The sequence below is a fragment of the Salmo salar genome, chromosome ssa02 (assembly GCF_905237065.1).
Source record: "Salmo salar chromosome ssa02, Ssal_v3.1, whole genome shotgun sequence".
Lineage (NCBI taxonomy): Eukaryota > Metazoa > Chordata > Actinopteri > Salmoniformes > Salmonidae > Salmo > Salmo salar.
In genome coordinates, this window is record NC_059443.1 from 7,241,507 (window position 1) to 7,308,600 (window position 67,094).

The following is a 67,094-nucleotide window of genomic DNA, read 5'->3' on the forward strand; positions in this document are numbered from 1 at the left end:
TCTATACAGTACCAGCACAGTACCATCTATACAGTACCATCTATACAGTACCAGCACAGTACCATCTATACAGTACCATCTATACAGTACCAGCACAGTACCATCTATACAGTACCATCTATACAGTACCAGTACAGTACCATCTATACAGTACCAGTACAGTACCATCTATACAGTACCAGCACAGTACCATCTATACACTACCATCTATACAGTACCAGTACAGTACCATCTATACAGTACCATCTATACAGTACCAGTACAGTACCATCTATACAGTACCATCTATACAGTACCATCTATACATTACCATCTATACAGTACCAGTACATTTCCATCTATACAGTACCAGTACAGTGCCATCTATACAGTACCAGTACAGTACCATCTATACAGTACCAGTACAGTACCATCTATACATTTCCATCTATACAGTACCAGTACATTTCCATCTATACAGTACCAGTACATTTCCATCTATACAGTACCAGTACATTTCCATCTATACAGTACCAGTACAGTACCATATATACAGTACCAGTACAGTACCATCTATTCAGTACCAGTCAAAGGTTTGGACACACCCATTCATTCCAGGGTTTTTCTTTATTTTTACTCTTTTCTACATTGTAGAATAATAGTGAAGACATCAAAATTATGAAATAACACATTGAATCATGTAGTAACCACAAAAGTGTTAAATAAATCTAAATATATTTTATATTTAAGATTCTTCAAAGTAGAGACCCTTTGCCTTTGAGGTTACCTGGAGGTGTGTTGGGTCATTGTCCTGTTGAAAAACCCTTGAATGAGTAGGTGTGTCAAACTTCTGACTGGTATTATATATATATATATATATATATATATATATATATATATATATATATATATATATATATATATATCATATATATAAACTGGAACATATTATTTTATTTATTTTTATTTTACAATCTTATTTTTCCTCTTTTTTTTCTTATAGTTTCCTAAAACTCACGTGTTTTTGAAAAACTCACGTACGCTTCTATAACTCTCGTCCCTTGGAACGAGCTCAACCAAGACAATACTCAAAACAAATTGTGAGCCAGGGCAACAAACTGGCTAAATGCAAAACGTATTAACTGCCCACCCTTGGGAGATAATCAGCAACCAAGTTGTCCTTACGACAGACATGTCTAATTTCAAGAGTTAACTCCTGCAATATCTGTAGTAACTTTCCTATCCTGATTGGTTCTTACCTCTCGTGTGACCTGGTTCTTACCTTCGAACTCACAGACGACCAGCTTGTTGCGTGCCTCTGGATAGAAGCAGGAGCAGATGAGGGAGAAAACAGACAGCTCCTTCATCTTCTCTTTGTATGCTGAGGGAATAGAAACACACCAGACTGTTAACACTGCTACGTGGAGGAGTCCAAAATGGCCCTCTATTCCCTATATGGTGCTTTAGCACCCTATTCTCTATATAGTGCTATTTAGCACACTATTCTATATATAGTGCTTTAGCACCCTATCCTCTATATAGTGCTATTTAGCACACTATTCTCTATATAGTGCAACAGTAAAGCAATATAGGGAACAGGGTGCCATTTTAGACACAACCAAAGTCAGACACTATAATGGCACCTATAGGAGATAACATTGTCATTATGCTGTTTATTGACTGTGGAATAAAGATCATTCATACAGGCTTGCTTCACACTGACAGTATTAAAGCGGCAGGTAGGTAGCCTAGTGGGTAGTGGTTGGGGCAGCAGGTAGCCTAGTGGTTAGAGCGTTGACCTAGTCACCTGAAAGGTTGCTAGATCGAATCCCCAAGCTGACAAGGTAAAAATCTGTCGTTCTGCCCCTGAACAAGGAAGTTAACCCACTGTTCCTAGGCTGTCATTGTAAATAAGAGTTTGTTCTTAACTGACTTGCCTGGTTAAATAAAGGTAAAATAATAAAAATCCTTGCCAGAGCTGCCCATAACTGATCATGAATTTCTGTTGAACTTGAGCGCTACTAATGAATTCTATCATGATCTGATAACAGTAAGCTAATGGGCATTAGCTAAAGGATAGATGCTACTCTTTCTTAGTGTTTTAACTGTCATTATTACGAGGAAGTCATCACTTCAATAGTGACAGAGGCATTTAGAAGAGACAGGCTGTGTCCAAATTCAAAATGGCACCCTACTTGCTTTATTGGGCACCACTTTGGATCAGGGCTCCATATGGCACACACAAAGTCTCTACCTCAACACCAACACCAAAATGAATACCTACTGTTTAACTATCACCCTACTGTATTAGGTCCTAGTAGCCCTGACTTCACTAAGGTACAGCATCAGAGAGCTAGAGAAAGAGCTCTGTCCGAAGAAGACTGCAGATTGTCAATACTGATTAGCCAACTGCTGCAAAGGCCAGCAGCGTGTGGAGCAGCCCATTGCTGCAGGGCTGACCACTCTCCCAGCCTGCTGTCTGGCGGCCCACTGCTCAAAACAGCCTGCTGCCACATGTCATCAGAATCACTAAGATCCAATGGAACTGCATAAATCCATTTCCATTCCATAATAGAATGTAGGCCCTACTGAACATAGCCTACTGAACATAGAATACATTCCGGCACTATGGAACCCCAAGAGCAAATATTTCTAGGTAAAACAGAGATCAGAGAACAGGAAGTAGGCCTATGACTTTTAAATGTTGGCTAATTCTATTGTCCGACTAGACAGAAAAGAGAATCAATTCTTTTGGATAATCAATCACTTTTACAGTTCCACTGAGAAACAACTCAGAAAAATGTCAAGACATAAAGCAACAAATAGTTCTCTCCCCCTTTATTGTGTGTTATGTTGACATATAACAGTTTAATTCAGTGTAGAATCCTTCACTAAAACAAAATACTCTAGGCCTTATTGTTTTGCATTGGCATATCATGGCTGATATTAATGACAAGGCCCTTATTCATTTATACTTTTTGTTTAATATCTTAATGTAACCCACATTTACTGTAATATAAAACACACAAAACTGCCAAATGATCCTAAATATATATCAGCCAAATTATGGTAACAAATACATGACTAACTATTGTAGCCCAACAAATGACCACTGAATTCAATGCATTGTCAGCATGCCCCTTTCATTCACCTAAAATGTATTCTCTATCATATTCAAATCAAATCAAATGTATTTGTCACATACACATGGTTAGCAGGTGTTAATGCAAGTGTAGCAAAATGCTTGTGCTTCTAGTTCCGACCATGCAGTAATATCTAACAAGTAATATAACCTAACAATTTCACAACAACTACCTTATACACACAAGTGTAAAGGAATGAATACGAATATGTACATAAAAATATATAAATGAGTGATGGCCGAACGGCATAGGCAAGATGCAGTAGATGGTTTAGAGTACAGTATATACATATGAGATGAGCAATGTAGGGTAAGTAAACATTATATGATATAAAGTGGCTAGTGATACATTACATCAGGATGGCAAGATGCAGTAGATGGTTTAGCGTACAGTATATACATAAGAGATCAGTAATGTAGGGTAAGTAAACATTATATGATATAAAGTGGCTAGTGATAAATTGATTACATAAATTTTTCAATTATTAAAGTGGGTGGAGTTGAGTCAGTATGTTGGCAGCAGCCACTCAATGTTAGTGATGGCTGTTTAACAGTCTGATGGCCTTGAGATAGAAGCTGTTTTTCAGTCTCTCGGTCCCAGCTTTGATGCACCTGTACTGACCTCGCCTTCTGGATGATAGCGGGGTGAACAGGCAGTGGCTCGGGTGGTTGATGTCCTTGATGATCTTTTTGGCCTTCCTGTGACATCGAGTGCTGTAGGTGGCCTGGGCAGGTAGTTTGCACCTGGTGATGCGTTGTGCAGACCTCACTACCCTCTGGAGAGCCTTCCGGTTATGGGCGGAGCAGCTGCCGTACCAGGCGGTGATACAGCCCGACAGGATGCTCTCGATTGTGCATCTGTAAAAGTTTGTGTTTTTGGTGACTTTATATCAAGTCATTTGATTTAAAAAATAAAACAAATTGTCACATATACCACATATACCAAAAATCGAAATTGTATTTATCACATGCGCCGAATACAATAGGTGTAGACTTTATCGTGAAAAGCTTACTTACGATTCCTTTCCCAACAACGCAGTTAAAAAGTAAGGGGGATTAGCACAAAAAAGTAAATAGTAACGCAATAAAATACAGAGGCTAAATATATATATATATATATATACTGCTCAAAAAAATAAAGGGAACACTTAAACAACACATCCTAGATCTGAATGAAAGAAATAATCTTATTAAATACTTATCTTTACATAGTTGAATGTGCTGACAACAAAATCACACAAAAATAATCAATGGAAATCCAATTTATCAACCCATGGAGGTCTGGATTTGGAGTCACACTCAAAATTAAAGTGGAAAACCACACTACAGGCTGATCCAACTTTGATGTAATGTCCTTAAAACAAGTGAAAATGAGGCTCAGTAGTGTGTGTGGCCTCCACGTGCCTGTATGACCTCCCTACAACGCCTGGGCATGCTCCTGAGGTGGCGGATGGTCTCCTGAGGGATCTCCTCCCAGACCTGGACTAAAGCATCCGCCAACTCCTGGACAGTCTGTGGTGCAACATGGCGTTGGTGGATGGAGCGAGACATAATGTCCCAGATGTGCTCAATTGGATTCAGGTCTGGGGAACGGGCGGGCCAGTCCATAGCGTCAATGCCTTCCTCTTGCAGGAACTCCTGAAACACTCCAGCCACATGAGGTCTAGCATTAGGAGGAACCCAGGGCCAACCGCACCAGCATATGGTCTCACAAGGGGTCTGAGGATCTCATCTCAGTACCTAATGGCAGTCAGGCTACCTCTGGCGAGCACATGGAGGGCTGTGCGGCCCCCCAAAGAAATGCCACCCCACACCATGACTGACCCACCGCCAAACCGGTCATGCTGGAGGATGTTGCATATATACATATATATATATATATACTGCTCAAAAAAATAAAGGGAACACTTAAACAACACAATGTAACTCCAAGTCAATCACACTTCTGTGAAATCAAACTGTCTACTTAGGAAGCAACACTGATTGACAATACATTTCACATGCTGTTGTGCAAATGGAATAGACAACAGGTGGAAATTATAGGCAATAAGCAAGACACCCCCAATAAATCAGTGGTTCAGCAGGTGGTGACCACAGACCACTCCTCAGTACCTATGCTTCCTCTTCCTGGCTGATGTTTTGGTCACTTTTGAATGCTGGCGGTGCTTTCACTCTAGTTGTAGCATGAAACGGAGTCTACAACCCACACAAGTGGCTCAGGTAGTGCAGCTCATCCAGGATGGCACATCAATGCGAGCTGTGGCAAGAAGGTTTGCTGTGTCTGTCAGCGTAGTGTCCAGAGCATGGAGAAGCTACCAGGAGACAGGCCAGTACATCAGGAGACGTGGAGGAGGCAGTAGGAGGGCAACAACCCAGCAGCAGGACCGCTACCTCCGCCTTTGTGCAAGGAGGAGCAGGAGGAGCACTGCCAGAGCCCTGCAAAATGACCTGATGCTATGGACTGGCCCGCCCGTTCCCCAGACCTGAATCCAATTGAGCACATCTGGGACATTATGTCTTGCTCCATCCACCAATGCCACGTTGCACCACAGACTGTCCAGGAGTTGGTGGATGCTTTAGTCCAGGTCTGGGAGGAGATCCCTCAGGAGACCATCCGCCACCTCATCAGGAGCATGCCCAGGCGTTGTAGGGAGGTCATACAGGCACGTGGAGGCCACACACACACTACTGAGCCTCATTTTGACTTGTTTTAAGGACATTGCATCAAAGTTGGATCAGCTTGTAGTGTGGTTTTCCACTTTAATTTTGAGTGTGACTCCAAATCCAGACCTCCATGGGTTGATAAATTGGATTTCCATTGATTATTTTTGTGTGATTTTGTTGTCAGCACATTCAACTATGTAAAGAAAAAAGTATTTAATAAGATTATTTCTTTCATTCAGATCTAGGATGTGTTGTTTAAGTGTTACCCTTTATTTTTTTGAGCAGTGTATATATATACAAGGAGTATCGTTACAGAGTCAATGTGCAGGGGTACGAGGTAGTTGAGGTAATATGTACATGTAGGTAGGGGTAAAAGAGACTAGGCGATCAGGATATAGTTACAGCAGCATGTGCTATGTGAGAAAGTGTTCGTAAGAGTTTCTCAGCAGTCTTATGGCTTGGGGGTAGAAGCTGTTCAGGAGCCTTTTGGTGCCCTTCTTGGCGCTCCGGTACAGCTTTTAAAAATATATATTTAACCTTTAACTAGGCAAGTCAGTTAAGAACAAATATTTATTTACAATGACGGCCTACACCGGCCAAACCCGGACGATGCTGGTCCAATTATGCGCCGCCCCATGGGACTTCCAATCACGGCTGGGTGTGATACAGCCTGGATTCAAACCTTGGTGTCTGTAGTGATGCCTCAAGCACTGAGATGTAGTTCCTTAGACCGCTGCGCCACTCGGGAGGCCAAGCTTGCCATGCGGTAGCAGAATGAACCGAAGTTCTTGACAATTCTTATTCTCAGGGCCCTTCTCCAAGGTATTCGAACCAGTGACCTTTTGATTACTGGCCCAACGCTCTAACCGCTAGGCTACCGGCCACCCAGTTATTACTTCAAGGTACAATTCACGGATTCTCAGTTAAGTGTGAAAGTCTCCTGCATTCTAAACGTTTTATTCTCACTGCTCCTGACGACCAAAATGTATACATCTGCATCAGAATAAAATAAAAAGGGAGTTAATGCAGACAGAGTTGCACCCTTTGCTTGTGTTAAATCCTGCATAACTTGACGTATGAGTTGGGGAATACCTAACATATATAGATACTTAACCATTTGAGTGTGTGTGTGTCCAGCTAAAGCAAAATAACATGGCATTCAAGGCCATTCTGAGCCCAAAGACCACCAGATTGACCACAGGAAAATATATATATAGGACCATGGGCAATGCAGTATTTATCATACAACAAAACATCTTAGACAATCTTCAAAGACGATAACATGATGCATTTTAATCAAAGAATTTCCACTAAGTTTAATGGACAACTTTTACACTATATAATGCAATAAACATTTCAACAAATAATAGTTGCAAATTTAAGTTCTACCTTCACCCAGCTGTTAAAGAAAATACAATTTCAGGCAAATTTCACTAAAAGAAAAAGCTTCAGAAACAGGCTACATAGCAAGCAAGCGATGGGCAAAATACAAAAACAATTGTTATTCTTTAAGGGGGAAAAAACAGACAAAAGGTTTGTCCGTTACACATGGAGTAGAAGGCTATACACACACACACACACACACCCCCCCAGTATTTTTAAAATCAAAAATTGTTCAGTCGCCATCTGTTGGAACCACCAAACTAACCAAATACAGTCCGAGTTGTTCTTCCTAAAACGTCACATTTTAAAGCCCAAAAAGGTTATTTTATGTTCTATACGGAGGACAAATTTCACACAAGAAGTAGTGATACTTTTTTGCTGCCTATTGGTCTTCCACTCAATTCCTCAACTGCCATTAACGCTTCCGAGTGAGATTCAAAAATAATCGTTGCTGAGCCTTTGGGACGCCCTCCATTGTCATACTGCAATGAGACCGATCCAGGAATGACACGATATCCATAGAAAAAGTTATAGATTTCTTCAATTCTGATAGAAAAAGGAATATTAACCAGTGTCAGGGTTGTTGGATCATCAAACTGCTGCGGTGCAGAAGGTCCATAGCCTTCATGTCTATGAGCAGAGCCATTGCCCCTGTTATCAAGCAGAACAGGGTTTTCCATCATGTGAGAATCCAGACCCAGACTGCTGCCTCCATCAATATGAACCTGCAGGTCGTTCATAGGAAGATGGCCTATATCAGGGTTGACCCTGTAATCAGTGTACAGATGGGACATCGCCTCACTGTTCCTGGCCAAGTACCTCTCTGAGCTTCTCTCCATCTGTTGCTCTGTCACTGCAGGTTCACCAACACCAAATTCACGCATCTGAGCCAGAGAAATGCATTTCAGGATGACATTTGTTCCAAGAAACCCTTGCCCATTCAGAGACTGTGCCCTCATAGCCTCCTCCTCAGTCTGAAAGATCACAAAAGCCTCTCCAAGCCCATTGCCCTTATGGTCAAGCAGCAAAACAACAGTCTCCTCGGAGATCCTGAAGCCTAGGAAGAAGTCCACAATCTCAACTTTGCGCACGTCTAAAGGCAGGTTTCGCACATACAGGCAAATCTTATCAGATTCATACACATCCTTCTTGGTCTCTCTTGGAAGCCTTTCCTGAGATCTGCTGTAAGACCTTTTAGAGGGTGGTGCACCATCCATTAGATTTCCCCCAGATTCTAGCATGGCGACCATTTTCTCTTCGAGATAGGAGAGATGTACACAATTCGTTTCAGAAATATATGCTTGTGAAGAGTCAAGGCAGCACCGTAGTCCCTCAGGCTTCTGAACAGCACGAATGCAGACCTTGTCTCTGACCCATACTTGTCAAGGAGGTGAAGGATCTGATCATACTTGAGGTCTGCATGACGGAAGATCTCCTTTATGTCCCTCTTCTCCACTAAGTAGGGAAGGTTTTCCACCAAGACACAGAACTCCTCATTGGCAGGAGAATTGGACTTTGTAGACCTGTCGGCCACTGGTGAGTAAGACCTAGCACGGTCTGGAGGATACCTCTCAGTGTGAGCTGACGAAGGCCCTCTTCTAAACTTATCACTGCTGTCTTTAGCAGGTTCCGTACCACCACCTGCCTTAACCCACTGCTTTTCTGAGCTTGCATAGATTTTCACAAACCTCGTTCCCATGTAATGCCGATGTCTTCTCAGACCCTCTCTAGCATCCAGTCTGGATTTGAACTTGACAATTCCTCTCCCATTTTGTTGGCCGCGTTCATTTCTCATCATAATAATGTCCTCCACCACTAATCCGTCAAAGAATTTTCTCACTTCCTCTTCGGTCGTAGTAAAAGGCATGTCTTGCAAAAACAAATACAAGTCATCTTGACAGCTTGGCTGTGAGGAAGGCTTTCGGGCGTGACTACGTACGTTACTGTAAGACACTGATCTACTGCCCATCTCCACGCGCTCTTTTCTTCTAGATTCCTCATTCCTGCCTTCTCTTTCCGGTCTTCTGGAACCTTCCTTATACGGCCTCTTTTTGGTCACCTCAGGTTTTATACTTTGCTTGAGAACAGCCTCCATTTCTGACTTGCTGCTCAGCCGTAAGCGAACCGGAGAACCTTTGATGGATCCCTCCGAACGGGTCATCGCCCGCCTCGCGTCTTCATCGGAAGCAAAGATTATGAAAGCCTCCTCACTCTCCCCACCAATAATGTGCACCCCACCATCTGGGATTTTGAGGCCAGTGAAGAAATTGCGAACGTCCTCAGAACCTGCAGTGATTGTGAGCCCCTGTAAATGGATGACCACCGCCATTCCGACAACAGCACAAACAACAGCACCTGTAGACAGAGGGGTACATAATAGCATTATTGCAGAACAGTCCTGTGTCCAGCTCACCAATGCTCTCCAGACCATTCCACTATAACATCACCAAAACAGGTGACACCTTGAGAATGAAAACAGCAACTGAAAACGTTCTGAAAGGATTACGCTGTGCACAAATCTGAAGGTCCCAATACGACACTTAGGCCACTACAAAATGGAAACACCATAAAAAAATGTACAGGCCTACAGGCAACAACGGTAGGTCGGAGATTCTAACATCTGAAAGATTAGTATGTCGTCTCCAGGAGTGACAAAGTTCAACCATTAAACTGGATGTCCCTTTCACGGATTGTTCCATCTCAAATCAGCTGTGCATACATTAAATGCATCAGGTATGAGCCTTCACCATAGTATAATGGCAGGCTTCCAATCTACAATTCCAGGCTTCACTTTACAACTATTCAATTCAATCAAGTGTTAAAAAGTTCACAAGTTTCATGCAATATTCTCCTTCGTTAAGTCACATATACACTACATGACCAAAAGTATGTGGACACCTGCTCGTCGAACATGTCATTCCAAAACCACAGGCATTAATATGGAGTTGGTCCCCCCTTCGCTGATATAACAGCCTCCAGTCTTCTGGGAAGGATTTCCACTAGACGTTGGCACATTGCTGCGGGGAATTGCTTGCATTCAGCCACAAGAGCATTGGTGAGGTCGGGCAATTAGGATTGCCTCGCAGTCTGCATTCCAATTCATCCCAAAGGTGTTCAACGGTGTTGAGGTCAGGGCTCTGTGCAGACCAGTCAAGTTCTTCCACACGACAAACCATTTCTGTATGGACCTCCCTTTGTGCACGGGGTCATTGTCATGCTGAAACAGGAAAAGGCCTTCCCCAAATTGTTTCCACAAAGTTGGAAACACAGAATAATCTAGAATGAAATTATACGCTATAGTGTTAAGATTTCCCTTCACTGGAACTAAGAGACCTAGCCCGAACCATGAAAAACAGCCCCAGACCATTATTCCTCCTCCCCCAAACTTTATAGTTGGCACTATGCAATGAGGCAGGTAGGGTTCTCCTGGCATCCGCCAAACCCTGATTTGTCCATCGGACTGCCAGATGGTGAAGCGTGATTCATCGCGCCAGAGAAGCATTTCCACTGCTTCAGAGTCCAATGGCAGCGAGCTTTACGCCACTCCAGCCGACACTTGGCATTGCGCATGGTGATCTTACGTTCGTGTGCGGCTGCTCGGCCATGTGCTCGATTTTATACACCTGTCTGCAACGGGTGTGGCTGAAATGACAAAATCCACTAATTTGAAGGTGCATCCACATACTTTTGTATATATAGTGTATTTCTTCTCTGCGTCCCTGGAATGAAATCGTGTATTTGCCAGAAACTCTCCAATCTATATCAGAAACAGGCATGTATTCAGACCATCAGAATACCCAAACCACAAAAAACCGAAAGGCACAGCATTAACCAATTTCTGTAGATACTTAATATCTAGCAATAACCCATCAATCATTAGGCCTACATCTCGACATACCATACACCATCATTGATAAAGATGGGCATGACATTAGCCATGGACATAGTTAAGCACTTTTCGGACAGCGGAATATGGCCTAGTACCCCTCTGAGTACACCACTTGTCCCTGAAATCAAAGCGGCTAGTGTCTCCGGCAGCTGTTCCAAAGACTGACCATAGCAACGAAATAAACATTATCGACGTACGAATGAAGAAACGCTATAACGCCATAAGCATTCATAAAGTATTTACACGCAACAGAAACGATAAATCCAAAAATGGATTAGGGGGGGGAAAAAAATGGTATTGTTAAACGTGACTCTAAACTGACAAGTGTTTGCCAGCAGGCAAGTTAGCTGATCCCGCTGTTGGACGTTGGACGTAAGTGTTGATGTATCACCACGCAGGCTACATGTTCTACTGTGATTGGTGAACAACGGCACCCCTTGAAAAATAAGAGCAGAATCCTATTCTCTGGCTGAGCGGCTTCCATGTGCACGAGAACCACCGACCGCTCCGCCTGGATAGAATTGTGCCACCCCGTGCTTTCTGTCCGTGCCTTTAATCCTTTTCTTTGATATGCATCAGTCCACAGAGAGTCAGATATGGGCTTTTCCAATACGGCAGTGTTGTTACTCCAGTCCATACACCCTGGTGTATTACTAATAAGGAACGTGTTTCCATCACTACGGCTAAGGACTTGGAACAGTTACTTCGTGAGGTGTGTTAACCATGTTCGGGAAAAACAAGTCAAACTTTCCCAGGTCTGGCCCCAAGTCTGAGTAGGTTCACGGCCCAAGACCTTTAGATTTTTTGGGGCCAGGCCTCAGAGGTGGAAAAAACAAGTCTTATGACTTCAGTCCAAACACCGGGGTAAAGTCTATTGGAAATGCACCATAGGCATAAGAGTAATAGCTGGCATACTTGAGCATGATTGGTCGTTCTGCTGCACAAATCAAAAAGAAACAGCCCGCACCCAGCAGAGCTAAACTTGGTACCCTACTGTGACTGATACTAGTCAAAACAACGTCATGCCACAAAATACATTTAATGTCGAGCACACACAGGCCATTGGTCGATTTAACGCAAACATATACTGACACATTTAAAAATATAATTTGTGTAAACCAGATAGAGAACTTTTTACGGCGCGCGATATAAAAATGTCCATTCCCAGTCGCACACTGTGATTCAGGGTTTCATAATCATCGACCATTAACATAATTGGACGGCGACATATCATTTAAGCCAAGTTAAATGCAGAGAAGAGAACCGTCACAAAGCAACCAGTGCAAGACACACATCTGGCTAGAACAATCAGGATACGCGAAACTAGCTAGAAAAACCAAAAGTTATGCCATTACTTGAGGAAACTAGCACACAGCCCACCATAGCAGGGTTCCTAACGTTAGCTAGCTAGCCACTGTGTATGCTAGCCGGTTAGTTCACAGCTGAACACCTACATTGTCCGCGTTTTATTTACCTAAGAAAATGCACAAGCAAAATACACCATACAACACTAAAAACTGAATTAGTATAAAAACGTCGCAATTTAACGTTAGGTAGCTACATGGCAGCTAGCGTAGCTAACAACGCTAGCTAGCAGGGCCTTACAGCCTGGCTACTCGTAAAATAACGCTACGCTAGCATGATAATTCCATCCCAAGAGTCATACCTAAGAGAGAACTTACACAGGCAGCGAGAGAAAAAGTTATTTCTTATACATTTTGTCAAAAATCAGAAAGGATGGCAGGAAATAATAGATTTTTCCCTTTGAGTTTCAAACACGTTTGGAAATACGGAAGCCTAGAGGGAGAAGTAAGCCGATGTCGCGTGTCATTTCTTCTTCGGCATTATGGCGTTCACACATTTTGTTTGTGCTTGTCGCCACCTACTTTGCGGCAGTATATAATTTATATAAAATATATATATATATATTATATATATATAATATATAAAATATATATATATATATAATATATAAATATATATAAATATATAAAAAAAAATTATATAAAATATATATATATATAAAATATATATATATAAATATATATATATATACACACACACATATACATCGTTTCAGTCCAAATTTGGACACACCTACTCATTCAAGGGGTTCTCTTTATTTTTACTATTTTCTACATTGTAGAATAATAGGGAAGCCATCACAATTATGAAATAACACACTCCAGAACGCAGCTCACTCTGTTCACACTTGACACCAACCTTCTTCAACACCCAATCTCCATTTTTTATCACCATCTTCCTCAAATTCCTCCTCAGAAATCCACCTTTCTGTATCCCCGTCCCAACATTCCTCAACTGCCGTAATTTTTCAAACATATATGACAGACAGCTGCTTGACTTTTTATTAGCAGCCCTAACAGGATCACTAATTGATAAGGGTTAAATCAGACAACTATTTTGGGATATACATTTTTATTTAATCAAATATATTTCTTCTCTCAGTTAATTCAATCAAAGGCTCATATTATCCAGAACCTTCTATTCTGATGCAATATCCCCAAGGGATACCAAGTCAGTTGTACAACTGAATGCATTCAACTGAGAGCGGGTGCCTTAAATAAACATCCCAATTCATAAAACAGGACTCTGATGTTATCATGGCTCGTGTGTCATCTCAAACCTAGAGTACTTCTTTATGTTACATAGCATCTTCCAATCATATATCTCATTTGTATCATATGACAGGCATATTGCTCACCAGTCCAGTGGTCAAGGGGAAAAGGGTTCCAAGAGACACATCGCTGCCCTTTTTTCAACTTCTGAAGTGCATTGGACATGAGGAAAGAGCCATCCTTGTTGCCTCTGGCCACAGCCAACACTGCCAGGCTTCTATACTGAGAGCACAGTTAAGAGAAATAAAGATGGGATAAGATATTTAATCAATTAATTAAAAAAAAAATGACATGCTTGATAAACAACAGGTGTAGACTAACAGTGAAATGCTTACGGGTCCTTTTCCAACAATGCAGAGTTAAAAGATAAAAACTATCAAAAATAAATAGAAATAGTGACACGAGGATTAAATAAATACACAGTGAATAACAAATAACAATAACGAGTAGAAAATAACATGGCTATCGATATACAGGGAGTAGAAAATAACATGGCTATATACAAGGAGTACCAGTACTGAGTTGATGTGCAGGGGTAAGACGTAGTTATGTACTGTACATATAGGTTAGGGTCACGTTACTAGGCAACTGTCACGTCTTCTGCCGAAGTCGGTCCCTCTCCTTGTTCGGGCGGCGGTCGACGTCGCCGGACTTCTAGCCACCGCCGATCCACTTCTCATTTTACATTTGTTTTGTCTTAGTCTTACACACCTGGTTTCACTCACCCAATTACCTGTTTATTATTTAACCCTCTGGTCCCCATGTTTGTTTGTGAGTGATTGTTTGTTGTATTGTGGTCCGTATTGTGGGCTTAGTAATTCTCTTGTATTTGATGACTTTGAGTAAAGTTACCTATATTTACTAATCTCTGCTGTCCTGCGCCTGACTCCTCTGCACCAGCTACACATAGATCCTTACAGCAACAGGATAGATAAGACAGTAGCAACAGCGTATGTGGTGTGTTTGTGTGTCTTGGGGTGTCAGTGTAAGTGTGTGTTGGGGTGTCAGTGTAAGTATGTGTCAGCGTGTGGGTAGAGTCCAGTATGTGGGTAGAGTCCAGTGTGTGGGTAGAGTCCAGTGTGTGGGTAGAGTCCAGTATGTGTCAGCGTGTGTGGGTAGAGTCCAGTATGTGTCAGCGTGTGTGGGTAGAGTCCAGTATGTGTCAGCGTGTGTGGGTAGAGTCCAGTATGTGTCAGCGTGTGTGGGGTGAGAGTCCAGTATGTGTCAGCGTGTGTGGGTAGAGTCCAGTATTGGTGTGTGTTGGGGTGTCAGTGTAAGTGTGTAGTGTGTGGGTAGAGTCCAGTGTGTGTGGGTAGAGTCCAGTGTGTGTGGGTAGAGTCCAGTGTGTGTGGGTAGAGTCCAGTGTGTGTGGGTAGAGTCCAGTATGTGTCAGTGTGTGGGTAGAGTCCAGTGTGTGTGGGTAGAGTCCAGTATGTGTCAGTGTGTGGGTAGAGTCCAGTATGTGTGCATAGAGTCAGTGCAAAATAGGGTCACTGCAGGGAGCCATTTGATTAGCTATTTAGCAGTCTTATGGCTTGGGGGTAGAAGCTGTTCAGGGTGCTGTTGGTTCCAGACTTGGTGCATTGGTACCACTTGCCATGAGGTAGCAGAGAGAACAGTCTATGACTTCGGTGTGAGAGATTTCCAAACACAGGCCTATTGATTTCAGGGCAAATTTGCCATAAAAAAAAAAATCATTGATCTTAAAAACGGCAATTGGAGTTGAATCTGGACAATAGTTTGACAAAGGATACAGATTTCCCTGTGGCGGAAAGCTGAAGAACAGGCTGGAGGGTGCAGCTGGCCAAGGATTCCCAGCGAGTCTTCTCACTGAAGTGGGGGAGGCATCACAATGCATACAGTGTAAGTCCCAAATGGCACCCTGCTCCCTGTGTAGTGCACTACTTTTGACCAAAGACCTGTGGGGGCCCTAGTCAAAAGTAGTCCACTATAAATAGAAGGGTGCCATTCGGACATAAACAAACACTTTCGCTGAGAGGACAGCAATTCCCTATGTATTAAACAATTCAACTGATCCATCCAAACACTGTACTTACACATGCAATTACAATGTAATAAAGACATGAGATTTTACAATGTCTATCAGATTGACATCATACAAGCGTTTGTAATGGCAAATCTGGAACAAGCCTGAGGGGTATAGGAGTTTGGCTGCAGGTAAAAGGGCACACAGACCTAATCAGTTCCCAGGGCTCCACTCCTAAACTCAGGCCACTGGAGAAACCACCAACATCAGCAATTTACACTGAGGGACAATTAAATTGACATGTATTTAATACAAGGCAGTAGCAACAAAATGCTGTGGTCAGCAGAGTAGAAAGTATTGCCCTTCTATCTTAATGTAGTCATTGTCCTTGGTTTTCATCTCAAATGGAACCCTATTCCCTACATAGGGCAATACTTTTGACAAGGGCTATGTTAAATAGTAGTGCACTATATAGGGAATAGGGTGCCATTTGGGATACAAAACCTAGTGTCTGACTATGGGTACCTACCTGACTGTGGTGAGGCTGTGGACTGGCAGCAGTAGTCTAGCCATGCATGAGGCGATGTGTGTATTCATCAAAACAAATCAAATGTATTTACACTGCTCAAAAAAATAAAGGGAACACTTAAACACAATGTAACTGCAATCACACTTCTGTGAAGTCAAACTGTCCACTTAGGAAGCAACACTGATTGACAATACATTTCACATGCTGTTGTGCAAATGGAATAGACAACAGGTGGAAATTATAGGCAATTAGCAAGACACCCCCAATAAAGGAGTGGTTCTGCAGGTGGTGACCACAGACCACTTCTCAGTTCCTATGCCTCCTGGCTGATGTTTTGGTCACTTTTGAATGCTGGCCGTGCTTTCACTCTAGTGGTAGCATGAGACGGAGTCTACAACCAACACAAGTGGCTCAGGTAGTGCAGCTCATCCAGGATGGCACATCAATGCGAGCTGTGGCAAGAAGGTTTGCTGTGTCTGTCAGCGTAGTGTCCAGAGCATGGAGGCGCTACCAGGAGACAGGCCAGTACATCAGGAGACGTGGAGGAGGCCGTAGGAGGGCAACAACCCAGCAGCAGGACCGCTACCTCCGCCTTTGTGCAAGGAGGAGCAGGAGGAGCACTGCCAGAGCCCTGCAAAATGACCTCCAGCAGGCCACAAATGTGCATGTGTCTGCTCAAACGGTCAGAAACAGACTCCATGAGGGTGGTATGAGGGCCCGACGTCCACAGGTGGGGGTTGTGCTTACAGCCCAACACCGTGCAGGACGTTTGGCATTTGCCAGAAAACACCAAGATTGGCAAATTCGCCACTGGCGCCCTGTGCTCTTCACAGATGAAAGCAGGTTCACACTGAGCACATGTGACAGACGTGACAGAGTCTGGAGACGCCGTGGAGAACGTTCTGCTGCCTGCAACATCCTCCAGCATGACCGGTTTGGCGGTGGGTCAGTCATGGGGTGGCATTTCTTTGGGGGGCCGCACAGCCCTCCATGTGCTCGCCAGAGGTAGCCTGACTGCCATTAGGTACCGAGATGAGATCCTCAGACTCCTTGTGAGACCATATGCTGGTGCGGTTGGCCCTGGGTTCCTCCTAATGCAAGACAATGCTAGACCTCATGTGGCTGGAGTGTGTCAGCAGTTCCTGCAAGAGGAAGGCATTGATGCTATGGACTGGCCCGCCCGTTCCCCAGACCTGAATCCAATTGAGCACATCTGGGACATCATGTCTCGCTCCATCCACCAACGCCACGTTGCACCACAGACTGTCCAGGAGTTGGCGGATGCTTTAGTCCAGGTCTGGGAGGAGATCCCTCAGGAGACCATCCGCCACCTCATCAGGAGCATGCCCAGGCGTTGTAGGGAGGTCATACAGGCACGTGGAGGCCACACACACTACTGAGCCTCATTTTGACTTGTTTTAAGGACATTACATCAAAGTTGGATCAGCCTGTAGTGTGGTTTTCCACTTTAATTTTGAGTGTGACTCCAAATCCAGACCTCCATGGGTTGATAAATTGGATTTCCATTGATTATTTTTGTGTGATTTTGTTGTCAGCACATTCAACTATGTAAAGATAAAAGTATTTAATAAGATTATTTCTTTCATTCAGATCTAGGATGTGTTATTTTAGTGTTCCCTTTATTTTTTGAGCAGGGTATATAGCCCTTCTTACATCAGCTGATATCTCAAAGTGCTGTACAGAAACACAGCCTAAAACCCCAAACAGCAAGCAATGCAGGTGTAGAAGCACGGTGGCTAGGAAAAACTCCCTAGAAAGGCCAAAATCTAGGAAGAAACCTAGAGAGGAACCAGGCAATGAGGGGTGGCCAGTCCTCTTCTGGCTGTGCCGGGTGGAGATTATAACAGAACATGGCCAAGATGTTCAAATGTTCATAAATGACCAGCATGGTCAAATAATAATAATCATTGTAGTTGTCGAGGGTGCAACAAGTCAGCAACTCAGGAGTAAGTGTCAGTTGGCTTTTTCATAGCCGATCTTTGAGAGTATCTCTACCGCTCCTACTGTCTCTAGAGAGTTGAAAACAGCAGGTCTGGGACAGGTAGCACGTCTGGTGAACAGGTCAGGGTTCCATAGCCGCAGGCAGAACAGTTGAAACTGGAGCTGCAGCACAGCTAGGTGGACTGGGGACAGCAAGTAGTCATCATGCCAGGTAGTCCTGAGGCATGGTCCTAAGGCTCAGGTCCTCCGAGAGAGAGAAAGAAAGAAAGAGAGAAAGAGAGAGAATTAGAGAGAGCATATTTAAATTCACACAGGACACCGGATAAGACAAGAGAAATACTCCAGATGTAACAGACTGACCCTAGCCCCCCGACACAAACTACTGCAGCAAAAATACTGGAGGCTGAGACAGGAGGGGTCAGGAGACACTGTGTCCCCATCCGATGATACCCCCGGACAGGGCCAAACAGGCAGGATATAACCCCACCCACTTTGCCAAATCACAGCCCCTACACCACTAGAGGGATATCTCCAACCACCAAATTACCATCCTGAGACAAGGCTGAGTATAGCCCACAAAGATCTCCGCCACGGCACAACCCAAGGGGGGGCGCCAACCCAGACAGGAAGACCACGTCAGTGACTCAACCCACTCAAGTGACGCACCCCTCCCATGGACGGCATGGAAGAACACCAGTAAGCCAGTGACTCAGCCCCCCGTAATAGGGTTAGAGGCAGCGAATCCCAGTGGAGAGAGGGGAACCGGCCAGGCAGAGACAGCAAGGGCGGTTCGTTGCTCCAGTGCCTTTCCGTTCACCTTCACACTCCTGGACCAGACTACACTTAATCATAGGACCTACTGAAGAGATGAGTGTTCAGTAAAGACTTAAAGGTTGAGACAGTCTGCGTCTCTCACATGGGTAGGCAGACCATTCCATAAAAATGGAGCTCTATAGGAGAAAGCCCTGCCTCCAGCTGTTTGCTTAGAAATTATAGGGACAATTAGGAGGCCTGCGTCTTGTGACCGTAGCGTACGTGCAGGTATGTACGGCAGGACCAAATCGGAAAGGTAGGTAGGAGCAAGCCCATGTAATGCTTTGTAGGTTAGCAGTAAAACCTTGTAATCAGCCCTTGCCTTAACAGGAAGCCAGTGTAGGGAGGCTAGCACTGGAGTAATATGATCACATTTTTTGGTTCTAGTCAGGATTCTAGAAGCCGTATTTAGCACTAACTGAAGTTTATTTAGTGCTTTATCCGGGTAGCCGGAAAGTAGAGCATTGCAGTAGTCCAACCTAGAAGTAACAAAAGCATGGATTAATTTTTCTGCATCATTTTTGGACAGAAAGTTTCAGATTTTTGCAATGTTACGTAGATGGAAAAAAGCTGTCCTTGAAACAGTCTTGATATGTTCTTCAAAAGAGAGATCAGGGTCCAGAGTAACACCGAGGTCCTTCACAGTTTTATTTGAGACGACTGTACAACCATCCAGATTAATTGTCAGATTCAACAGAAGATCTCTTTGTTTCTTGGGACCTAGAACAAGCATCTCTGTTTTGTCCGAGTTTAAAAGTAGAACATTTGCAGCCATCTACTTCCTTATGTCTGAAACACAGGCTTCTAGCGAGGGCAATTTTGGGGCTTCACCATGTTTCATTGAAATGTACAGCTGTGTGTCATCCGCATAGCAGGGAAATTTAACATTTTCGAATGACATCCCCAAGAGGTAAAATATATAGTGAAAACAATAGCGGTCCTAAAACGGAACCTTGAGGAACACCGAAATTTACAGTTGATTTGTCAGAGGACAAACCATTCACAGAGACAAACTGATATCTTTCCAACAGATAAGATCTAAACCGTGCCAGAACTTGTCCATGTAGACCAATTTGGGTTTCCAATCTCTCGAAAAGAATGTGGTGATCGATGGTATCAAAAGCAGCACTAAGATCTAGGAGCACGAGGACAGATGCAGAGCCTCGGTCTGACGTCATTAAAAGGTTATTTACCACCTTCACAAGTGCAGTCTCAGTGCTATGATGGGGTCTAAAACCAGACTGAAGCATTTCGTATACATTGTTTGTCTTCAGGAAGGCAGTGAGTTGCTGCGCAACAGCTTTTTCAAAAAAAATTGAGAGTAATAGAAGATTCGATAAAGGCTGATAGTTTTTTATAATTTCTGGGTCAAGATTTGGCTTTTTCAAGAGAGGCTTTATTACTGCCACTTTTAGTGAGTTTGGTACACATCCTGTGGATAGAGAGCCGTTTATTATGTTCAACATAGGAGGGCCAAGCACAGGAAGGAGCTCTTTCAGTAGTTTAGTTGGAACAGGGTCCAGTATGCACCTTGAAGGTTTAGCGGCCATGATTATTTTCATCATTGTGTCAAGAGATATAGTACTAAAACACTTTAGTGTCTCCCTTGATCCTAGGTCCTGGCAGAGTTGTGCAGACTCAGGACAAATACGCAGATTTAAAAAGGAGTCTGTAATTTGCTTTCTAATGATCATGATCTTTTCCTCAAAGAAGTTCATGAATTTATTACTGCTGAAGTGAAAGCCATCCTCTCTTGGGGAATGCTGATTTTTAGTTAGCTTTGCGACAGTATCAAAAATAAATGTAGGATTGTTCTTATTTTCCTCAATTAAGTTGAAAAATAGGATGATCGAGCAGCAGTGAGGTCTCTTCGATACTGCACGGTACTGTCTTTCCAAGCTAGTCGGAAGACTTCCAGTTTGGTGTGGCGCCATTTCCGTTCCAATTTTCTGGAAGTTTGCCTCATAGCTTGTGTATTTTCTGTATACCAGGGAGCTAGTTTCTTATGACAGATGTTTTTAGTTTTTAGGGGTGCAACTGCATCTAGGGTATTGCGCAAGGTTAAATTGAGTTCCTCAGTTAGGTGGTTAACTGATTTTTGTCCTCTGACGTCCTTGGGTAGGCAGAGGGAGTCTGGAAGGGCATCAAGGAATCTTTGGGTTGTCTGAGAATTTATAGCACAACTTTTAATGCTCCTTGGTTGGGGTCTGAGCAGATTATTTGTTGCGATTGCAAACGCAATAAAATGGTGGTCCGATAATCCAGGATTATGAGGAAAAACATTAAGATCCACAACATTTATTCCATGGGACAAAACTAGGTCCAGAGTATGACTGTGGCAGTGAGTATGTCCAGAGACATGTTAGACAAAACCCACTGAGTCGATGATGGCTCCGAAAGCCTTTTGGAGTGGGTCTGTGAACTTTTCCATGTGAATAATAAAGTCACCAAAAATTAGAATATTATCTGCTATGACTACAAGGTCTGATAGAAATTCAGGGAACTCAGTGAGGAACGCTGCATATGGCCCAGGAGGCCTGTAAACAGTAGCTATAAAAAGTGATTGAGTAGGCTGCATAGATTTCATGACTAGAAGATGAAAAGACGAAAACGTCGTTGTTTTGTTTTTTGTAAATTGAAATTTGCTATCGTAAATGTTAGCAACACCTCCGCCTTTGCGGGATGCACGGGGGATATGGTCACTAGTGTAACCAGGGGGTGAGGCCTCATTTAACACAGAGAGGGATTCTGCTGTTGGTGGAACAACAGAGAAAGAGAGGATGATGTGCTCGTGAGCGCCCTCTGTAGGGCCTGGGCTCGGGGTCAGGACCGGGTCATTATGAAACAGGAGCACACTGTCAGCAGACCTGCAGGCAGGAGAGGACCAGGGCCCTTATTCATAAAACTTCTCAAAGTGCTGATCAAGGATCAGTTTTGCCTTTTAGTTCATAGTCACTATTCTATCCTACATGTTCTCGATATACTAAATATTCTATCCACATACTGTCCATAATGTCTTTATATCCCATCACACATTTATACTTTTATTAATTCCATTATTTTAGATTTGTGTGTACGGATGTGAATAGCTAGATATTACTGAACTTTTGGAGCTAGGAACACAAGCACTTACCTACACCCGCAATAACCTCTACTAAATATGTGTATGCGACCAATAAAATATAATTTGATGTTGAATCAGATTATTATGGACAGGGAGGACCTAATCCTAGATCAGCAGTCCTACTAAAGCTTTATGAATACAGGCCCAGAGCTGACTCAAAACTAGACATTTGGTATTCCTTTTGTGTTTAGTATTATTGGGCAATGAAGGCTACTTTTGACTCAAAGAAGACCTTTGCAGTGAGGCTAAACTCAGCAGTGTGTTGTAGTGTTGAACGGGACTCTCTTCACTTTGGTGCGGCGCCACTGATACAGTCAAAATGTGACCGGCGGGAAACGTGTCACGGATCTCCTCACACCGCTTGAAACTGAGCCCTGGAACAATGTCAGCACAAACATTCAGCAAACTCATCATTGTCAATTATGTTATGCTGCCTAGATGACTAGACATTTCCTATCAGCATAAAGGACATTTCTCTGAAGATCGCGACTACACACCATCAGGGCCAGTTTCCCAGACAATACGTTTAGTCCTGGAATACAAAGCTATTTCAATAGAGATTCTCCATTGACTGTGTTGTTTAGTCCAGGACTAGGCTTAATCTGTGTCTGCGAAACTGGCCCTTATTACTGTTCACTGACCTCTGTGTTGCTAACATTTATGATAGCAAATTTCTATTTACAAAAAAAACCCACAACGTTTTCGTCTTTTGAACTTCTAGTCATGAAATCTATGCAGCCTACAATCACTTTTTATAGCTACTGTTTACAGGCCTCCTGCGCCATATACAGCGTTCCTCACTGAGTTCCCTGAATTCCTATCGGACCTTGCAGTCATGGCAGATAATATTCACATTTTTGGTGACTTTAATATTCACATGGAAAAGTCCACAGACCCACTCCAAAAGGCTTTCGGAGCCATCATCGACTCAGTGGGTTTTGTCCAACATGTCTCCGGACCTACTCACTGCCACAGTCATACTCTGGACCTAGTTTTGTCCCGTGGAATAAATGTTGTGGATCTTAATGTTTTTCCTCATAATCCTGGACTATCGGACCACCATTTTATTACGTTTGCAATCGCAACAAATAATCTGCTCAGACCCCAACCAAGGATCATCAAAAGTCGTGCTATAAATTCTCTGACAACCCAAAGATTCCTAGATGCCCTTCCAGACTCCCTCTGCCTACCCAAGGACGTCAGAGGTACAAAAATCAGTTAACCTGTCTGGGCTAGGGGGCAGTATTTTCACGGCCGGTTAAGAAACGTACCCGATTTAAACTGGTTACTACTCTTGCCCAGAAACGAGAATATGCATATTATTAGTAGATTTGGATAGAAAACACTGAAGTTTCTAAAACTGTTTGAATGGTGTCTGTGTGTATAACAGCACTCATATGGCAGGCAAAAACCTGAGAAAATTCCAAGCAGGAAGTGGCCTGTCTGATAATTTGTAGTTCTTCTTTTGATTCTCTATCGAAACTACAGTATCTGTAGGGTTACGTTGCACTTTCTAAGGCTTCCATTGGCTGTCTAAAGCCTTCAGAAAGCGGATTGAGCCGTTTCCTGTCTCTGGGCAGAGTATAGTAGCTCAGTTTCTCAGTGGTCTGCCTGGGGACAAAGAGATTGGATATGCGCTTTCGCATGTGCACGCTGTTTTTTCTTTTCCTCTTTGAATGAATACACTATTGTCCGGTTGGAATATTATCGCTATTTTACGAGAAAAATACCATAGAAATTGATTTTAAACAGCGTTTGACATGCTTCTAAGTACGGTAATGGAACATTTTGACTTTTGTCTCGAAATGCGCTCGTGCGTTACCTTTTGGATAGTGACCTGAACGCACGAACAAAACGGAGGTATTTGGACATAACTATGGATTATTTGGAACAAAAGCAACATTTCTTGTGGAAGTAGCAGTCCTGGGAGTGCATTCTGATGAAGATCAGCAAAGGTAACACAATATTTCTAATACTAATTCTGAGTTTAGTTTGCCCCGAACTTGGCCGGTGTCAAAATAGCTAGCCATGATGGCTGAGCTATGTACTCAGAATATTGAATAATGTGCTTTCGCCGAAAAGCTATTTTAAAATCTGACATAGCGATTGCATAAAGGAGTTCTGTATCTATAATTCTTAAAATAATTGTTATGTGTTTTGTCAACGTTTATGATGAGCAATTTTGTAAATTCACCGGAAGTTTTTGGTGGGAATACACGTTCTGAACATCACACGCCAACGTAAAAAGCTGTTTTTGGATATAAATATGAACGTGATTGAACAAAACATACGTGTTGTATAACATAATGTCCTAGGAGTGTCATCTGATGAAGATCAAAGGTTAGTGCTTCATTTAGCTGTGTTTTGGGTTTTTGTGACATATATGCTTGCTTGGAAAATGGCTGTGTGATTATTTTGGTCTATGTACTCTCCTAACATAATCTAATGTTTTGCTTTCTGTCACAGAAAATGTTGTTTTGTTGAAGGGAGGACCAATACGCAGCGGGAATGTGGATGCTCATCTTTTAATTACTTTAGAATAAAGCATACACGGGAAAAAACCAAGAAACACGACAGAACAGTCTTGCAGGCTATACTAAACGCAGTGCAAAAACACTAAACAAGAAACAATTACCCACAACCCCAAGGAAAAACACACACTACTATATAGGACTCCCAATCAAAGGCAACTCAACACACCTGCCTTCAATTGGGAGTCCAACCCCAATTAACTAACACATAACACAAAACTTCTGCCACGTCCTGACCAAAACTAATACAATTACACCCTCTGCTGGTCAGGACGTGACACTTTCGCTGTAAAGCCTTTTTGAAATTGGACAATGTGGTTAGATTAACGAGAGTCTTATCTTTAAAATTGTGTAAAATAGTCGTATGTTTGAAAAATTGAAATTATTGCATTTTTGAAGTTTTTGTATTTCGCGCCACGCTGTTCCACTGGCTGTTGAATAGAGTGGGACGGTCACGTCCCACCTAGGTTATTAACCACCTAACTGAGGAACTCAATTTAACCTTGCGCAATAACCTAGATGCAGTCGCACCCCTAACAACAAAAAACATTTGTCATAAGAAACTAGCTCGCTGGTATACAGAAAATACCCGAGCTCTGAAGCCAGCATCTAGAAAATTGGAACGGAAATGGCGCCACACCAAACTGGAAGTCTTCCGACTAGCTTGGAAAGACAGTACCGTGCAGTATCGAAGAGCCCTCACTGCTGCTCGATCATCCTATTTTTCCAACTTAATTGAGGAAAAAAATTAATAAAATGATACTGTCGCAAAGCTAACTAAAAAGCAGCATTCCCCAAGAGAGGATGGCTTTCACTTCAGCAGTAATAAATTCATGAACTTCTTTGAGGAAAAGATCATGATCATTAGAAAGCAAATTACAGACTTCTCTTTAAATCTGCGTATTCCTCCAAAGCTCAGTTGTCCTGAGTCTGCACAACTCTGCCAGGACCTAGGATCAAGGGAGACACTAAAGTGTTTTAGTACTATATCTCTTGACACAATGATGAAAATAATCATGGCCTCTAAACCTTCAAGCTGAATACTGGACCCTATTCCAACTAAACTACTGAAAGAGCTCCTTCCTGTGCTTGGCCCTCCTATGTTGAACATAATAAACGGCTCTCTATCCACAGGATGTGTACCAAACTCACTAAAAGTGGCAGTAATAAAGCCTCTCTTGAAAAAGCCAAAAATTGCCCTCGCTGTAAGTCTGTGTTTCAGACATAAGGAAGTGGATGGCTGCAAATATTCTACTTTTAAACTCGGACAAAACAGAGATGCTTGTTCTAAGTCCCAAGAAAAAAAGAGATATTCTGTTAAATCTGACAATTAATCTTGATGGTTGTACAGTCGTCTCAAATAAAACTGTGAAGGACCTCGGCGTTACTCTGGACCCTGATCTCTCTTTTGACGAACATATCAAGACTGTTTCAAGGACAGCTTTTTTCCATCTACGTAACATTGCAAAAAATCTGAAACTTTCTGTCCAAAAATTATGCAGAAAAATTAATCCATGCTATTGTCACTTCTAGGTTAGACTACTGCAATGCTTTACTTTCCGGCTACCCGGATAAAGCACTAAATAAACTTCAGTTAGTGGTAAACACGTCTGCTAGAATCTTGACTAGAACCCCAAAAAACATCATATTACTCCAGTGCTAGCCTCTCTACACTGCCTTCCTGTTAAGGCAAGGGCTGATTTCAAGGTTCTACTGCTAACCTACAAAGCATTACATGGTCTTGCTCCTACCTATCTTTCCGATTTGGTCCTGCCGTACATACCTGCATGTACGCTACGGTCACAAGACGCAGGCCTCAATATTGTCCCTAGAATTTCTAAGCAAACAGCTGGAGGCAGGGCTTTCTCCTATAGAGCTCCATTTTTATGGAATGGTCTGCCTACCCATGTGAGAGACGCAGACTCCGTCTCAACCTTTAAGTCTTTATTGAAGACGCATCTCTTCAGTAGGTCCTATGATTGAGTGTAGTCTGGCCCAGGAGTGTGAAGGTGAACGGAAAGGCACTGGAGCAACGAACCGCCCTTGCTGTCTCTGCCTGGCCGGTTCCCCTCTCTCCACTGGGATCCTCTGCCTCTAACCCTATTACGGGGGCTGAGTCACTGGCTTACTGGTGTTCTTCCATGCCGTCCCTGGGAGGGGTGCATCACTTGAGTGGGTTGAGTCACTGACGTGATCTTCCTGTCTGGGTTGGCGCCCCCCATGCGTTGTGCCGTGGCGGAGATCTTTGTGGGCTATACTCGGCCTTGTCTCAGGATGGTAAGTTGGTGGTTGGAGACATCCCTCTAGTGGTGTGGGGGCTGTGCTTTGGCAAAGTGGGTGGGGTTATATCCTGCCCGTTTGGCCCTGTCCGGGGGTATCGTCGGACGGGGCCACAGTGTCTCCCGACTCCAGTATTTAATGTGTCGGGGGGCTAGGGTCAGTCTGTTATATCTGGAGTATTTCTCCTGTCTTATCCAGTGTCCTGTGTGAATTTAAGTATGCTCTCTCTAATTCTCTCTCTCTCACTCACTCTCTCTAGGAGGACTTGAGCCCTAGGACCATGCCTCAGGACTACCTGGCCTGATGACTCCTTGCTGTCCCCAGTCCCCAGCTATTAGCGCACACCACCACTAGCCATTTCACATCGGTTACACTCACCCCCCTTTTGGCCTCCTTTTCCACAGCAACCAGTGATCCGGGTCACGGCACCAATGTAACAGCGCAGCTTCCGTCCCTCTCCTCGCCCCAACCTGGGCTTGAACCAGTGACCCTCTGCGCACGTCAACAACTGACACCCACGAAGCATCGTTACCCATCGCGCCACAATATCCGCGGCCCTTGCAGAGCAAGGGGAACTACTACTTCAAGGTCTCAGAGCGAGTGATGTCACTGATTGAAACGCTATTAGCGCGCACCACTAGCTAGCCATTTCACATCGGTTACACAGGCACGATTACAAGGTAGACTTAACAGTCCTGAGTGGTTATGTAAGGTATCCTTCTATGGTTGGTTTTGATAAGTTAATGGTAAGATTTAAATGAAATTGAAAGAAATCATATTTTCCCTAGAACATACTGGAGTTGGTGCAGCTTCTGCTGGTGCTGCCTATTACAGCCACCCAGTGTGAGCGAGGCTTCTCTGTGCAGAACTGGATTAAGAATTCGACAAGAAGCTGCCTTGGGGTCTCCAACATCGAAGACCTAATGAGGATCAGCCTGTCGAGGAGTTGGATCCCACTTCTGCCGTGGACCGCTGGCTGACCTCTATGCATGCCAGACGGCCAACATACAGAAGCAGCTGGACAACTTATATCCTTTGTGTCTAGTAGCCATGGGTCAATGTGTGATTTTGGTGGTATGTGCTGTTGCACAGATGTGTGTCCCTTAGTACACTCACGCAGTATAAATATGTATGTAATAAATTGTTGGTTAATAAACTCTGTGTTACTTGAACATTTTTCATTGTGCTCCTAAATTTGTGTGCTTCTAAAAATTTTTCATTTTGGGGAAAAAGTTAGCATAGAGCCCTGGTACCACTCACAAGCTATTTAGGGATTGGTCAAGTACCCTGTTCAAGTGTGCACAGTCACTATGGTACTGAAAACTACATGCAATGCTACTTTTTTTCTAAATTGATCACCTGTCATTCTGCTTGCTCTGGCCTGCACCACTTGGTAATGAGCCTCCATTCCAAGCCCAGCTGGTTTCCACACTGGCCAACCTGAATCACAACTGCAGACATCAATCACTATGGTCTTGCTGTGATCAAGCTAACACAACTGTGCTCCGATAAACAAAACCCCAGCTAGTCAAATCACGAGGAACATCTTTTTTTCTCTACATAAAACATTGAGCTTGTATGGTAACTAGCTATGTCAAGTAACTGAATATCTATCACATTAGACTTGTATCACACATAGCTAGCTAAACATGAACGTAGGCTACCTACAAACAGTGGGGGGGCTGAAAGGATGGCGGCGAGTGCAGACGAGATTTCAGCTTGCTCCGAGTAACCTTAACTTTTATCCCTCTCAAACTTACTTAAATGTAACGGAACTTGGCTTATAGTAAACACAATAGAGAATAACGCTTAATTGACCGGTAATTTGATCTGAAACTTTGAGAAATGGAAGCAAAAAATGCGCGAAAGAGCAAAGGGAGGAGAAGGCAGTTGCTAGCTGAGCACTCATACATTGGAGAAGAACCGCCACCTGACTCCTCGGGAGAAGAAATGGAGGATTCTGGACATTCGGTTGATTCTGAAAATGCAGTCAATAGTCCTGCACCCAAAAAGACACAGAAATAATTGTCTTTGCGCTAACTACAGGTCAACATAATCGATGCTGTCTCTGCAAAGATAAACGAAAGAGCCGATGGTCTGGAGAAAATGATACGTGAAAACACAAAAATAGTTGACCTCGAGACCTCTCTGAATCATGCATACAAGAGTATCGAAGAGCTTAAACTTGCAAACACTGCTACGTCTGAGAAATGCACTGCTCAGGAGAAGACCATGCAGACATGCAAGATCGCTTATCTGAAGGAGAGCGATCTGAAGGAGAGCGATACCGGAGAAGGAGGGGGCTATGGCTTTACGGTGTCCCCGAGGACCAGGATGAGAATGTGAAGCGCTTAGTAAGAGACATCTGTAACCGTGTGGCACCGGACTTCCCTGATGGATATATGGATATGGCTGTGGATGTCGCTCATCGTATTTGGGAAGAAACAAGATGACATCGTCAGCCGCTCGATCATCATCCAGTTTGCTTTTCGCACAGCGAGAGATGCAGTTTGGAAGAAAGCAAAGGAAAGCACCTTTCTGAAAGAGAGAACTTAAATTCGGTGAGGACTTGACTGCAGCAGACAAGGCAGCAAATGAAAAATTGTGGCCTCTTGTACAACAGGCCCGAAATCAAGGGGAAGGTGGATACTACAGGAGAATCAGAGCCTTTTTCGCCAACGGAAAAGAAATACGACCGGGGTGATTTGTTCTGTCGATAGGTTTACAAGGTAGCTCCTTCCCCACTGCAAATTGAACGTTCTAGTTTTGAAATATGGTGTTACTGTTTTACAAGTTAAGACTTCTGTTAATACATATATGAAGCAACTTTTTATAGAGGGTAAAGTTGAGATTGCATAGGATTTTTCTTTCTATTCTATAGATATGGTCTTGAATTTTAAGTCAATCAATGCCAGGGGGATACGAAACCTGTTGAAGAGAAAAGCTTTTTTTTTTGTTTTGTAAGGACTGGAACGCAGATCTTGTATTCATTCAAGAAAGACATTCATGCAAAGAGGACTATAATTATTGGAAAAATCAGTGGGGGAATTTAATTTTTTTGGGCCCACGGGACTAATGATTCAGCTGGGGTTGCAATTTTAGCACACAATTTAAAAGGGACATTTTTGTTTACTCAAATGGACATTGGCTAGTAACGGTCATCAACCACATGGACAGATTATTTGTGTTGTGTAATGTATATGGATACTGTTCTAGTCCTCCAAATAACTTACTTCTAGAGGAAATTGAAGAAATTCTTAAAAGTCTTCTGAGAAAATGTCCATCCAGTCAGATTATAGTTGGTGGAGATTTTAATATGGTTTATTCTAATGAGACTGATAGATTGCCTCATAGGCCTAACATTGGTGTGAACAAGTTAGTGAATTTCTGCCAAAACCTGGACTTAATTGACATATGGAGAGTAAAAAACCCTGGAGAGATACAATACACATGGAGTAATAGAGATCGTTCTTTACAATCAAGAATTGATTTGTGGGTGATTACCTCTACAGTGTTGGGCTCAAGACTAGAGGTTAAAATACTGCCTGCAGTCCTGACGGATCATAAAGTCATATGGTTGACTGTAAGAATGTGCAGTAATGATGGTAAGAAATACTCTGGTCATTATTGGAAATTAAAGAACTCATTGTTATTGCATCATGATTTAAAAAATGTGATTAAGAATCTAATTTCTGTTCACTGGAGTTTACTTACATCTAATGCAGAATATGGGGAATATTGGCAACTGCTGAAATTTAAAATCCGCTCAGCCTGTATTACTTATGGAAAACGGCTTGCTTTAAGAAGGAGATGTGAGGTAGCTGAACTCTCTAAGAAAATTGCCGATATCACAGAAATTGAGCATCTTGATCTTAATGAGAAAGCTAAATTGAATGATTTACAGAATCAACTAGTGTCACGACTCCAACCGAGGGTGGCTCCTCTCCCTGTTCGGGTGGTGCTCGGCGGTCGTCGTCACCGGCCTACTAGCTGCCACCGATCCCCTTTTCCTTTTATGTTGGTTTTGCCTTAATTTGTTGCACCTGTTGTCTATTAGGTTGATTAGCTGGGCTATTTAAGCCCGTCTTCCCGCCTGTTCTGTGTGCGGGCTTGTTGGTTCTTTTCCACTGTGTGCTGTGTAGTGGATTGTATTTTGGGACCTTGTGTTGTGGATTGTATTTTGGGACCTTGTGTTTTGGTATGCCCTGCTGTTTTGGGCGATTACTCTTTTGTGGTGCGTAATAAAGAGCACTGTACTGAACGTTTCTGCTTCCTGCGCCTGACTCCACACCCACGATGCCCAAACATTACAACTAGATACATTGTATGAGGAAAAGGCTAGAGGAGCTTTCATAAGATCCAGAAAACAATGGCTTGAAAAAAGGCGAAAAGAACAGTAGATACTTTTTTAATTTGGAAAAGAGGAGAGGGGAACTCAACACACTTCGGAAATTTAAGATTAATGGGGTTACCACTGAGGATAGATAGTTGTTATCAGACTTTACCACTAAGTTTTATGAGAATCTTTACTCCTTAGATAACAATTTGAGTGACTCTAAGGATCTCCTTGATTCTATAGAGAATGTTAATTCGGTTAGTGAAGAATTCAATCAGTCTTGTTGCCAAGATTTATCCATTATGGACATCCAGTACGGGGTTGCTCAGTTAAAAAAGAACAAATCTCCAGGTTGTGATGGATTAACCTCTGAATTTAACAAATCCTTCTTTGAAGAAATAGCACCTTTTTTACTTGAAACCTTTAAGGAGGCTATAAAGAAGGGAGAACTACCTGCCTCTCTGAAACAAGGGGTTATTACTCTTATACCTAAACCACACAAGGATCTCTTAAATATTGATAATTGGCGTCCAATCACACTCCTTAATAACGACTACAAAATTATAGCCTTAATCTTTGCAAAAAGGTTAAAGTCTTGCTTAAATGATCTGATTGATGAATGTCGATCAGGGTTTATGAAAGGGCGCCATATATCTAATAATCTGAGGCTGGTGTTAGACTTGGTTGAGTATTGTGATCTATTAGATGACTTCCCTGTTATCCTATTTTTGGATTTTCAGAAAGCATTTGATACAGTAAGTCACAATTTTATCTTTGATTGTCTTAAGCATTTGAAATTTTGTCGTTTTTTTATTGATGCTATTAGAACTGTATAATGGTGGCAATAGCTGTATCAAACTCTGTCATGGAACATCCTCAAGGTTTAACATTTACAAAGGAATACCAAAAGGTTGTCCAATTTCACCTTTTATTTTTTGTTAGTATCTCAAATGTTATGCTCATTAGTTCATAAAAGTCCATTTGAAGGCATTACATTCCAGGCCAGAGAGATCAAGATATCTCAACTGGCGAGTGACACCTCACTTTTTTTGAAAAATGTGTCTCAAGCTAGATTAGCATTGGATATCGTGAAGCAGTTCTCCAAAATCTCAGGTTCGGCATTAAATCTTTCCAAATGTGAGATGTTTGTTTTGAAAGGAGCTGTCAATCCAGCAGATTGTAACATTTCTGAAAAAGATACTGTAACCTACCTCGGTGTAAAGATCACCAAAAATCTTAAGGCTATGAATGATCTTAATTTGAACCCTGTAACTGAATCTGTCAACAACAAAAAATTGTCCTCATGGTTAGGGAGGGATTTAAGTCTTCAAGGAAGGATGCTTTTATCCAAAGCTGAGGGGCTATCTCGTGCATCGTCGTGCATCCTATCTTTTTTCATCTATTGCCATTCCCAAATCCACTTGCTGTACCTTAGATAGGCTTTTGTACAACTTCATATGGAAGAACAAGCCACATAAGATAAAAAGAGATGTTATCACCAACAGGGTTCGTGATGAGGGTCTAAATGTCTTAGATTTCACTCTCTTTAATCAGATATCAAAGGTCAACTGGATTAAAAGATACATAAAAAATCCTCATAGTTTCTGGAATATTATACCTCATTTTGTTTTTCAGAAGTTCGGAGGGCTTCATTTTTTACTACAATGTCCATATATTGTGGGTAAACTTCCTGTGAAACTGGCAGATTTTCACAAGCAGGCTTTAATGTGCTGGGCTTTGTTGTATAAACACCACTTTTCTCCTCATAAATGTTTTATATGGAACAATGGGTCGATATTACATAGAAATAAGATGTTATTTAACCATAAATGGTTCTCGAAAAACATTGTCCTTGTCAGCCAATTAATTAATATTAGTGGGAATCTATTTACATGGAGAGAATTTATGGAAAGATACAACTTAGAGGTTTCAAGCAAGGAATATGACACTGTTATTAAAGCTATACCTAGTGGGATAAAAACTTTACTTCAGAATAATACATATTTTGGAATATCTCCGATTGTAAGCGATATTCAGGTGAATGGCATTGGTCTACTACATACGAAATTCAACAATCGTTTATTAAGGGATATTTTCTACAGGAAGTCTATTCCCTCTGCGATATTTTGTTGGGCTTCATCGTTTGATGTAAACTGGCGCCGTGCTTGGCTCACTCCACACAAATTTATGGTGACCAATAAAGTAAAGGAGATCTCCTTTAAGATAATCCATAGATTCTATCCGTGTAATAGCTTGATTTCTAAATATATACTTGATGTTAGGAGTGAATGCAGTTTTTGTGAACTTGAAACTGAATCTATTGAACACTTATTCTGTAATTGTTTATATAGTGAAGTGTTCTGGACTGATGTAAAAATATATCTTGGCCTCAAATTGCATACAAAGTTTGACATATTATTTTACTACACTGATTCCACAATTGAACGTGAGTATGTCATAAATCTCTTTATTTTATTAGGAAAATATTTCATGCACAAATCAAAATTTATGAAGAAAAATACCCTTTTCTTAATTTTTTTATCTGATTTGGAAAACTATTGAGAGTCTTTAAAACGTATACAAAACAAAATGTCAAAGACATGTATTCGCTATATGTCTGTATTTGATTTGATATTGTGGAATAGTTTTATTTTATTTTTTTGTAATTTCTTTGGAATCCCTCTGGCTGTTATGTTTATGTTTTGCATGTTACTGTTAAAATAAAATTTAATTTAATTAAAAAATTAAAGTAAAAAAATAAAAAGAAACTGTGGGGTGTTTGTTACTGTCACGTCCTAACCAGCAGAGGGATGTTTGTTTTGTATGGTGGGGGTTTTGTGTGTGTTGTAGAGGGGTGTTTGATTTATGTGTTCCTGGGTTTTGGGTGTATGTTCTAGGTTAGTATGTTCTAGGTTGTATTTCTGTATTCTGTCTAGTTTAGGTTTTCTATGTTTAGGTTTGGGCGCTGGACTCTCAATTGGAGGCAGGTGTTTCTCGTTGCCTCTGATTGAGAGTCCTATATATGGGTAATTGTTTGGTGTAGTGTTGTGGGAGATTGTTCTTGTTTTTGCATGTGTGAGACTGACAAGACTGTTTTGTTGTTTGTGCGGTCTTTGTTTGTTATTTTGGTGTTCTCTTGATTTAAAAAATATCAAGATGAGCATCCACATTCCTGCTGCGTTTTGGTCCTCCATTCCCGATGACAACCGTTACATTTACAAACAATCCGAGCGCCAGGTGATAAACATTAGCTTCGTTCCACAAGCAGAAGTTCCAGAAACTTGGACGTTGCCAGTCTGGACGTTATTACCAAGCTAGATAGTTGGTGGGAAACAGTGGGAAAGCTAAAAATACATTTAAAAAACTATATTTTATCATCATGATGGAATGTCGAGAGGGGAGGAGTCGCCGTTGTAGCACGGCATTTCTAGCAATTTAGCTAGGTAGCCATTGTCAAAAGAAAATATAACGTTAGCCAACAAAATTGTGCAACCTAGCTAGAAATGACATGTTTAACTAGCTAGCTATTTATTTTTTTAGAATACCTCACCAAATTGAGTAGTAATCACAACTTTGCACCGCTTTTCTGATTAATAGGCTAGGTACTTGCAGTTAGCTAGCTAGGTAGAATTTCGAACCCGAACACCCCGTGTGGATTTGACGTCGGCAGTGCTTGATGTTTTTCAGCCAAGACGAGAGCTGGAGCTGTTTGTTATACTACTACTAAATTACTACTACTACTCCATTACTACTGCTACTACTACTACTCCATTACTACTGCTACTGCTACTACTACTACTACTCCATTACTACTACTACAGTACTGCTGGCCAGTCTTCTCTCACCTTCTCCTGCAGGCGTTCCATCATGGCTGCAAGGTGGGCCTCCCGGTTCTCCTTGATTTGCTCCATCTTCATGGTGAGCTTCTCCTCCGCCATTTTGCTGAAGTTGTTGTTCTCTTCCATGGCCTTGAGCAGCACATCCCTCTCATGCTCCCTCTTCTCTGCCAGGGCCCTCAGCACCTGGGCCTCCTGGGACTGGACCACAGAGAGACCATGGATGTCACCATAGAGTTGGCATCACTAGAATGGTCAAAGCACCTCAGACCACAGTAATTTGACTCGTACATTCAATATGGCTGCCGATCCATCCACCACGGAATATGAACTTGAATGGGACAGCTGTTCTGTTGATTCTAATTATATGGATATTAATTATTATATCAACATGCAGGGCCATGGGGTTGCCTACTCAAAGATCTAGAATTTTATACACTCTAAGGAAAAAAAGGTGCTATCAGACAGCAGACATTTTGGTTGCGGGTAGAACCACGGAACCAAAAAGGGTTCTACTAAGGGGACAGCCGAAGAACACTTTTGGGATCTTATTTCTTAGTGTACCGCAGTTTTATCATTCTAGTTCTATAGTTCTACTACTCACCCTCCTCCGGTCCTCAGCTGCCTCCAATTTCTTCTGGATGTCCTCTAGGGACACCTCCCTCTTGGGGGGTGAAGCGATGCTGTGGGCCGCATCTGACACCGGGGAGGGGGGCTTCAGAATCACCTCAAAGGCTTGGCCCGACGCCCGCTTGTTGATTGGCTTCACATCCATGTCTGAAAACAAGTGAAAAAGTTTATAATTTGTTTCTGTGGTCTGGTCTTCTGGGTTCTGGTCTTCTGGGGTCTGGTCTTCTGGGTTCTGGTCTTCTGGGGTCTGGTCTTATGGGTTCTGGTCTTCGGGGGTCTGGTCTTCTGTGTACATTTTAACAAATCGGCCGATTAATCGGTATCGCCGTTGAAAAATCATAAACGGTCGACCTCTAGTACATAGCTACCTCGTACGCCTGCACATCAACTCAGTACTGGTACTCCTTGTATATAGCCATGATATTTTCTACTCCCTGTATATAGCCATGTTATTTTCTACTCCCTGTAAATAGCCATGTTATTTTCTACTCTCTGTAAAGAGCCATGTTATTTTCTACTCTCTGTATATAGCTGTCACGTCCTGGCCAGTATAAGGTTAATTGGTATTGTAGTTTGGTCAGGACGTGGCAGAGGGTATTCGTTTTATGTGGTTCGGGGTGGTGTGTTTGTTGAAGGGGCATTTGATTTAAGTATTCCGGGGTTTTTGGGCACTGTTTGGTTTTCATGTATTCTATGTTTAGTCTAGTATGTCTGTTTCTATGTTTGGTTAATTGGGGTTGGGACTCTCAGTTGAAGGCAGGTGTTGTCTATTTGCCTTTGACTGAGAGTCCCATATATTAGGGTGTGTTTGTTATTTGTGGGAGATTGTTCTGTGTTAGCCTTGTGCCTTGCAGACTGTCAGTTGATCGTTCGTTCTCTTGTTTGTTGTTTTTGTGTTCGTTTTGATTTAATTAAATGTTCAAAATGAACAACCGCATGCCTGCTGCGTTTTGGTCCTCTTTAACCGACGACAAGCGTGACAATAGCCATGTTATTTTCTACTCCCTGTATATAGATAACATGGCTATCTTCACTGTGTATTTATTTAATCCTTGTGTCACTATTTATATTTATTTTTTATTTGTTTTTATCTTTTAACTCTGCATTGTTGGAAAAGGACAAGTAAGCATTTCACTGTTGTTTACAGAGCATGTAAAATAATAAATGGATTAGATATCTTATCCCATCTTTATTTCCCTTAACTGTGCTCTCAGTATAGAAGCCTGGCAGTGTTGGCTGTGGCCAGAGGCAACAAGGATGGCTCTTTCCTCATGTCCAATGCACTTCAGAAGTTGAAAAAAGGGCAGCGATGTGTCTCTTGGAACCCTTTTCCCCTTGACCACTGGACTGGTGAGCAATATGCCTGTCATATGATACAAATGAGATATATGATTGGAAGATGCTATGTAACATAAAGAAGTACCCTAGATTTGAGATGACACACGAGCCATGATAACATCAGAGTCCTGTTTTATGAAGTGGGATGTTTATTTAAGGCACCCGCTCTCAGTTGAATGCATTCAGAAGTACAACTGACTTGGTATCCCTTGGGGATATTGCATCAGAATAGAAGGTTCTGGATAATATGAGCCTTTGATTGAATTAACTGAGAGAAGAAATGTATTTGATTAAATAAAAATGTATATCCTAAAATAGTTGTCTGATTTAACCCTTATCAATTAGTGAGGTTTTTTTCTTCGTGTTTGATTCCAGACCCTTTGAACAAGGTGGGAGACGCCCCTTCCTCTCGCCTCCTCAGTGTCTGCTCCAATCACAGCAGTGTTTCCTGCCTGCTCGGCCACGTTGTGCAGCGTGCTGTGGAGATGCTGAAAGCAAGGGCCTACCTGCACTGGTACCAGCACTATGGTGTGGAGGAGCAGGACTTTCAGCAGGCTTTGGACGCATGCTCAGCTGTCATGCAGGAATATAACACTCAGTGACATCCTGTTAGGGCTGCTAATAAAAAGTCAAGCAGCTGTCTGTCATATATGTCTGAAGAATGATGGCAGTGTTGGAATGGAAACCAGTCATAAGGTCAACTTAACACTTGTGTGAAGTGAACATGATGAAGCACTATGGACTTCAATTCAGAGCCATAGAAGTAGGTTATGGCTTTGCTTCAATGGTCATTGTACAGTCAAATATTCCCAATTGTTTTTTTAAATAGTTTTTTAAATCCTTTTTCCTGTCTCAGGTGTTGGATGATATTAAATATTTAATTTGTAATAAAATGTGTATTTCAGATGTCTCACAAATGAATAGCCCATAAAGTAAACCATCTCCCCCAAAGGACATGGGCGGAACAATCTCCATATTTTGTTCTTCAGTCACTCTGAGAATGTGCTGTGGCGGGCAGGCCGCAAGCAATGTTGGCAGTTGAGGAATGTTGGGACAGGGATACAGAAAGGTGGATTTCTGAGGAGGAATTTGAGGGAGATGGCGATAAAAAATGGAGATTGGGTGTTGAAGAAGGTTGGTGTCAAGTGTGAACAGAGTGAGCTGCGTTCTGGAGTGTGTTATTTCATAGTTGTGATGGCTTCCCTATTATTCTACAATGTAGAAAATAGTAAAAATAAAGAAAACCCCTTGAATGAGCAGGTGTGTCCAAATTTGGACTGGTACTGTGTGTGTGTGTGTGTGTGTGTGTGTGTGTGTGTGTGTAAATATATAAACACACACTACCGCAAAGTAGGTGGCGGCATGCACAAACAAAATGTGTGAACGCCATGATGCCAAAGAAGAAGAAGAAGAAGAAGAAGAAATGACATGCGAGATCTGCTTACTTCACCCTCTAGGCTTCCGTATTTCTAAACGTGTTTGAAACTCGAAGGGCAAAATCTATTCTTTCCTGCCATCCTTTAGTTTTTTTTGTCAAATTTTATAAGAAATAACTTTTTCTCTCGCTGCCTGTGTAAGTTCTCTCTTAGGATGGAATTATCATGCTAGCGTAGCGTTATTTTACGAGTAGCCAGGCTGCAAGGCCCTGCTAGCTACGCTAGGTGCCATGTAGCTAGCTAACGTTAAATTGCGACGTTTTTATAATAATTCAGTTTTTAGTGTTGTATGGTGTATTTTGCTTGTGCATTTTCTTAGGTAAATAAAACGCTGACAATGTGGGTGTTAAGCTGTGAACTAACCGGCTAGCATACACAGTGGCTAGCTAGCTAACGTTAGGAACCCTGCTATGGTGGGCTGTGTGCTAGTTTCCTCAAGTAATGGCATAACTTTTGGTTTTTCTAGCTAGTTTCGCGTATCCTGATTGTTCTAGCCAGATGTGTGTCTTGCACTGGTTGCTTTGTGACGGTTCTCTTCTCTCCATTTAACTTGGCTTAAATGAAATGTCGCCGTCCAATTATGTTAATGGTCGATGATTATGAAACCCTGAATCACAGTGTGCGACTGGGAATGGACATTTTTATATCGCGCGCCGTAAAAAGTCCTCTATCTAGTTTACGCAAATTATATTTTTAAATGTGTCAGTATATGTTTGCGTTAAATCGACCAATGGCCTGTGTGTGCTCGACATTAAATGTATTTTGTGGCATGACGTTGTTTTGACTAGTATCAGTCACAGTAGGGTACCAAGTTTAGCTCTGCTGGGTGCGGGCTGTTTCTTTTTGATTTGTGCAGCAGAACGACCAATCATGCTCAAGTATGCCAGCTATTACTCTTATGCCTATGGTGCATTTCCAATAGACTTTACCCCGGTGTTTGGACTGAAGTCATAAGACTTGTTTTTTCCACCTCTGAGGCCTGGCCCCAAAAAATCTAAAGGTCTTGGGCCGTGAACCTACTCAGACTTGGGACCAGACCTGGGAAAGTTTGACTTGTTTTTTCCGAACATGGTTAACACACCTCACGAAGTAACTGTTCCAAGTCCTTAGCCGTAGTGATGGAAACACGTTCCTTATTAGTAATACACCAGGGTGTATGGACTGGAGTAACAACACTGCCGTATTGGAAAAGCCCATATCTGACTCTCTGTGGACTGATGCATATCAAAGAAAAGGATTAAAGGCACGGACAGAAAGCACGGGGTGGCACAATTCTATCCAGGCGGAGCGGTCGGTGGTTCTCGTGCACATGGAAGCCGCTCAGCCAGAGAAAATAGGATTCTGCTCTTATTTTTCAAGGGGTGCCGTTGTTCACCAATCACAGTAGAACATGTAGCCTGCGTGGTGATACATCAACACTTACGTCCAACAGCGGGATCAGCTAACTTGCCTGCTGGCAAACACTTGTCAGTTTAGAGTCACGTTTAACAATACCATTCCCCCCCCTAATCCATTTTTGGATTTATCGTTTCTGTTGCGTGTAAATACTTTTTTATGAATGCTTATGGCGTTATAGCGTTTCTTCATTCGTACGTCGATAATGTTTATTTCGTTGCTATGGTCACAGTCTTTGGAACAGCTGCCGGAGACACTATCCGCTTTGATTTCAGGGACAAGTGGTGTACTCAGAGGGGTACTAGGCCATATTCCGCTGTCCGAAAAGTGCTTAACTATGTCCATGGCTAATGTCATGCCCATCTTTATCAATGATGGTGTATGGTATGTCGAGATGTAGGCCTAATGATTGATGGGTTATTGCTAGATATTAAGTATCTACAGAAATTGGTTAATGCTGTGCCTTTCGGTTTTTTGTGGTTTGGGTATTCTGATGGTCTGAATACATGCCTGTTTCTGATATAGATTGGAGAGTTTCTGGCAAATACACGATTTCATTCCAGGGACGCAGAGAAGAAATACACTATATATACAAAAGTATGTGGATGCACCTTCAAATTAGTGGATAAAATCGAGCACATGGCCGAGCAGCCGCACACGAACCTAAGATCACCATGCGCAATGCCAAGTGTCGGCTGGAGTGGCGTAAAGCTCGCGGCTATTGGACTCTGGAGCAGTGGAAATGCTTCTCTGGCGCGATGAATCACGCTTCACCATCTGGCAGTCCGATGGACAAATCTGGGTTTGGCGGATGCCAGGAGAACCCTACCTGCCTCATTGCATAGTGCCAACTATAAAGTTTTGGGGGAGGAGGAATAATGGTCTGGGGCTGTTTTTCATGGTTCGGGCTAGGTCTCTTAGTTCCAGGGAAGGGAAATCTTAACACTATAGCATATAATTTCATTCTAGATTATTCTGTGTTTCCAACTTTGTGGAAACAATTTGGGGAAGGCCCTTTCCTGTTTCAGCATGACAATGACCCTGTGCACAAAGTGAGGTCCATACAGAAATGGTTTGTCGTGTGGAAGAACTTGACTGGTCTGCACAGAGCCCTGACCTCAACACCGTTGAACACCTTTGGGATGAATTGGAAGGCAGACTGCGAGGCAATCCTAATTGCCCGACCTCACCAATGCTCTTGTGGCTGAATGCAAGCAATTCCCCGCAGAAATGTTCCAACATCTAGTGGAAATCCTTCCCAGAAGAGTGGAGGCTGTTATATCAGCAAAGGGGGGACCAACTCCATATTAATGCCTGTGGTTTTGGAATGACATGTTCGACGAGCAGAGCTCCACATACCTTTGGTCATGTAGTGTATATGTGACTTAACGAAGGAGAATATTGCATGAAACTTGTGAACCTTTTAACACTTGATCCAATTGAATAGTTGTAAAGTGAAGCCTGGAATCGTAGATTGGAAGCCTGCCATTATACTATGGTGAAGGCTCATACCTGATGCATTTAATGTATGCACAGCTGATTTGAGATGGAACAATCCGTGAAAGGGACATCCAGTTTAATGGTGGGAACTTTGTCACTCCTGGAGACGACATACTAATCTTTCAGATGTTAGAATCTCCGACCTACCGTTGTTGCCTGTAGGCCTGTACATTTTTTTATGGTGTTTCCATTTTGTAGTGGCCTAAGTGTCGTATTGGGACCTTCAGATTTGTGCACAGCGTAATCCTTTCAGAACGTTTTCAGTTGCTGTTTTCATTCTCAAGGTGTCACCTGTTTTGGTGATGTTATAGTGGAATGGTCTGGAGAGCATTGGTGAGCTGGACACAGGACTGTTCTGCAATAATGCTATTATGTACCCCTCTGTCTACAGGTGCTGTTGTTTGTGCTGTTGTCGGAATGGCGGTGGTCATCCGTTTACAGGGGCTCAGAATCACTGCAGGTTCTGAGGACGTTCGCAATTTCTTCACTGGCCTCAAAATCCCAGATGGTGGGGTGCACATTATTGGTGGGGTGCGTGAGGAGGCTTTCATAATCTTTGCTTCCGATGAAGACGCGAGGCGGGCGATGACCCGTTCGGAGGGATCCATCAAAGGTTCTCCGGTTCGCTTACGGCTGAGCAGCAAGTCAGAAATGCAGGCTGTTCTCAAGCAAAGTATAAAACCTGAGGTGACCAAAAAGAGGCCGTATAAGGAAGGTTTCAGAAGACCGGAAAAAGAAGGCAGGAATGAGGAACCTGGAAGAAAAGAGCGCGTGGAGATGGGCAGTAGATCAGTGTCTTACAGTAACGTACGTAGTCACGCCCGAAAGCCTTCCTCACAGCCAAGCTGTCAAGATGACTTGTATTTGCTTATGCAAGGCATGCCTTTTGCTACGACCGAAGAGAATGTGAGAAATTTCTTTGACGGATTAGTGTTGGAGGACATTATTATGATGAGAAATGACCGCGGCCAACCAAATGGGAAAGGAATTGTCAAGTTCGAATCCAGACTGGATGCTAGAGAGGGTCTGAAAAGAGATCGGCATTACATTGGAGCGAGGTTTGTGGAACTCTATGCAAGCTCAGAAGAGCAGTGGTTTAAGGCAGGTGGTGGTGTGGAACCTGCTAAAGACAGCAGTGATAAGTTTAGAAGAGGGCCTTCGTCAGCTCACACTGAGAGGTATCCTCCAGACCGTGCTAGGTCTCGCTCACCAGTGGCCTACAGGTCTACAAAGTCCAATTCTCCTCCCAATGAGGAGTTCTGTGTCTTGGTGGAAAACCTTCCCTACTTAGTGGAGAAGAGGGACATAAAGGAGATCTTCCATCATGCAGACCTCAAGTACGATCAGATCCTTCACCTTCTTGACAGGTATGGATCAGAGACAAGCTCTGTATTTGTGCTGTTCAGAAGCCTGAGGGACTACTGTGCTGCCTTGACTCTTCACAAGCAGAAATTTCTCAAACGAATTGTGTACATCTCTCCTATCTCGAAAGAGAAAATGGTCGCCATGCTAGAATCTGGGGAAAATCCAATGGATGGTGCACCACCCTCTGAAAGGTCTTACAGCAGATCTCAGGAAAGGCTTCCAAGAGAGACCGAGAAGGATGCGTGTGAATCTGAGAAGATTTGCCTGTATGTGCGAAACCTGCCTTTCGACGTGCGCAAAGTTGAGATTGTGGACTTCTTCCTAGGCTTCAGGATCTCAGAGGAGGCTGTTGTTTTGCTGCTTGACCATGAGGGCAATGGGCTTGGAGAGGCTTTGGTGATCTTTCAGACTGAGGTGGAGGCTATGAGGGCACAGTCTCTGAATGGGCAAGAGTTTCTTGGAACAAATGTCATCCTGAAATGCATTTCTCTGGCTCAGATGCGTGAATTTGGTGTTGGTGAACCTGCAGTGACAGAGCAACAGATGGAGAGAAGCTCAGAGAGGTACTTGGCCAGGAACAGTGAGGCGATGTCCCATCTGTACACTGATTACAGGGTCAACCCTGATATAGGCCATCTTCCTATGAACGACCTGCAGGTTCATATTCATGGAGGCAGCAGTCTGGGTCTGAATTCTCACATGATGGAAAACCCTGTTCTGCTTGACAACAGGGGCAATGGCTCTGCTCATAGACATGGAGGCTATGGACCTTCTGCACCGCAGCAGTTTGATGGTCCAACATGCCTGAAACTGGTTAATCTGCCTTGGACTATCAGAATTGAAGAAATCTATGATTTTTGCTTTGGATATCGTGTAATTCCTGGATCGGTCTCATTGCAGTATGACAACAAAGGGATTCCCAAAGGCTCAGCAACGGTTGTTTTTGAATCTCGCTTGGAGGCGTTAATGGCAGTTGAGGAATTGAGTGGAAGACCAATAGGCAACAGAAAAGTAAAACTAGTTTTTGTGTGAAATTTGTCCTCCGTATAGAACATGAAAGAACCTTTTTGGGCTTTAAATTGTGACGTTTTAGGAAGAACAACTCGGACTGTATTTGGTTAGTTTGGTGGTTCCAACAGATGGCGACTGAACAATTTTTGATTTTAAAAATACTGTGTGTGTGTGTGTGTGTATAGCCTTCTACTCCATGTGTAACGGACAAACCTTTTGTCTGTTTTTTCCCCCTTAAAGAATAACAATTGTTTTTGTATTTTGCCCATCGCTTGCTTGCTATGTAGCCTGTTTCTGAAGCTTTTTCTTTTAGTGAAATTTGCCTGAAATTGTATTTTCTTTAACAGCTGGGTGAAGGTAGAACTTAATTTTGCAACTATTATTTGTTGAAATGTTTATTGCATTATATAGTGTAAAAGTTGTCCATTAAACTTAGTGGAAATTCTTTGATTAAAATGCATCATGTTATCGTCTTTGAAGATTGTCTAAGATGTTTTGTTGTATGATAAATACTGCATTGCCCATGGTCCTATATATATATTTTCCTGTGGTCAATCTGGTGGTCTTTGGGCTCAGAATGGCCTTGAATGCCATGTTATTTTGCTTTAGCTGGACACACACACACTCAAATGGTTAAGTATCTATATATGTTAGGTATTCCCCAACTCATACGTCAAGTTATGCAGGATTTAACACAAGCAAAGGGTGCAACTCTGTCTGCATTAACTCCCTTTTTATTTTATTCTGATGCAGATGTATACATTTTGGTTGTCAGGAGCAGTGAGAATAAAATGTTTAGAATGCAGGAGACTTTCACACTTAACTGAGAATCTGTGAATTGCACCTACATTACTTCCAGCTACCCAATTTCCAGAAGTAACCAAGAGTTGGACTACGGTGCACCATGTTAACTATTCTCACAGAAATGGTTTTCCACTTTAAACCTTGAAGTAATAACTGGGTGGCCGGTAGCCTAGCGGTTAGAGCATTGGGCCAGTAATCAAAAGGTCACTGGTTCGAATACCTTGGAGAAGGGCCCTAAGAATTGTCAAGAACTTCGGTTCATTCTGCTACCGCATGGCAAGCTTGGCCTCCCGAGTGGCGCAGCTGTCTAAGGAACTACATTTCAGTGCTTGAGGCATCACTACAGACACCAAGGTTTGAATCCAGGCTGTATCACACCCAGCCGTGATTGGAAGTCCCATGGGGCGGCGCATAATTGGACCAGCATCGTCCGGGTTTGGCCGGTGTAGGCCGTCATTGTAAATAAATATTTGTTCTTAACTGACTTGCCTAGTTAAAGGTTAAATATATATATTTTTAAAAGCTGTACCGGAGCGCCAAGAAGGGCACCAAAAGGCTCCTGAACAGCTTCTACCCCCAAGCCATAAGACTGCTGAGAAACTCGTACGAACACTTTCTCACATAGCACATGCTGCTGTAACTATATCCTGATCGCCTAGTCTCTTTTACCCCTACCTACATGTACATATTACCTCAACTACCTCGTACCCCTGCACATTGACTCGGTAACGATACTCCTTGTATATAATATATATATATATAGCCTCATTATTTTATTGCATTACTATTTACTTTTTTGTGCTAATCCCCCTTATTTTTTAACTCTGCATTGTTGGGAAAGGGATCGTAAGTAAGCATTTCACGATAAAGTCTACACCTATTGTATTCGGCGCATGTGATAAATACAATTTAGATTTTTGACAAGGTGTCGATGTGCCCTTGAGCAAGGCACTATACCTTAATTTGCTCCAAGGGCGCCGTACTACTATGGCTGACCCTCTAATACAACACATTTCACTGCAGCTATCCGGTATATGTGACCATTTGTTTTATTTTTTAAATCAAATGACTTGATATAAAGTCACCAAAAACACTCACAAACTTTTACAGATGCACAATCGAGAGCATCCTGTCGGGCTGTATCACCGCCTGGTACGGCAGCTGCTCCGCCCATAACCGGAAGGCTCTCCAGAGGGTAGTGAGGTCTGCACAACGCATCACCAGGTGCAAACTACCTGCCCAGGCCACCTACAGCACTCGATGTCACAGGAAGGCCAAAAAGATCATCAAGGACATCAACCACCCGAGCCACTGCCTGTTCACCCCGCTATCATCCAGAAGGCGAGGTCAGTACAGGTGCATCAAAGCTGGAACCGAGAGACTGAAAAACAGCTTCTATCTCAAGGCCATCAGACTGTTAAACAGCCATCACTAACATTGAGTGGCTGCTGCCAACATACTGACTCAACTCCACCCACTTTAATAATGGAAAAATGTATGTAATCAATTTATCACTAGCCACTTTATATCATATAATGTTTACTTACCCTACATTACTCATCTTTTATGTATATACTGTACGCTATACCATCTATTGCATCTTGCCATCTTGATGTAATGTATCACTAGCCACTTTAAACAATGCCACTTTATATAATGTTCTCATACCCTACATTGCTCATCTCATATGTATATACTGTACTCTAAACCATCTACTGCATCTTGCCTATGCCGTTCGGCCATCACTCATTTATATATTTGTATGTACATATTCGTATTCATTCCTTTACACTTGTGTGTATAAGGTAGTTGTTGTGAAATTGTTAGGTTATATTACTTGTTAGATATTACTGCATGGTCGGAACTAGAAGCACAAGCATTTCGCTACACTTGCATTAACACCTGCTAACCACGTGTATGTGACAAATACATTTGATTTGATTTGAATATGATAGAGAATCAATTTTAGGTGAATGAAAGGGGCATGCTGACAATGCATTGAATTCAGTGGTCATTTGTTGGGCTACAATAGTTAGTCATGTATTTGTTACCATAATTTGGCTGATATGTATTTAGGATCATTTGGCAGTTTTGTGTGTTTTATATTACAGTAAATGTGGATAAGGGCCTATTCTCTATATTAGAGGTCGACCGATTATGATTTTTCAACGCCGATAGCGATTATTGGAGGACCAAAAAAGGCCGGTGCCGATTAATCGGCCGATTTATTATTTTTTTTATAATGACAATTACAACAATACTGAAAGAACACTTATTTTAACTTAATATAATACATCAAAATCAATTTAGCCTCAAACAAATAATGAAACATGTTCAATTTGGTTTAAATAATGCAAAACAAAGTGTTGGAGAAGAAAGTAAAAGTGCAATATGTGCCATGTAAGAAAGCTAAGGGTTAAGTGCCTTGCTCAGAACATGGGAACATATGAAAGCTAGTGGTTCCTTTTAACATGAGTCTTCAATATTCCCAGGTAAGAAGTTTTAGGTTGTAGTTATTATATTATTATAGGAATTATAGGACTATTTCTCTCTATACGATTTGTATTTCATATACATTTGACTATTGGATGTTCTTATAGGCACTTTAGTATTGCCAGTGTAACAGTATTGCTTCCTTCCCTCTCCTCGCTCCTACCTGGGCTCGAACCAGGAACACATCGACAACAGCCACACTCGAAGCAGCATTACCCATGCAGAGCAAGGGGAACAACTACTCTAAGTCTCAGAGTGAGTGACGTTTGAAACGCTATTAGCGCGCACCCCGCTAACTAGCTAGCCATTTCACATCGGTTACACCAGCCTAATCTAGGGAGTTGATAGGCTTGAAGGGGTGGAACGTTCCAACAGGAATCTGTTCCAAAAAACGTAAAGTAAAAGGTTGCCAACCAACAACGCATACAAAGTAGCAACACATACAAACCTAGCTAACTAGCTGCCGAATAGGCATCAACTCACCACGTAGCTTATTCTTAATGTTTGTCCATAGGCAAACAGACATGTGAGGACAGACATTTTTCGGGAATAAACATGATGAGTGAAAAACGCAATGAAATAGACCACTCCCTACCCGGTATCTTATGCTGCCGCTATACAACTTTGTATGCGTTGTTTTTTGGAAACCTTGTTATTTACAAAGTTTTTGGAACAGATTCCCGTTGGAACGTTCCACAAATTATACCCACCCAGGTTGAAGTCATAAACAGCGCAATGCTTGAAGCACAGCAAAGGGCTGTTTGAATGAATGCTTACGAGCCTGCTGCTGCCTACCACCGCTCAGTCAGACTGCTCTATCAAATCATAGACCTAATTATAATATAATAAACACACAGAAATACGAGCCTTAGGTCATTAATATGGTTGAATCTGGAAACTATCATCTCGAAAACAAAAGTTTTTTTCTTTCAGTGACATACGGAACCGTTCCGTATTTTATCTAAAGGGTGACTAAGTCTAAATATTCCTGTTAGGCATTGATGTTTATGGTTAGGTACATTGGTGCAACGACAGTACTTTTTTTTCGCAAATGCGCTTGTTAAATCAACACCCGTTTGTCGAAGTAGACTGTGATTCAATGAAAATTAACAGGCACCGCATCGATCATATGCAACGCAGGACACGTTAGATAAACTAGTAATATCATCAACCATGTGTAGTTAACTAGTGATTATGTTAAGATTGATAGTTTATTATAAGTCTAATGGTAGCTAGCAACTTACGTTTAACAAGCCTGTTAATCCTTGTGGAGTGCAATGTAAGGCAGGTGGTTAGAGCGTTGGACTGGTAACCGAAGGTTGCAAAAACGAATCCCCCCTGAACAGCAGTTAACCCCCGTTTCTAGGCCGTCATTGTAAATAAGAATATGTTCTTAATATGACTTGCCTAGTTATAAAGGTGTAAATTTTGTATTTTTTTTTATTCGGCAAATCGGTGGCGGAAAATACTGATTACCGATTGTTATGAAAACTTGAAATCGGCCCTAATTAATCGGCCATTCCGATTAATTACTCTATATAGTGCTTTAGCACCCTATCCTCTATATAGTGCTATTTAGCACACTATTCTCTATATAGTGCTATTTAGCACACTATTCTCTACATAGTGCTTTAGCACCCTATTCTATATATAGTGCTTTAGCACCCTATTCTATATATAGTGCTTTAGCACCCTATCCTCTATATAGTGCTATTTAGCACACTATTCTCTATATAGTGCAACAGTAAAGCACTATAGGGAACAGGGCGCCATTTTAGACACAACCAAAGTCACTATAATGGCACCTATAGGAGATAACATTGTCATTATGCTGTTTATTGACTGTGGAATAAAGATCATTCATACAGGCTTGCTTCACACTGACAGTATTAAATCCTTTTCCGAGCCAGAGCGGCCCATACAGAACATTCATACAGGCTTGCTTCACACTGACAGAATTATAGCCTTGTCCGAGCCAGAGCGGCCCATACAGAACATTCATACAGGCTTGCTTCACACTGACAGAATTATAGCCTTGTCCGAGCCAGAGCGGCCCATACAGAACATTCATACAGGCTTGCTTCACACTGACAGTATTAAATCCTTGTCCGAGCCAGAGCGGCTCATACAGAACATTCATACAGGCTTGCTTCACACTGACAGTATTAAAGCGGCAGGTAGGTAGCCTAGTGGGTAGTGGTTGGGGCGGCAGGTAGCCTAGTGGGTAGTGGTTGGGGCGGCAGGTAGCCTAGTGGTTAGAGCGTTGACCTAGTCACCTGAAAGGTTGCTAGATCGAATCCCCAAGCTGACAAGGTAAATATCTGTCGTTCTGCCCCTGAACAAGGAAGTTAACCCACTGTTCCTAGGCTGTCATTGTAAATAAGAGTTTGTTCTTAACTGACTTGCCTGGTTAAATAAAGGTAAAATAATAAAAATCCTTGCCAGAGCTGCCCATAACTGATCATGAATTTCTGTTGAACTTGAGCGCTACTAATGAATTCTATCATGATCTGATAACAGTAAGCTAATGGGCATTAGCTAAAGGATAGATGCTACTCTATCTTAATAGTGTTTTAACTGTCATTATTACGAGGAAGTCAACACTTCAATAGTGACGGAAGGATTTAGAAGAGACAGGCTGTGTCCAAATTCAAAATGGCACCCTACTCGCTTTGGATCAGGGCTCCATATGGCACACACAAAGTCTCTACCTCAACACCAACACCAAAATGAATACCTACTGTTTAACTATCACCCTACTGTATTAGGTCCTAGTAGCCCTGACTTCACTAAGGTACAGCATCAGAGAGCTAGAGAAAGAGCTCTGTCCAAAGAAGACTGCAGATTGTCAATACTGATTAGCCAACTGCTGCAAAGGCCAGCAGCGTGTGGAGCAGCCCATTGCTGCAGGGCTGACCACTCTCCCAGCCTGCTGTCTGGCGGCCCACTGCTCAAAACAGCCTGCTGCCACATGTCATCAGAATCACTAAGATCCAATGGAACTGCATGAATCCATTTCCATTCCATAATAGAATGTAGGCCCTACTGAACATAGAATACATTCCGGCACTATGGAACCCCAAGAGCAAATATTTCTAGGTAAAACAGAGATCAGAGAACAGGAAGTAGGCCTATGGCTTTTAAGTGTTGGCTAATTCTATTGTCAGACTAGACAGAAAAGAGAATCAATTATTTTGGATAATCAATCACTTTTACAGTTCCACTGAGAAACAACTCAGAGAAATGTCAAGACATAAAGCAACAAATAGTTTTCTCTCCCCCTTTATTGTGTGTTATGTTGACATATAACAGTTTAATTCAGTGTAGAATCCTTCACTAAAACAAAATACTCTAGTCCTTATTGTTTTGCATTGGCATATCATGGCTGATATTAATGACAAGGCCCTTATTCATTTATACTTTTTGTTTAATATCTTAAATGTAACCCACATTTACTGTAATATAAAACACACAAAACTGCCAAATGATCCTAAATACAAATCAGCCATATTATGGTAACAAATACATGACTAACTATCCTAACAAATGACCACTGAATTCAATGCATTGTCAGCATGCCCCTTTCATTCACCTAAAATGTATTCTCTATCATATTCAAATCAAATTTATTTGTCACATACACATGGTTAGCAGGTGTTAATGCAAGTGTAGCGAAATGCTTGTGCTTCTAGTTCCGACCATGCAGTAATATCTAACAAGTAATATAACCTAACAATTCACAACAACTACCTTATACACACAAGTGTAAAGGAATGAATACGAATATGTACATACAAATAAATAAATGAGTGATGGCCGAACGGCATAGGCAAGATGCAGTAGATGGTTTAGAGTACAGTATATACATATGAGATGAGCAATGTAGGGTAAGTAAACATTATATGATATAAAGTGGCTAGTGATACATTACATCAGGATGGCAAGATGCAGTAGATGGTATAGAGTACAGTATATACATATGAGATGAGTAATGTAGGGTAAGTAAACATTATATGATATAAAGTGGCTAGTGATACATTACATCAGGATGGCAAGATGCAGTAGATGGTTTAGAGTACAGTATATACATATGAGATGAGTAATGTAGGGTAAGTAAACATTATATGATATAAAGTGGCTAGTGATACATTACATCAGGATGGCAAGATGCAGTAGATGGTTTAGAGTACAGTATATACATATGAGATGAGCAATGTAGGGTATGAGAACATTATATGATATCAAGTGGCTAGTGATAAATTGATTACATCAATTTTTCCATTATTAAAGTGGGTGGAGTTGAGTCAGTATGTTGGCAGCAGCCACTCAATGTTAGTGATGGCTGTTTAACAGTCTGATGGCCTTGAGATAGAAGCTGTTTTTCAGTCTCTCGGTTCCAGCTTTGATGCACCTGTACTGACCTCGCCTTCTGGATGATAGCGGGGTGAACAGGCAGTGGCTTGGGTGGTTGATGTCCTTGATGATCTTTTTGGCCTTCCTGTGACATCGGGTGCTGTAGGTGGCCTGGGCAGGTAGTTTGCACCTGGTGATGCGTTGTGCAGACCTCACTACCCTCTGGAGAGCCTTCCGGTTATGGGCGGAGCAGCTGCCGTACCAGGCGGTGATACAGCCCGACAGGATGCTCTCGATTGTGCATCTGTAAAAGTTTGTGAGTGTTTTTGGTGACTTTATATCAAGTCATTTGATTTAAAAAATAAAACAAATGGTCACATATACCGGATAGCTGCAGTGAAATGTGTTGTATTAGAGGGTCAGCCATAGTAATACGGCGCCCTTGGAGCAAATTAAGGTATAGTGCCTTGCTCAAGGGCACATCGACACCTTGTCAAAAATCTAAATTGTATTTGTCACATGCGCCGAATACAATAGGTGTAGACTTTATCGTGAAATGCTTACTTACGATCCCTTTCCCAACAATGCAGAGTTAAAAAGGGGGATTAGCACAAAAAAGTAAATAGTAATGCAATAAAATAATGAGGCTATATATATATATTATATACAACGAGTATCGTTACCGAGTCAATGTGCAGGGGTACGAGGTAGTTGAGGTAATATGTACATGTAGGTAGGGGTAAAAGAGACTAGGCGATCAGGATATAGTTACAGCAGCATGTGCTATGTGAGAAAGTGTTCGTACGAGTTTCTCAGCAGTCTTATGGCTTGGGGGTAGAAGCTGTTCAGGAGCCTTTTGGTGCCCTTCTTGGCGCTCCGGTACAGCTTTTAAAAATATATATATTTAACCTTTAACTAGGCAAGTCAGTTAAGAACAAATATTTATTTACAATGACGGCCTACACCGGCCAAACCCGGACGATGCTGGTCCAATTATGCGCCGCCCCATGGGACTTCCAATCACGGCTGGGTGTGATACAGCCTGGATTCAAACCTTGGTGTCTGTAGTGATGCCTCAAGCACTGAAATGTAGTTCCTTAGACAGCTGCGCCACTCGGGAGGCCAAGCTTGCCATGCGGTAGCAGAATGAACCGAAGTTCTTGACAATTCTTAGGGCCCTTCTCCAAGGTATTCGAACCAGTGACCTTTTGATTACTGGCCCAATGCTCTAACCGCTAGGCTACCGGCCACCCAGTTATTACTTCAAGGTTTAAAGTGGAAAACCATTTCTGTGAGAATAGTTAACATGGTGCACCGTAGTCCAACTCTTGGTTACTTCTGGAAATTGGGTAGCTGGAAGTAATGTAGGTGCAATTCACAGATTCTCAGTTAAGTGTGAAAGTCTCCTGCATTCTAAACATTTTATTCTCACTGCTCCTGACAACCAAAATGTATACATCTGCATCAGAATAAAATAAAAAGGGAGTTAATGCAGACAGAGTTGCACCCTTTGCTTGTGTTAAATCCTGCATAACTTGACGTATGAGTTGGGGAATACCTAACATATATAGATACTTAACCATTTGAGTGTGTGTGTGTCCAGCTAAAGCAAAATAACATGGCATTCAAGGCCATTCTGAGCCCAAAGACCACCAGATTGACCACAGGAAAATATATATATAGGACCATGGGCAATGCAGTATTTATCATACAACAAAACATCTTAGACAATCTTCAAAGACGATAACATGATGCATTTTAATCAAAGAATTTCCACTAAGTTTAATGGACAACTTTTACACTATATAATGCAATAAACATTTCAACAAATAATAGTTGCAAAATTAAGTTCTACCTTCACCCAGCTGTTAAAGAAAATACAATTTCAGGCAAATTTCACTAAAAGAAAAAGCTTCAGAAACAGGCTACATAGCAAGCAAGCGATGGGCAAAATACAAAAACAATTGTTATTCTTTAAGGGGGAAAAAACAGACAAAAGGTTTGTCCGTTACACATGGAGTAGAAGGCTATACACACACACACACACACAGTATTTTTAAAATCAAAAATTGTTCAGTCGCCATCTGTTGGAACCACCAAACTAACCAAATACAGTCCGAGTTGTTCTTCCTAAAACGTCACAATTTAAAGCCCAAAAAGGTTCTTTCATGTTCTATACGGAGGACAAATTTCACACAAAAACTAGTTTTACTTTTCTGTTGCCTATTGGTCTTCCACTCAATTCCTCAACTGCCATTAACGCCTCCAAGCGAGATTCAAAAACAACCGTTGCTGAGCCTTTGGGAATCCCTTTGTTGTCATACTGCAATGAGACCGATCCAGGAATTACACGATATCCAAAGCAAAAATCATAGATTTCTTCAATTCTGATAGTCCAAGGCAGATTAACCAGTTTCAGGCATGTTGGACCATCAAACTGCTGCGGTGCAGAAGGTCCATAGCCTCCATGTCTATGAGCAGAGCCATTGCCCCTGTTGTCAAGCAGAACAGGGTTTTCCATCATGTGAGAATTCAGACCCAGACTGCTGCCTCCATGAATATGAACCTGCAGGTCGTTCATAGGAAGATGGCCTATATCAGGGTTGACCCTGTAATCAGTGTACAGATGGGACATCGCCTCACTGTTCCTGGCCAAGTACCTCTCTGAGCTTCTCTCCATCTGTTGCTCTGTCACTGCAGGTTCACCAACACCAAATTCACGCATCTGAGCCAGAGAAATGCATTTCAGGATGACATTTGTTCCAAGAAACTCTTGCCCATTCAGAGACTGTGCCCTCATAGCCTCCACCTCAGTCTGAAAGATCACCAAAGCCTCTCCAAGCCCATTGCCCTCATGGTCAAGCAGCAAAACAACAGCCTCCTCTGAGATCCTGAAGCCTAGGAAGAAGTCCACAATCTCAACTTTGCGCACGTCGAAAGGCAGGTTTCGCACATACAGGCAAATCTTCTCAGATTCACACGCATCCTTCTCGGTCTCTCTTGGAAGCCTTTCCTGAGATCTGCTGTAAGACCTTTCAGAGGGTGGTGCACCATCCATTGGATTTTCCCCAGATTCTAGCATGGCGACCATTTTCTCTTTCGAGATAGGAGAGATGTACACAATTCGTTTGAGAAATTTCTGCTTGTGAAGAGTCAAGGCAGCACAGTAGTCCCTCAGGCTTCTGAACAGCACAAATACAGAGCTTGTCTCTGATCCATACCTGTCAAGAAGGTGAAGGATCTGATCGTACTTGAGGTCTGCATGATGGAAGATCTCCTTTATGTCCCTCTTCTCCACTAAGTAGGGAAGGTTTTCCACCAAGACACAGAACTCCTCATTGGGAGGAGAATTGGACTTTGTAGACCTGTAGGCCACTGGTGAGCGAGACCTAGCACGGTCTGGAGGATACCTCTCAGTGTGAGCTGACGAAGGCCCTCTTCTAAACTTATCACTGCTGTCTTTAGCAGGTTCCACACCACCACCTGCCTTAAACCACTGCTCTTCTGAGCTTGCATAGAGTTCCACAAACCTCGCTCCAATGTAATGCCGATCTCTTTTCAGACCCTCTCTAGCATCCAGTCTGGATTCGAACTTGACAATTCCTTTCCCATTTGGTTGGCCGCGGTCATTTCTCATCATAATAATGTCCTCCAACACTAATCCGTCAAAGAAATTTCTCACATTCTCTTCGGTCGTAGCAAAAGGCATGCCTTGCATAAGCAAATACAAGTCATCTTGACAGCTTGGCTGTGAGGAAGGCTTTCGGGCGTGACTACGTACGTTACTGTAAGACACTGATCTACTGCCCATCTCCACGCGCTCTTTTCTTCCAGGTTCCTCATTCCTGCCTTCTTTTTCCGGTCTTCTGAAACCTTCCTTATACGGCCTCTTTTTGGTCACCTCAGGTTTTATACTTTGCTTGAGAACAGCCTGCATTTCTGACTTGCTGCTCAGCCGTAGCGAACCGGAGAACCTTTGATGGATCCCTCCGAACGGGTCATCGCCCGCCTCGCGTCTTCATCGGAAGCAAAGATTATGAAAGCCTCCTCACGCACCCCACCAATAATGTGCACCCCACCATCTGGGATTTTGAGGCCAGTGAAGAAATTGCGAACGTCCTCAGAACCTGCAGTGATTCTGAGCCCCTGTAAACGGATGACCACCGCCATTCCGACAACAGCACAAACAACAGCACCTGTAGACAGAGGGGTACATAATAGCATTATTGCAGAACAGTCCTGTGTCCAGCTCACCAATGCTCTCCAGACCATTCCACTATAACATCACCAAAACAGGTGACACCTTGAGAATGAAAACAGCAACTGAAAACGTTCTGAAAGGATTACGCTGTGCACAAATCTGAAGGTCCCAATACGACACTTAGGCCACTACAAAATGGAAACACCATAAAAAATGTACAGGCCTACAGGCAACAACGGTAGGTCGGAGATTCTAACATCTGAAAGATTAGTATGTCGTCTCCAGGAGTGACAAAGTTCCCACCATTAAACTGGATGTCCCTTTCACGGATTGTTCCATCTCAAATCAGCTGTGCATACATTAAATGCATCAGGTATGAGCCTTCACCATAGTATAATGGCAGGCTTCCAATCTACGATTCCAGGCTTCACTTTACAACTATTCAATTGGATCAAGTGTTAAAAGGTTCACAAGTTTCATGCAATATTCTCCTTCGTTAAGTCACATATACACTACATGACCAAAGGTATGTGGAGCTCTGCTCGTCGAACATGTCATTCCAAAACCACAGGCATTAATATGGAGTTGGTCCCCCCTTTGCTGATATAACAGCCTCCACTCTTCTGGGAAGGATTTCCACTAGATGTTGGAACATTTCTGCGGGGAATTGCTTGCATTCAGCCACAAGAGCATTGGTGAGGTCGGGCAATTAGGATTGCCTCGCAGTCTGCCTTCCAATTCATCCCAAAGGTGTTCAACGGTGTTGAGGTCAGGGCTCTGTGCAGACCAGTCAAGTTCTTCCACACGACAAACCATTTCTGTATGGACCTCACTTTGTGCACGGGGTCATTGTCATGCTGAAACAGGAAAGGGCCTTCCCCAAATTGTTTCCACAAAGTTGGAAACACAGAATAATCTAGAATGAAATTATATGCTATAGTGTTAAGATTTCCCTTCCCTGGAACTAAGAGACCTAGCCCGAACCATGAAAAACAGCCCCAGACCATTATTCCTCCTCCCCAAAACTTTATAGTTGGCACTATGCAATGAGGCAGGTAGGGTTCTCCTGGCATCCGCCAAACCCAGATTTGTCCATCGGACTGCCAGATGGTGAAGCGTGATTCATCGCGCCAGAGAAGCATTTCCACTGCTCCAGAGTCCAATAGCCGCGAGCTTTACGCCACTCCAGCCGACACTTGGCATTGCGCATGGTGATCTTAGGTTCGTGTGCGGCTGCTCGGCCATGTGCTCGATTTTATCCACTAATTTGAAGGTGCATCCACATACTTTTGTATATATAGTGTATTTCTTCTCTGCGTCCCTGGAATGAAATCGTGTATTTGCCAGAAACTCTCCAATCTATATCAGAAACAGGCATGTATTCAGACCATCAGAATACCCAAACCACAAAAAACCGAAAGGCACAGCATTAACCAATTTCTGTAGATACTTAATATCTAGCAATAACCCATCAATCATTAGGCCTACATCTCGACATACCATACACCATCATTGATAAAGATGGGCATGACATTAGCCATGGACATAGTTAAGCACTTTTCGGACAGCGGAATATGGCCTAGTACCCCTCTGAGTACACCACTTGTCCCTGAAATCAAAGCGGCTAGTGTCTCCGGCAGCTGTTCCAAAGACTGTGACCATAGCAACGAAATAAACATTATCGACGTACGAATGAAGAAACGCTATAACGCCATAAGCATTCATAAAAAAGTATTTACACGCAACAGAAACGATAAATCCAAAAATGGATTAGGGGGGGAATGGTATTGTTAAACGTGACTCTAAACTGACAAGTGTTTGCCAGCAGGCAAGTTAGCTGATCCCGCTGTTGGACGTAAGTGTTGATGTATCACCACGCAGGCTACATGTTCTACTGTGATTGGTGAACAACGGCACCCCTTGAAAAATAAGAGCAGAATCCTATTTTCTCTGGCTGAGCGGCTTCCATGTGCACGAGAACCACCGACCGCTCCGCCTGGATAGAATTGTGCCACCCCGTGCTTTCTGTCCGTGCCTTTAATCCTTTTCTTTGATATGCATCAGTCCACAGAGAGTCAGATATGGGCTTTTCCAATACGGCAGTGTTGTTACTCCAGTCCATACACCCTGGTGTATTACTAATAAGGAACGTGTTTCCATCACTACGGCTAAGGACTTGGAACAGTTACTTCGTGAGGTGTGTTAACCATGTTCGGAAAAAACAAGTCAAACTTTCCCAGGTCTGGTCCCAAGTCTGAGTAGGTTCACGGCCCAAGACCTTTAGATTTTTTGGGGCCAGGCCTCAGAGGTGGAAAAAACAAGTCTTATGACTTCAGTCCAAACACCGGGGTAAAGTCTATTGGAAATGCACCATAGGCATAAGAGTAATAGCTGGCATACTTGAGCATGATTGGTCGTTCTGCTGCACAAATCAAAAAGAAACAGCCCGCACCCAGCAGAGCTAAACTTGGTACCCTACTGTGACTGATACTAGTCAAAACAACGTCATGCCACAAAATACATTTAATGTCGAGCACACACAGGCCATTGGTCGATTTAACGCAAACATATACTGACACATTTAAAAATATAATTTGCGTAAACTAGATAGAGGACTTTTTACGGCGCGCGATATAAAAATGTCCATTCCCAGTCGCACACTGTGATTCAGGGTTTCATAATCATCGACCATTAACATAATTGGACGGCGACATTTCATTTAAGCCAAGTTAAATGGAGAGAAGAGAACCGTCACAAAGCAACCAGTGCAAGACACACATCTGGCTAGAACAATCAGGATACGCGAAACTAGCTAGAAAAACCAAAAGTTATGCCATTACTTGAGGAAACTAGCACACAGCCCACCATAGCAGGGTTCCTAACGTTAGCTAGCTAGCCACTGTGTATGCTAGCCGGTTAGTTCACAGCTTAACACCCACATTGTCAGCGTTTTATTTACCTAAGAAAATGCACAAGCAAAATACACCATACAACACTAAAAACTGAATTATTATAAAAACGTCGCAATTTAACGTTAGCTAGCTACATGGCAGCTAGCGTAGCTAACAACGCTAGCTAGCAGGGCCTTGCAGCCTGGCTACTCGTAAAATAACGCTACGCTAGCATGATAATTCCATCCCAAGAGTCATACCTAAGAGAGAACTTACACAGGCAGCGAGAGAAAAAGTTATTTCTTATAAAATTTGACAAAAAAAACTAAAGGATGGCAGGAAAGAATATATTTTGCCCTTCGAGTTTCAAACACGTTTAGAAATACGGAAGCCTAGAGGGTGAAGTAAGCAGATCTCGCATGTCATTTCTTCTTCTTCTTCTTCTTCTTCTTCTTCTTCTTCTTCGGCATCATGGCGTTCACACATTTTGTTTGTGCATGCCGCCACCTACTTTGCGGTAGTGTGTGTTTATATATATATACACACACACACACACACACACACACACACGTACCAGTCCAAATTTGGACACACCTGCTCATTCAAGGGGTTTTCTTTATTTTTACTATTTTCTACATTGTAGAATAATAGGGAAGCCATCACAACTATGAAATAACACACTCCAGAACGCAGCTCACTCTGTTCACACTTGACACCAACCTTCTTCAACACCCAATCTCCATTTTTTATCGCCATCTCCCTCAAATTCCTCCTCAGAAATCCACCTTTCTGTATCCCTGTCCCAACATTCCTCAACTGCCAACATTGCTTGCGGCCTGCCCGCCACAGCACATTCTCAGAGTGACTGAAGAACAAAATATGGAGATTGTTCCGCCCATGTCCTTTGGGGGAGATGGTTTACTTTATGGGCTATTCATTTGTGAGACATCTGAAATACACATTTTATTACAAATTAAATATTTAATATCATCCAACACCTGAGACAGGAAAAAGGATTTAAAAAACTATTAAAAAAAACAATTGGGAATATTTGACTGTACAATGACCATTGAAGCAAAGCCATAACCTACTTCTATGGCTCTGAATTGAAGTCCATAGTGCTTCATCATGTTCACTTCACACAAGTGTTAAGTTGACCTTATGACTGGTTTCCATTCCAACACTGCCATCATTCTTCAGACATATATGACAGACAGCTGCTTGACTTTTTATTAGCAGCCCTAACAGGATGTCACTGAGTGTTATATTCCTGCATGACAGCTGAGCATGCGTCCAAAGCCTGCTGAAAGTCCTGCTCCTCCACACCATAGTGCTGGTACCAGTGCAGGTAGGCCCTTGCTTTCAGCATCTCCACAGCACGCTGCACAACGTGGCCGAGCAGGCAGGAAACACTGCTGTGATTGGAGCAGACACTGAGGAGGCGAGAGGAAGGGGCGTCTCCCACCTTGTTCAAAGGGTCTGGAATCAAACACGAAGAAAAAAACCTCACTAATTGATAAGGGTTAAATCAGACAACTATTTTAGGATATACATTTTTATTTAATCAAATACATTTCTTCTCTCAGTTAATTCAATCAAAGGCTCATATTATCCAGAACTTTCTATTCTGATGCAATATCCCCAGGGGATACCAAGTCAGTTGTACAACTGAATGCATTCAACTGAGAGCGGGTGCCTTAAATAAACATCCCACTTCATAAAACAGGACTCTGATGTTATCGTGGCTCGTGTGTCATCTCAAATCTATGGTACTTCTTTATGTTACATAGCATCTTCCAATCATATATCTCATTTGTATCATGACAGGCATATTGCTCACCAGTCCAGTGGTCAAGGGGAAAAGGGTTCCAAGAGACACATCGCTGCCCTTTTTTCAACTTCTGAAGTGCATTGGACATGAGGAAAGAGCCATCCTTGTTGCCTCTGGCCACAGCCAACACTGCCAGGCTTCTATACTGAGAGCACAGTTAAGGGAAATAAAGATGGGATAAGATATCTAATCCATTTATTATTTTACATGCTCTGTAAACAACAGTGAAATGCTTACTTGTCCTTTTCCAACAATGCAGAGTTAAAAGATAAAAACAAATAAAAAATAAATAGAAATAGTGACACAAGGATTAAATAAATACACAGTGAAGGTAGCCATGTTATCTATATACAGAGAGTAGAAAATAACATGGCTATAAACAGAGAGTAGAAAATAACATGGCTATTTACAGAGAGTAGATAATAACATGGCTATTTACAGGGAGTAGAAAATAACATGGCTATTTACAGAGAGTAGATAATAACATGGCTATTTACAGGGAGTAGAAAATAACATCGCTCTTTACAGAGAGTAGAAAATAACATGGCTATTTACAGGGAGTAGAAAATAACATGGCTATTTACAGGGAGTAGAAAATAACATGGCTATTTACAGGGAGTAGAAATAACATATTTTAACTTAATAAATCAATAAAATCAATTTGGCCTCAAATAAATAATGAAACATGTTCAATTTGGTTTAAATAATGCAAAAACAAAGTGTTGGAGAAGAAAGTAAAAGTGCAATATATGCCATGTAAGAAAGCTAACGTTTAAGTTCCTTGCTCAGAACATGAGAACATATGAAAGCTGGTGGTTCCTTTTAACATGAGTCTTCAATATTCCCAGGTAAGAAGTTTTAGGTTGTAGTTATTATAGGAATTATAGGACTATTTTTCTCTATACGATTTGTATTTCATATACATTTGACTATTGGAAGTCTTTATAGGCACTTTAGTATTGCCAGTGTAACAGTATAGCTTCCGTCCCTCTCCTCACTCCTACCTGGGCTCGAACCAGGAACACATCGACAACAGCCACCCTCGAAGCAGCATTACCCAGGCAGAGCAAGGGGAACAACTACTCTAAGTCTCAGAGCGAGTGACGTTTGAAACGCTATTAGCACGCACCCCGCTAACTAGCTAGCCATTTCACATCGGTTACACCAGCCTAATCTAGGCAGTTGATAGGCTTGAAGTCATAAACAGCGCAATGCTTGAAGCATTGCGAAGAGCTGCTGGCAAAACGCACGAAAGTGCTGTTTGAATGAATGCTTACGAGCCTGCTGGTGCCTACCATCGCTCAGTCAGACTGCTGTATCAAATCATAGACTTAATTATAATATAATAAACACACAGAAATACGAGCCTTAGGTCATTAATATGGTCGAATCCGGAAACTATCACGTTTATTCTTTCAGTGAAATACGGAACCGTTCCGTATTTTATCTAACGGGTGGCATCCATAAGTCTAAATATTCCTGTTACATTGCACAACCTTCAATGTTATGTCATAATTACGTACAATTCTGGCAAATTAGTTCGCAACGAGCCAGGCGGCCCAAACTGTTGCATATACCCTGACTCTACGTGCAATGAACGCAAGAGAAGTGACACAATTTCACCTGGTTAATATTGCCTGCTAACCTGGATTTATTTTAGCTAAATATGCAGGTTTAAAAATATATACTTCTGTGTATTGATTTTAAGAAAGGCATTGGTGTTTATGGTTAGGTACATTCGTGCAACGATTGTGCTTTTTTCGCAACTGCGCTTTTGTTAAATCATCCCCCGTTTGGCAAAGTCGGCTGTCTTTGTTAGGAAGAAATAGTCTTCACACAGTTCACAACGAGCCAGGCAGCCCAAACTGCTGCATATACCCTGACTCTGTTACAAGAGAAGTGACACATTTTCCCTAGTTAAAAGAAATTCATGTTAGCAGGCAATATTAACTAAATATGCAGGTTTCAAAATATATAGTTGAGTATTGATTTTAAGAAAGGCATTGATGTTTATGGTTAGATACACGTTGGAGCAACGTGTACCTAAGCGATTATATGCAACGCAGGACAGGCTAGATAAACTAGTAATATCATCAACCATGTGTAGTTAACTAGTTATATGATTGATTGATTGTTTTTTATAAGATAAGTTTAATGCTAGCTAGCAACTTACCTTGGCTTCTTACTGCATTCGCGTAACAGGCAGGCTCCTCGTGGAGTGCAATGTAAAGCAGGTGGTTAGAGCGTTGGACTAGTTAACCGTAAGGTTGCAAGATTGAATCCCTAAGCTGACAAGGTAAAAATCTTTTGTTCTGCCCCTGAACAAGGCAGTTAACCCACCGTTCCTAGGCCGTCATAGAAAATAAGAATGAGTTTTTAACTGACTTGCCTAGTTAAATAAAGGTGTAAAAATAAAAATAAATAAATCGGCCAAATCGGTGTCCAAAAATACCGATTTCCGATTGTTATGAAAACGTGAAATCGGCCCGAATTAATCGGCCATTCCGATTAATCGGTCGACCTCTACTATGTACTGTACATATAGGTTGGGGTCACGTTACTAGGCAACAGGATAGATAAGACAGTAGCAACAGCGCATGTGTGTGTGTGTGTGTGCATTAGGGTGTCAGTGTAAGTATGTGTGAGTGTGTGGGTAGAGTCCAGTATGTGTGCATAGAGTCAGTGCAAAATAGGGTCACTGCAGGGAGCCATTTGATTAGCTATTTAGCAGTCTTATGGCTTGGGGGTAGAAGCTGTTCAGGGTGCTGTTGGTTCCAGACTTGGTGCATTGGTACCACTTGCCATGAGGTAGCAGAGAGAACAGTCTATGACTTCGGTGTGAGAGATTTCCAAACACAGGCCTATTGATTTCAGGGCAAATTTGCCATAAAAAAAATCACCATTGATCTTAAAAACGGCAATTGGAGTTGAATCTGGACAATAGTTTGACAAAGGATCCAGATTTCCCTGTGGGGGAAAGCTGAGGAACAGGCTGGAGGGTGCAGCTGGCCAAGGATTCCCAGCGAGTCTTCTCACTGAAGTGGGGGAGGCATCACAATTCATACAGGTTAAGTCCCAAATGGCACCCTACTCCCTGTGTAGTTGATAAGAGAATTATCTAATAAAGGTAAATTAATCAATAATCCATTATTAATTAGTAGTTATGTAGCATGGATAATGAATAATTAAAGTACTGAATGTTAGTTCCAAAAGGTCTAGTAGAGACCCGGAAAGGAGAGAAATGTGTGTGTGCGTGTGTGTTCAGTGGGCCTAAGGGAGCTGTAGACATGTGTGTGTGAGATACCGGGAGTAGCCTTCAAGGTTCTCCTAATCTCGGGGGAAAGGAACAGGCAGCGCTGGGTAGTGATTAACAGTGGTGGGAAGTCCGGGGAGGGATACTGTTCACCTACTGTTTGTGTGTGCGGAGGTTATCTACTTTTGGTGTGGAGGTGTGTGCGTAAGCGGAGAGAGAGGATAAAATGAACTTCTTTGTTAATGTTGGGCAGAACGTTCTCTGAATAAACCGTACAAACCTTTTGCAGAAAGCTGAGTCCTTGCCTAATTATTAACCCATTGTCTTACAAACCTTGGGGATTAGTCAAAGCTTATTGATTGTTAATTATTATCATTAGGATAGAAAATTCCTATGACAGTAGTGCACTACTTTTGACCAAAGACCTGTGGGGGCACTAGTCAAAAGTAGTCCACTATAAATAGAAGGGTGCCATTCGGACATAAACAAACACTTTCGCTGAGAGGACAGCAATTCCCTATGTATTAAACAATTCAACTGATCCATCCAAACACTGTACTTACACATGCAATTACAATGTAATAAAGACATGAGATTTTACAATAAGTCTATCAGATCGACATCATACAAGCGTTTGTAATGGCACATCTGGAACAAGCCTGAGGGGTATAGGAGTTTGGCTGCAGGTAAAGGGCACACAGACCTAATCAGTTCCCAGGGCTCCACTCCTAAACTCAGGCCACTGGAGAAACCACCAACATCAGCAATTTACACTGAGGGACAATTAAATTGACATGTATTTAATACAAGGCAGTAGCAACAAAATGCTATGGTCAGCAGAGTAGAACATATTGCCCTTCTATCATAATGTAGTCATTGTCCTTGGGGTGCATCCCAAATGGAACCCTATTCCCTACATAGTGCACTACTTTTGTCAAGGGCTATGGTCAAAAGTAGTGCATAATATAGGGAATAGGGTGCCATTTGGGATACAAAACCTAGTGTCTGACTATGGGTACCTACCTGACTGTGGTGAGGCTGTGGACAGGCAGCAGCAGTCTAGCCATGCATGAGGCGATGTGTGTATTCATCACAGAGAGGGATTCTGCTGCTGGTGGAACAACAGAGAGAGAGAGAGGATGATGTGGTCATGAGCGCCCTCTGTAGGGCCTGGGCTCGGGGTCAGGACCGGGTCATTATGAAACAGGAGCACACTGTCAGCAGACCTGCAGGCAGGAGAGGACCAGGGCCCGTATTCATAAAACTTCTCAAAGTGCTGATCAAGGATCAGTTTTGCCTTTTAGATCAGTCACTATTCTATCCTACATGTTCTCGATATACTAAATATTCTATCCACATACTGTCCATAATGTCTTTAAATGCCATCATACATTTATACTCCGGACTCGTTGCTCGTCCTAATATTTATACATTTCTTAATACCATTATTTTAGATTTGTGTGTATTGATGTGAATAGCTAGATATTACTGAACTTTTGGAGCTAGGAACACAAGCATTTACCTACACCCGCAATAACCTCTACTAAATATGTGTATGCGACCAATAAAATATAATTTGATGTTGAATCAGATTATTATGGACAGGGAGGACCTAATCCTAGATCAGCAGTCCTACTAAAGCTTTATGAATACAGGCCCAGGGCTGACTCAAAACTAGACATTTGGTATTGATTTTGTGTTTAGTATTATTGGGCAATGAAGGCTACTTTTGACTCAAAGAAGACCTTTGCAGTGAGGCTAAACTCAGCAGTGTGTTGTAGTGTTGAACGGGACTCTCTTCACTTTGGTGCGGCGCCACTGATACAGTCAAAATGTGACCGGCGGGAAACGTGTCACGGATCTCCTCACACAGCTTGAAACTGAGCCCTGGAACAATGTCAGCACAAACATTCAGCAAACTCATCATTGTCAATTATGTTATGCTGCCTAGATGACTAGACATTTCCTATCAGCATAAAGGACATTTCTCTGAAGATCGCGACTACACACCATCAGGGCCAGTTTCCCAGACAATACGTTTAGTCCTGGAATACAAAGCTATTTCAATAGAGATTCTCCATTGACGGTGTTGTTTAGTCCAGGACTAGGCTTAATCTGTGTCTGCGAAACTGGCCCTTATTACTGTTCACTGACCTCTTGTGTTGCTAACATTTATGATAGCAAATTTCAATTTACAAAAAAAACCCTGACGTTTAAATCTTTTGAACTTCTAGTCATGAAATCTATGCAGCCTACTCAATCACTTTTTATAGCTACTGCTTACAGGCCTCCTGCGCCATATACAGCGTTCCTCACTGAGTTCCCTGAATTCCTATCGGATCTTGCAGTCATAGCAGATAATATTCAAATTTTTGGTGACTTTAATATTCACATGGAAAAGTCCACAGACCCACTCCAAAAGGCTTTCGGAGCCATCATTGACTCAGTGGGTTTTGTCCAACATGTCTCCGGACCTACTCACTGCCACAGTCATTCTCTGGACCTAGTTTTGTCCCATGGAATAAATGTTGTGGATCTTAATGTTTTTCCTCATAATCCTGGACTATCGGACCACCATTTTATTACGTTTGCAATTGCAACAAATAATCTGCTCAGACCCCAACCAAGGATCATCAAAAGTTGTGCTATAAATTCTCAGACAACCCAAAGATTCCTAGATGCCCTTCCAGACTCCGTCCGCCTACCCAAGGACGTCAGAGTACAAAAATCAGTTAACCACCTAACTGAGGAACTCAATTTAACCTTGCGCAATAACCTAGATGCAGTCGAACCCCTAAAAACAAAAAACATTTGTCATAAGAAACTAGCTCGCTGGTATACAGAAAATACCCGAGCTCTGAAGCCAGCATCTAGAAAATTGGAACGGAAATGGCGCCACACCAAACTGGAAGTCTTCCGACTAGCTTGGAAAGACAGTACCGTGCAGTATCGAAGAGCCCTCACTGCTGCTCGATCATCCTATTTTTCCAACTTAATTGAGGAAAATAAGAACAATCCTACATTTCTTTTTGATACTGTCGCAAAGCTAACTAAAAACCAGCATTCCCCGAGAGAGGATGGCTTTCGCTTCAGCAGTGATAAATTCGTTAACTTCTTTGAGGAAAAGATCATGATCATTAGAAAGCAAATTACAGACTCCTTTTTAAATCTGCGTATTCCTCCAATGCTCAGTTGTCCTGAGACTGCACAACTCTGCCAGGACCTAGGATCAAGGGAGACACTAAAGTGTTTTAGTACTATATCTCGACACAATGATGAAAATAATCATGGCCGCTAAAACTTCAAGCTGCATACTGGACCCTATTCCAACTAAACTACTGAAAGAGCTGCTTCCTGTGCTTGGCCCTCCTATGTTAAACATAATAAACGGCACTCTATCCACCGGATGTGTACCAAACTCACTAAAAGTGGCAGTAATAAAGCCTCTCTTGAAAAAGCCAAACCTTGAACCAGAAAATATTTAAAAAACTATCAGCCTATA

The 67,094-nt window shown here is 42.2% G+C and overlaps 4 protein-coding genes and 2 long non-coding RNA genes across 6 annotated transcripts; 2 read left to right on the plus strand and 4 right to left on the minus strand.

The window, feature by feature from the left end:
- Nucleotides 1-8,387: 8,387 nt before the first annotated feature.
- Nucleotides 8,388-9,523, minus strand: LOC106600458 (RNA-binding protein 12B-like). The gene has a single exon (XM_014191819.2). The coding sequence runs from the start codon at nucleotides 9,495-9,497 to the stop codon at nucleotides 8,403-8,405; it is 1,095 nt and encodes a 364-aa protein (XP_014047294.2). The 5' UTR covers nucleotides 9,498-9,523; the 3' UTR covers nucleotides 8,388-8,402.
- A 25,259-nt stretch (nucleotides 9,524-34,782) lies between these two features.
- On the minus strand, nucleotides 34,783-35,974 carry LOC106595001 (stathmin-2-like; the record flags this gene model as incomplete). The annotated part of the gene is made up of 2 exons (XM_014186384.2): nucleotides 34,783-35,292; nucleotides 35,696-35,974. Coding segments are annotated over 2 exons (501 nt in total), but the record flags the coding sequence as incomplete, so codon positions are not given.
- An 830-nt stretch (nucleotides 35,975-36,804) lies between these two features.
- On the plus strand, nucleotides 36,805-38,316 carry LOC123727787 (uncharacterized). The gene is made up of 2 exons (XR_006759669.1): nucleotides 36,805-37,071; nucleotides 37,435-38,316. It is a non-coding gene; the product is annotated as an uncharacterized lncRNA (long non-coding RNA).
- Nucleotides 38,317-38,457: 141 nt separating this feature from the next.
- Nucleotides 38,458-44,245, plus strand: LOC106592872 (RNA-binding protein 12B). The gene is made up of 2 exons (XM_045696933.1): nucleotides 38,458-38,632; nucleotides 41,782-44,245. Exon 2 carries the CDS (start codon nucleotides 41,808-41,810, stop codon nucleotides 43,785-43,787), a length of 1,980 nt encoding a protein of 659 aa, XP_045552889.1. The 5' UTR covers nucleotides 38,458-38,632; nucleotides 41,782-41,807; the 3' UTR covers nucleotides 43,788-44,245.
- Nucleotides 44,246-53,149: 8,904 nt separating this feature from the next.
- LOC106592873 (RNA-binding protein 12B) lies at nucleotides 53,150-58,926 on the minus strand. The gene is given in 3 exon segments (XM_045696943.1): nucleotides 53,150-55,379; nucleotides 55,382-55,612; nucleotides 58,769-58,926. Coding segments are annotated over 2 exon segments (1,977 nt in total). The 5' UTR covers nucleotides 55,587-55,612; nucleotides 58,769-58,926; the 3' UTR covers nucleotides 53,150-53,607.
- A 179-nt stretch (nucleotides 58,927-59,105) lies between these two features.
- On the minus strand, nucleotides 59,106-60,629 carry LOC106598567 (uncharacterized). The gene is made up of 2 exons (XR_001327228.2): nucleotides 60,349-60,629; nucleotides 59,106-59,987 (listed from the first exon to the last, which is right to left on the minus strand). It is a non-coding gene; the product is annotated as an uncharacterized lncRNA (long non-coding RNA).
- Between the last annotated feature and the right edge of the window lie 6,465 nt (nucleotides 60,630-67,094).

Excerpts from the sequence above, each read along its gene's own strand:
- LOC106600458 (XM_014191819.2), bottom strand. The coding sequence starts at position 9,497 with ATGGCGGTGGTCATCCATTTACAGGGGCTCACAATCACTGCAGGTTCT.
- LOC106592872 (XM_045696933.1), top strand. The coding sequence starts at position 41,808 with ATGGCGGTGGTCATCCGTTTACAGGGGCTCAGAATCACTGCAGGTTCT.